This window comes from Blennius ocellaris (genome assembly GCF_963422515.1).
Source record: "Blennius ocellaris genome assembly, chromosome: 6".
NCBI classification, from domain to species: domain Eukaryota; kingdom Metazoa; phylum Chordata; class Actinopteri; order Blenniiformes; family Blenniidae; genus Blennius; species Blennius ocellaris.
This window is the reverse complement of record NC_137655.1, coordinates 17,255,685-17,327,773: the sequence shown is the minus strand read 5'-3', so window position 1 is coordinate 17,327,773 and position 72,089 is coordinate 17,255,685. Positions and strand designations below refer to the sequence as shown.

The following is a 72,089-nucleotide window of genomic DNA, read 5'->3' as shown; positions in this document are numbered from 1 at the left end:
TGCAAAATTACAGGAATACTCCATTCATGTGAGGTACTGTACTCTGTCTTCAGCAGATTGCTCCTTGAAACAATCTCTCAGCGTAGAGTGCATTTTACCTCTCAGTGTCACGGCTAAATATGGAGGGATTTTCACACACTGTTCAACTGCAACAACTTAACAGATATGGTAATATCCTGCTTTCTCCGGTACTCCCATATCTTCCAATTGTACTGAAGTCTGGGTTAATATATGTACAAAACCAACCTCCAGAAGTAAAGAATGACAAAACAAACAGGTTATTGAGATTGTACTAAACCTTGTTCAATCTTTAAGATATTTTAAATGGAAAACAGCCCATGTTCTGCATAAAGCAATAAAATGTACTCCACACCGTACAAAAATGCCCCAAAAACTAGAGGTGACATATTTGAATAAAGAGGGGATTCTAACCACTGCTTAACTATAGACAATGGTTACATTAAAATATACATAGAAGTTAACCAATGGTTCATACTGTTCTCTCTTTTTGAAATCATTTCTGGCCCAAACTACACACACTGTATGTACCAATTTCCACATGTTCAAAGGAAGCATTCCTAAAGCAAATTAACTTTCACATTGATCAAAAATGCCCCTTTCTGAGCTGTTCTTCCTCTAAGTTGGCTTGAATTACTTGATAGCGACATCCGTCTCACATTATCTTGTATCTTGCATCATATTCTCCATCGCTACAATTCAGGAAGTAACTGGGAAGATGTTCTGCCTTTTAAATTCTGCCTCGCCAGCAGTGAGCAGTGTATTGTGTTCTGAACACAGTTCTCACGAGAGCTGGGATACTCTGATTTTAAAGTTGCTAAAGAGTTGATTGGTGCTTGGAAGGATGCTATAATATCATTCCCCCAGCAGAATGCAACTCACTTTGAATCACGGTCAAAGTTATTTGAATGAGCTCAGGGAGAACTCTTCTGTGAAATCACACAAAACTCTTCAACTTTGGCTGAAAATAATGTGATGCAGTATTTCCATCAACTCATACAGTGATGTCCTGCGAGGAAGGTCTGTCCATTCTACTCGTCCCACTTTTTCCTGAGTGAACTACCATGTGATGTTCCTGATTTTTTTTTGAGGACTATGGGTAGGGGCATTTCATCCTCTTCTATTCCTCTACCACAGTTTCCAGCTGCTGCTTACTGTACTGAGAGCTTGAAGTGCCACTGGGGAAATAAGAGACGCAGTGAATTCAGCAGGGAGTGCACTCGGAATGAATATAAATATGAATAAAGGATGTGAATGCAAGACTTAAATAAAACAATTGAATACACTTAAACTGGTATTAAATGTTTTTCACACACTTGTGGTCTTCCGAATATTTTGAGCTCCTTCCCCACCGCACTGCGACAACTTGTGACTCATAAATCACTTTGCATAACTTGCATGAAAAATTACAAGAATATCACAAACCCAAGGTTCAAAATGTGTTTGCATGCATGCTGCAAGACACTCACTTGATATTTGCACAACATTCTGTCGATAGCTGTGAGTGTTTGGAGGACCGATGAATGGCATGCAACAGTTAAGGGACATTTCTTCTGTATAATGGAGACAGTATATGCTTGATAATGTAAAATTCTGACCACATACATATAGGGTAGTAAACGGGGCTTAAATATGTCTAAAGTGAGCTATTTAGAAAATGTAGATGTTTATAAGAGCTATTGATGAGAACCATTATAGTTGTATAAATAGAAGAACCCCCAATTAGAATCCTCTCACAAATTCTATAAATTATTTTATCACAGTGACTGCTTTGTGTGTGTTGGGATATTGCAAAATGATAATAAACCCTTTTTCTGTTACAACTCACGAAATGTACAATTGCATATAAATTAAAAACAAAGCAAGCATATAAGGTTTTATGTTGTGGTTTTTTTTTTTCCCCTCCCACCAAATAGGAGCAGTTGTTTTGATGCAACTGTGGCATTTGTGTCTATTATCATCCACAGTGTTCCCCATTCCTCTTGACTGTGACTGCTTGATGAAGTAGCGCGCGTCTGGAAAATGACAGCAAAAAGACGTTTAAAAAATGTTTTTCCTGATGCTCCCGGACCTCAGAAGAGTAATTGAGAGAGATCAAGGTTGTTACCTTGTGAAGATAAATCAGCGGCGGCAACCGACAGTAAACAGGTGGAGGTTTTACTCAAAGCAAAAACAGCTACTTCAATCTCACACTCACTCACAAGCACACACACACACACACACACACACACACACACACACACACACACACACACACACACACACACACACACACACACACACACACACACACACACACACACACACACACACACACACACACACACGCACAGTGTCTCCCATGCCGCATCACTCCAACATCCGTCAATCCCGTTGTTGTACAGGGACTCTGTCTGTCTTCATTTATTTACTGCTCACTGTGTTACCCTTTGCTCTAAACAACTTTTTGCCCAGCTTGCAGAGATATATTGTTCTGCTTCTCCCGGTTGTGAAGCCCACCCTCAGGCACCTGCCACAATACCCAACTCCCACACATGAGGATGTCCTGATGAGCAAATTTGCTTCATCCCCTTCCAAGCAACATGTGATCAGGCTGAAAGTACCACGTCCCTTTTCGCAGCCTCCAGTCAGGGGGACTCTGTGGGCTGAAATCATGTCGTCGAAGCAAAATTACTGACAATTAAAAGCCAGTTGTCTGTAACACTGACACTGGCTGAGGATGAAACAGGGCTGTGTCTCCCGTTACTCACTGTTGCATGTGGTTCAGTGAAAATGTTCATAGGTCGCTGGCTTTTTTTTTCTTCTTTTTTTTTTTTTTAAATCTATGCTAAATAGCGTGCTTTGAGGGCTGAGGCGGTAGCTGTCAGTGTGGTGGTCGTGTTGGTCACTCGCACATCCGCTCCTGCATGAAATTTTATGCATACATTTGTAGATTCTCTGGCAAGAATACCAATTTTGTTATTCAAGAGACCTGTCCAAGCTTTTGAATTCATGTTTATTAGAATTTGTGCACACACACATATAGGTCTGTATAACTGGATTTGTTAAAAGTTTGTTCTTCAACATAACCTGAATGTCTTTTTTTGGGTTTATTTTTACTCTTCTTTTATTTTGAGACAAATAGAGGCAAAAATTTATTATTTTATTAGTTTTGCAGAAACAACCAAATGATTGTATATTTGTAATCATGCACATGTAATTTTGATGCATTTTAATGGATTTGGTTTTGTTCATTTGTGTGGCATTGTAGAATAGTCTCCTATATAAAAAGAATACATATACCTCCATTTCAAATAAAAATATGCCAAACAAATATGTTAAATACAACTGTTTTGCTTTAATGTTTCTTTACTATTATTTGATGCTATAACCAATTACTTTACAGTAACACATATGTTCAAAGCAAGGTTATTATAAGTGCAATGGAAACAAATTGAATATGAATTTAAATCAAAACTGTTCTCAGGCTACAGTCTATATAAAGATGTACTATATAGTATCTTTCAGATTGAAACATCTCAGAAGCACAAGAAGAGTTTGGTTTTATGATGAATATGGATCACAATCAACATTACCAATAATATCATATGATGTGGAAAGCACGAGGGAGTCCAGAATTAAAGTGAAAATTGATGGTACAAAGCATATCTGAGAATTTGAAAATCCTGGTTTAATAGGTTGTCATTTTGGTGCATTGCTGCCACCTGTTGTTCAGTGTGATACTTCAGTTGTAGTGATATGACAGACGCTCTCAATATGCCTGGGTGAGTGTGAACATGTGAAATAAGTAGAGAGAATCAGCTCAATAATGGCACAAATGTTCAAACACTCTTCATTAAACATTTTAGCATTTTAAAGGCAGCGTTGGATTCAGCTGGTTTTTTTCTTTTCTTTCTTTCCTCTCTTTGTTGGAAACATTTCAGAAAATATGTCCACTTCTGGATAATCGCTGAAGCAAATGAGGAGAGTCGTATCATACCCACAATATCATGTCACATAAAGACTTCAAAGATCAGGGGAAAAATACATTCAGGGAATCCATAATGCTTTTCTTTTTCCTTTTTTTATGTGAATATCATAGATCCTGCTTAAAAACCAATATGCTGTATGGATCTGTGACACTGAGAATTTCCTGGTGTTCTTATGTTCACAGAATTGTTTTATTGAATTCTTAAGAATGAGAGAGAAAAAAAAGTACTTGGAGTATGAAATGAAAATCAGTTCCCTTTCACAGCTGTAGCTCTAAGACATTTTTCAAACATATTCAGACATACAGTAGCTTCCATGCATGCCTTCATTAAACCCCTTCCATATCCATTAAACGCATCTATTTGAATCACACTGAGCTTTAGTATTCCTGTCAGCAGCAGCTTCTCCCTCAGCTCCACTCTTCATCCCTTGCTTGAGTTTCCATTTTTATCCATACTTTTAAATTCTTCTTCCATCTCTGTTTAATGGCCCCTGTTTAGTTTGTGCTCCAGTGAAGTCATGCTGCTGCTTGTGCTGCTTTGGAGATGAGTAGTCGGGGGGTAGGAATAAGCTGTTAAGCTGCAATATGCATCCATTATTGATCCATGATTAACCAGAGTTCAGCACAGTTTTTGACGTCAACGCACAAAAGCGAAGCTGCGAAATCTTCGCAGAGAGATGTGGTTTTGTCACAACAAGACAAGTTAACTTTGACTATAACACTGGCGGGGAAGCAGCCTGGAGTCTCAACTTTCCATGTGGCTTTTGATAAAGAGCAGGAAATGACTGCAGGGGTGGTATTGATGATAACACAGTCCAGAAGTAAGAGTATCCTGTCATCATACCCTCCTCCCTATTCCACAGCCATCTGTATCACTCAGGGAAAGCCTCCTCCAGACAGCTCTGCATACTCACTGATCTTGATGTATTTTGACACTGATGGTGCACACAGCTGACCTTCGGGCTGTCGAGTGCACTCAAACAACGCTTGCTGTATCTGTTTATGTCCCCAGTTTAATGAGGATGTGGCTGCAGCCAGCCAACTCCAGAAGCAATAGCCAGGGTGTAGCCGTATCTACCAAAGCTGTAATCGCAGCTTCTAGTCTGGCTCAACATTCTCACTGGTGGCACTCCTGTTGGGACAAATCTTTATCACATACATTCGAGGCATATGTCTGGCAAGCCAGTGGTTTCTTCAGACCAACAACACCAAACAGCTTCTTTTACAGCATGTCACTCGCTCTATGGGATATCGTATAGAAGGTCTAAGGCGGGCACTCATTCTGCATGTCTTCCTGCTCCAAAGCAACTAAAATGAATGATTGTTTCTTAATGACACTCAGCAGAGAGCCTGTTAATCAGCCACCTATTATACAATCGTGTTTGTTGAAGCAGGAACATGTTGAAAACCTTCTGTAATGTGGCTCTGGAATGAGGTATCGACCCACTCACATTATGCAATTGATTGTTAAATCCTTAGTCCGGAGAGTAACTGTCATGTATGTTTAAGTTGTGTTCCTACTATAAGACCCCTAAATTAAGAAAAGAAAAAAAAAATCTTGATCAAGCTCTGCAGAAAGCCTGATAACAAACCATTCATTCTAGTCAGTCTTTTAAATGCAGGGCAGCATCTAGAATATGGAGGACAGAGACGCATTTCTAGGGCCAAGATTCATGACCACAATCTGTCACTCTCCGTAAACTGAAACATTTGCCTATGTGAAATGAATAATCATCATTCAATATGAAAAAAACAAAAACAAACGAGGGACCTTAAATTGACAGAAACCTTAAAGAGTTTGTGTTTTTCTACGTATACTCGATAAGGTTCTATGGCTGTTTGCTGCGTAGGAAGGGGCGAGGCAGCACTGAGAGCAGCTTTTTACCGTCAGGGCAAAAATCACACGGCACTCTCCACTTTACCTGCCGGCCCAGACGGCTCTCTAGGGGGTCGATTGCATCATTAAATATTCACACGACACCACTCACAGGACATCTTCTTAGGAAGGGTTTACCTCGGCCAACACTTGTCCGATCTTTGTTTTTCATCAAAATGTGCTGTGACATGTCTGAAGTTCCACAGAGTGCGTCTCCTTGGAGGTCGATGTCAGAATGAAGGGCAACTTTAACTTTGTTCTTGTCTCTTGTCAGTCTGAGGCAGAATTGTCAACTTTTTCATGATTCACACATTTGTTGTACTTATCAATGACACACAGGAAGAACACATACTCTGATTTATTATATATTTCTGGCGTTTAGCATTTGAAGATTATTGCCGGGTCCAACAGTGAAACATGGATGAAATCTTGTCCAGTCTATGTGTGTTTTTAAGTAGACTTGGTGTGACCGGGTAACAAACGTGTAGAATATCCACTAATAGGTGCAACAGGTTTGAGGCATGAAAGCTGAAACCTCATTATTTTATAACAATGACATGTTGGGGGTTTAGTTGGGTCACTTTTGCTCCCTTTCCGTGTCCATAGATTGCCACGATGTCTTGATTCCCAATTATTGCAGCCTGTCTTGGCAGGTAGGAGAAAGCTGTGGAAGGGAAGCAGTTCAAGCTCAGTTTGGTAAATTCATTGCTCTGGTGCAAGGGTTCAGTTTCCAAGGGCAATATATAGAAACCAAGTGAAATACCTTCATTAGTGAGACTTTCCATTTGCCAATTAGTATTCAACCTTGAAGTTCCATCCGCAGACAAAAGTCACCATCTGTCAGCACAATGCAGGCTGGCCTTGTGTGATGGTTATGTGCTCATCGCTGTCTTACTGTGTTTGTTTTGGCTGCAGGAACTTCTACTACATCACCATGCTGCGTGACCCAGTCTCCCGCTACCTGAGTGAGTGGAAACACGTCCAGCGTGGAGCCACATGGAAGACTGCCCTCCATATGTGTGATGGACGCTCTCCCACCCAGGACGAGCTGCCCACCTGCTACAGTGGAGACGACTGGTCCGGAGTCACCCTGACCGAGTTCATGAACTGCCCGTCAAACCTGGCCAATAACCGTCAGGTGCGCATGCTGGCCGACCTGAGCTTGGTGGGCTGCTACAACCTGTCCTCCATGAACGAGAGCCAACGGAACCACATCCTCCTGAGCAGCGCCATGAGCAACCTGAAGAACATGGCCTTTTACGGCCTGACGGAGTTTCAGCGCAAAACGCAGTACCTGTTTGAGCGGACGTTCAGCCTGCGCTTCATCTCCGCTTTCACGCAGATCAACAGCACGCGGGCCGCCAACGTGGACCTGAGCGAGCTGGTGCGCAGACGCATCGAGGAGCTCAACTTCCTGGACGTGCAGTTGTACGAGTATGCAAAAGACCTTTTCCTCCAGCGTTTCCAGTTCACTCGGCAGAGGGAGCACCAGGAGGTGCGCTTGAAGAGACGCGAGGAGAGGCGTTGGCTGCGGGAGCAGAGGGAGCAGGGAAGACCCTGGCTGCCCAGACACAGAGGGGGCGGAAACAGAGGTGACAAAGAGGGAAGAGGGTTCGAGAAGGAAACTGAGAGTGACTTCCCAACCACCACTGAGGATTACACAAGCCAAGTGGCCCGTTGGTGAGAGGGGGGAGAGAGAGAGGAAAGAGAGCGAGAGACAGAGCAGTTGATGGGTATCCCTCACAGACTATTTGAACATTTTGTTTGATTCTCTTTTGTCCCTCTCTGTGTCTCTCTATTGATCTGTCTCATGCATCTATCTGTTTTGTCAGCTTCAGTGTGATCTGAGTGCGTTGCTACTTCTTTATGAAAATGCCAAGTCTGTGAGTCTCACAGCAGCAGCTCTGTCTTGGAGTGCCCTTTGGTGTCTTAAATCTTTAAATGCTGTTCATATATTTCATGTCATTTTAATTGTTGCCTTGGTTATTTATAATTTATTGAATACGACTGTAAATCCTAGTGAAATTTAAAAGCAAAAACAATAGAGGCTGCTATAGATTGCATTGAATTTTATGACGTTCACGCAAAGGATGTCATTAAAGTCGTCGCCTGTGTTGCAACTGGTAGAAAACATATGTCATCTGAGAGGTTTAGCAGAAGAAAATAAATGGCTGCATGTCACACATCCACAATATCCTTTAAATTGGGGAAAGTGAATTTCAAATAAGATACATTGCAGAGTCAAAATGAATAAACACAATGTAAGTGTATTTCATCGTAATTCAAAGCCAATGAAGCCATTCGTTAATGTCACATTGTATGCATGCGGTATCTATCTTCAAACCAAAATAATTAAACTTGTTTCTGATGCAGTTCTTTTGTTTACAGTGCAATAAATATTGTTTTCTCAAGTGCGATACCTTGCTGACTTGGAAAAACACTATTCCAAAGACAACACAGGGACCATCAGACGTTCTCCTGCGGAACAGAATTAAACACAGACCTTCCCTGTATTTTTTGGTAGAATATATTACTTGTTGGTGAAGAAGACCTATTTTGTGGATAATTACTTTTTGAAGTAGTGGGTAGTAGGAGATTTAGAAAAAAATAAATAAAATAAAGTTGGTCCAGGTGACGAATTGTGTCAGTGTGGCTGGTTATGTGGCCTGACTGTGAATGAGATGATCAGCATTCAGTCCTCACGCCCAGCTCCGTCACACTGGCTGCTTTTACATATTTGTAGAGCTGACGGCTACTGCACTATGGGCAGCGAGAGCGCTCTAACACCAGCAGCAGAGTGCCCGGATACAAAGACGAGCCTCAAAGCAGATAGTTGAGAAATAAAACGTTTCTGTCACTCCCTCTCCCTGATAGTTCTCCAGTCCCTCACATCCAGCTTGTTTTTTATCTGCTTAAATAGGCCTCAGCTGCTGTGAGGCTTTTTGTGCCTCTTATCTCATATTCACTCACAACCCTTGCTTATCAAATTAAATGTTCACTTGATGTCAAACACTGAAGTCGTAGCTGCTGCTATCTAACGGCGTTTTCTCATGTTTCTTCTCTGACTGAAGTCACTTCTAAAATACCTCATGTCACACAGTTTTGTTCTTTGTTTTGTGAGTGACTCGTGCAGTCGGTGCAGTCATTGTGCATAACGCATGCTGGCTTGGTGTTTGGAGATGTATGTAAAAACATCGGTGGGCGTGAGCAGAAGAAAGATGAGCTATTTAGCAGATTAATGTCATTCAGTCAAGGGTTTCAACTGCAGCTATATAACAGCTCTGAATATTGAATTGTTCTTTACATAATTTAGAAATCATCCCCTTGAGAGCGGCAGTGGAATAATGTGTGATAATTTGTCTAAGTCATATGAATGAAGAGGGGGGGTGCTTAAAATGCTTCATCATTTTTACTCAAAAACCATTACAATTGAGTGTAAAAAAAAAAGAAAAAAAAGAAAAAGAATTACCATCTGAAATGTATAATAAAATGTGCATTCATATGCTTTTGCTCATTGGAAAACAATAACTGCCCTTAACTGGATGGTTTATTTACTCGTGAACTGTGTCAGGAATCTTCTTTCCCTCCTTTCTTGGAATGCGAACATCACCCGTTTCACAAGTTTTGTCAGAAAAGTCCTCATGAGGACATCTTCAAGCAGAAGAAACAGGGAAAAAAATTTTTGATTTGGTCTTTGCTTCAGTTAAAAGAAAATTGTAGTTTTTCAAGCAATGCGCTATCAAATGCCCCTTTTAATACCTAGTCAGAGAAAGTGACAGCTTGTCAAATTTCAGGAAAAAATAAAGTTTTCACATAGGACAATTTATTTGCCATTAAATGTTTCTCAATTTGCCGCAAAAGATATTTCTTACAACGCAGTAGAAATGAGAGCTTTTGTGTCACAGTGAGAATACCCCCACTTGCAGTTAGGGGCCCTCTCTGTATGGAGTTTGCACGCGCGTCCCTGGGTTTTCTCTTGATTCTCTAGGTTTCCTCCCACATAAATTTGAGAGTAATTGGTGACTCTTGCCCCTGGATGCGAATATGAGTGATGTGGTCTTCTGTCTCCCTGTGTTTGGCCTGTGATGGAGTGGACACCTGTCCAGGATGTGTCCCTCCCCCCCAAAATCAGGTGAAATCAGCTCCAGCTCCCCCGCGACTCTCAGCTGGATGAAGAGAACAGAAGAACATTGCATGTCTTACACATAAAAGCAGGAGAAGCACATGTATAAATAATAAAAGTAGCAGTAATCTCTTTAGCTCACAGGGTTTTATGGTTCTTCTATGGCCCCCTTTGCATATATTAATGTTATTAGTTATACTGATGCTTTTATGAAAAGTTAAAATGTCTGCTGTGAAAAAAGTCCACTGTAGAACTATTACCTTTAACAATTCAAGCAGAGATTACATTACCTGCTAATTCTATTACAACTGGAGCAAAGTAAGATTTCCTTTTATTGTTCTCCGAAGGGCATTTATTTTAGTTGTGCTTTACAGTACAGCCTGTAATTTACAGAGCAATTTGATTGTGTATCGTGAGCACAGATACAGCGGAATAATAAAGAGGAGATAAGCCCATGAGGTAAAAGGGGAATGGATTATTCCAATTTATTGTGATACAACTAAATCCTGTATCACAATGTGACTGCAAAAATACAATGATGACTGGCTTTAGCAGTGAGCCTTGGTAACATTAGCCGGGGAAGTATGACACGGCTCTTAATGAAACACTCTTGAAACACTTGAAAACACGACTTATACATAGTCACTAAATGTATGTGTGTCATTGTATTACTGTACTTTTGCCCGAAAGAAAAAGGTCCCAAATTGTGCCCATCAACCATGTATCATTGCCTCTGCATGATCAGAAAATGATAGAAGGTAAAGGATGAGGTCTCACCACCTCGTGAACAATAAGCTACTTTATTTTTGCTGCATTTTGCACTCACTGCACCATGGTTTATTATGTCAGACTCCTTTATATTCTAATTTCGCTGGGCACAGACTATATATATATATGTGTTTACCAAATAATCTCCAAAGCGAAATTTTCCACTTGAAGTGGCGCAACTCTTAAGTCTAATGGTGTAAATAAAAAGCTGAATAAACGCAAACGGTTTAAACTTTTACTCTAAATTATACTGCCATTCTCAGAAAAGCGTGACATGCCACTTTGTGTCCGGAGGATTTTCTCAAAACTTGTACTGCCACTCCATGAACACGCATTTCAAAAAAGAAAAAAAAAAAAGAAAAGGCTGATTTATTTGTTTATTTGAATGATTTCACCCATTGCTAAAGAATGGCTTTGCCTGATGGTTATTCAGTTATAATAGAAGAGTGTAAGAATTTCTATGTACATATCAACAGTCTTGTGATGAAGTGAACAATCTTTAAAAGGAAAAAAAAAAAAAGCCTTTTGGCGTGATATATTTAATCTGCCATTTTTCTTGTCAGACTTGGAAAAAAAAAAAAAAAAAAGAGTGCTCATCAGAAATAAATCCGTTGAATGTCCATGACTTTATTTTGTGTGCTGTTTGTAAATTCTCAGTCGTGCATTCGTTAAGTTTTCCTCGTGGTGATTATTACAGTCAGTCCATCATGGGCTACGTCCACCCACCATATCTACATATCAAGGTGCAGGAGGCTGAACTCCGTCCCATGAAAGAGTGTAATGTAAGCAAGAGAGCATCACACGACCGTACATACAAACCTGACTAACATTTACACCTTGTAGTCTCAATTCAGCATTTGTCAGTAATTCCTTTTCTATTATCAACTATGCAAATACGTTGATTAATAAAGCCGTTTGATCTTTATTTGCCACAATATGTATTATTTTTATATTCTTTATGACTGACTATATGCAAATTTGTTCACAACAGTGTGATTTCTATATGATTTAGTGTATTTCAGAGCAATGTGCTTTGAGCGTAAATGTTGCACATACACAGGTAAGTTGAATGAAAGGTAACTAATACTTTTTAAAAGCACTTTATTTTCACTTTTCCATAATTACAATCGAAGCAATTTTACAGGACTTTTCACATCTGTTTGCATCTGTCAAACGTCTCACCCACCCAGGTTCTTATCTCCTGACTAGATGTTTTCATTATTGGATCTAAATTTATTCTTAATGAGCCAGAAACTCAACTTGCTGTCAGTGAATGCAAGCGTCATACACTGGGCTTACTGTTTATCAGCAAAAGAAAACAAAAGAACTACTTTGAAAATCTAAGCTAACAGAAAAACTGGGCCTGAATGTTACTGTGACTTTCACAAGACACCCTTTTTTTTAAATATATTACCGAAAAGGTATATTCAGATTCAGATTCAGATTCAGTTTATTAGCCATTTGTAGTCTGGAAACCACATTGTGAAAAAAAAAAAAAAGTGCAAGGCGCTCAAAGTGCAATGTCAACGTTTAAAATACATTTCAAGATTAAAAACAAAAACAAACAATCAATCAATGTCACATAAAATTCTATAGGGTAAAAAGGGTAAAATACTGTGCAATAAAAAGTCTATACAAGATTAAAGTGCCTTATTTAAAGACATCACAGCTTGTGGAAAGAAAGTGTTTGAATGGCGAGCAGTGGAACAATTGATTGAGCGATATCTTTTCCCTGAGGGAAGCATTTCAAAAATGGCCCCGACAGGGTGTCCTGAGGCGTCATTCACGATATGTAAAGCCCGTTTCAAGAGTCAAGCTTTATGTGTGACCTCCAGGAGCAGCAGAGTACAGCCAACCGTCCTGCTGGCTGAGCGAACCACTTTGTTCAAAGTATTTTTTTCTTTCAGAGTGAGATTTTCAAACCACATAGTCATAAATTTGGTTAAGACACTCTCAATTACACAATAGTAAAAGTTTAAAAGAATCCTGATATTTTGAGTAAAATCACAGAGCTTGTGTAAAACGAAGAGGTGCTGTCTTGCTTTCTTAGCAATGTTACTGATATTAGAGCTCCAATTCAAGGCATGAGAAAGAGTCACGCCCAAGTATTTACATATCTCAACAATCTGCACCTCAGAATCATTGCTGGTAACAGGCTTCTGATTCCTATTGTGAGAAAAGTCAATAACAAGCTCACATGTTTTTGATGTATTCAAGAGCAGGTTGTTTACCTTACTCCACTTCACTCCATTTTCTACCTCCTCACGATAATGGGATTCATTTTTTGAGCTGATAAGCCCGATGGTGGTCGTATCATCTGCATATTTAATTATCACATTACTTCCATGAGACGCTACAAGGTCGTGAGTATACAGCATATATATATTACTCCTCACTGGGAAACCACAGAGCCTTGGTGTTGATATTGAGCTAACTTCATGTTGTCTAATAAACACTATTTTACAGCTCAACTAACAAGCACAATCTTCTGCTTCCTGGGCTGGATGATGAGCTCAGTGTTTCCGTGACTGCAGTAAGTAACTTGTACCTCAGCCTTCATTGTCTAACAGTAGGAAATGTGGAATATTTTAAAGAAAGTATTAGATAATAATAATTAATGTGGTTCTTAGGGACTACTGAGTTGTTATTATAACAGCAAAATCTGATTGATATAACCAAACCCTGGTGAGTAGAAGGAGGAGAAGCTGGCTTTCATTACAATCTGTGTAACACATTTCAATTCATACGGCTTTTTCAAACTTAGGTTTATCAGGTGAAACACACACACAAACACACGCACGCACGCACACACACACACACACACACACACACACACACACACACACACACACACACACACACACACACACACACACACACACACACCAGCTTTCATCGTCAATTTCGAAGTGGATACAAATCTGATTATACCTCATATAAAACACTATGGCATTTATATCTGAGAATGAAACAGAAGGTCTTGTACTCAGTTTTTATTGATTGAACCTGATCACTTTTAAATTCATCAACTTTTTTGCACCGAATAACGACTGTGACTTTTTAGCTGCTTTGACCCTTCCAGCCTTCTCAGTCCAACTCGTTCGACTCTGACTTCCTCCTCTGTACATTCCTCAAAGCTGTTACTTATTTTAATCTCCGTGAGGTCGACTCAAAGTGTTTTTCTTGAGATGTATGGAGTATGAGTGCAATGATAAATGCCATTGACCTGGTCGTAATTGAAAATGAGAACCAATTCTCGAATAATTTACCTGGTTTAAAAAAATATTTACATAAAAGTTTAAATAAATAAATAAATAAATAATGAAATACATAAATATGTCAGAATGATACATGGACTACTCAAGTCAAGTGCAGATAACTGGAAAATATTAATAACATCAGCAAATTATACTTACCTTTTGTTATTAACTTGTAATATTTCATGGCTTTTGACCTTGGAAGTGTAAAATTGCAAAACTCTCTCCATCTTTCCTGAGATGTGAGAGATGGACGACAGGAGTGCTGACAGATTCAGGATTATGCAATCCACACATTTTATTCCAATGAATAATAATGTGTTTTTCTCCTCATTTAAAAGATTGATTTTCTTTTATGCTATGGCTTCTTTTAAGTTAGGATGAAATATATTAAACTCAATATAGAACCGCAATCATTTTACTGCTAATTCCACCGTGAGCCTAACTGACTCTGTACAGACATTGGTTCACTTTAATGTGGGCAGCGAAATTAATTTGAATAAGGAGAGATAGCTGTGGATTTGAATTAAATTAAGTTTGCATATAAATCAAATTAAGTTTACCTATTTGTTTTTTTTACATCCATATTACCCCATTGCATCAGACTGAGGTTAAACATTTTCAAAATTTGTTGAAGAAAATATTAAATTGGTTGAGGTACAAATATTAGAATATTTGCCAAGTCTAATTTTATTATGTCTATCACGTCTTCGCCAACACTATAAACCCTGAATGACTCCTTGGTGTGATTTTCTCTCACATTGAGCCTGAGATTTCCAAAAATATACTTTGTGAAAGACTGACATCTAGTGTTTGGATTTTGTATCTGCAATTCACCCGGATAATATTGGACTGCGTTTGCGGAAATATATTGGAAAATGAAGACATTACACTGTCCGTTGATGACGTTTTACTGGAGCATTAAAACACCTAAAAGATACTTTAAAACGTGTCTCTCTCCTATAAATGAAATGGGATTAGGGTTAGGGTTGCCCTCACCCCAATTCTGAAATACAACTGAGATTAGACCCATGTTGTTTTTGTTTTTGTTGTTGTTTGTAAACGTTTACCAAAATCTAGTGGATTAAAATTGTTCTATTCCATATTTTAGAAATTAAAAAGAAAAATACACATAAGAACAAAGGGGAGTCAAATAGATTAGTGTTATTTGAATGACAGAGAAGCAGCGATTAAGAATGATGAGATTTACTTTCATTTTCAGGCAAAGGTCACTTTTCCGATTACTGTCATCGAAACAAAAACAAATTAGAGTTATTTGCATGAATGTAAACATTAAACAGCTTTCCCAATCAAAGCACTGGATGCTCCTAAAACATTCCTGGCAACAATTTTCAATGTTTCCCAATCATAAACAACGATAAAACAAGTTATTGTGAAACCATTTAAGGTTTAGTGTGGATGCTTGATCATCCACTGTTGACACATAAATAATAACTTAGAATATAATGCTGGCAGCCTCATATATGAGAAGTAACACTGAGTATAAATGACCCAAAAATGTGGAAAAACAAACAGTGTTAAGGTCAACTAAGTAAACACGGGGGCGGCAGCATCCCCTTTGTTTTTATATCTGATTCACTTTGACAGTGACATTTCCCTCAAAGAGACCAATAAGGTGACCTTTCCTTGTGTGCACTCAATGCCACATATCCAGTTTGAGGTCTGCCAGTGTGACACATCAGATAAAGCACATCTGTTGCCTCAAGAAGACTGGTGAAGCAGAAAGGGGGCACTCAATCAATCAGTCCTTTGTGTGTTTCACTTCATGACAACAGATGAAAATGATGTCTTCTAGAGTGTAAGAAGTGCCCAGTTTTGATCATATTCACCATGAAGATTATAAACCACTCTGAGAAAGTATTATGGAGGCAAATATGAAAACTCTTACTGTTTGTTGTATCCGCGTCACAATGCAAATGATTTCTTATACATTGAAGTTCAATCATCACCCCCAAAGTGTGAACGCAAAGCCAAATCAAATATTATACATATTGAGGGAACAATGTGCTTTCATTGAACACAATAATATCAATGTGTAAAACAAACCAGATGACGGATACCACCAAGCACAAATTGTGCACCAAGCACAAATTCTACACGTAGGCGATGTGGAGAATATTTCTATTTTCACAGCAGATGTAGTTTGTTAAACCTCATCACAAATGATTGGCCTCATCTCTGTCTTCCTCCATTTCCTCCCTGTCAGGCCTTATCTGGGTTAGCATCCATCTTATTTGACCTTGAGCAGACCTATAAGGCTATATGTGGCTGCGACGGCATTCTCATCCTCTTTTGAATTATAGATGCCTTAATTTCAATTTCAGAATTGTCATGGTTAACCCTGAATGGAGCTACAGGTATTATTTCTTACATAAAGAGATTGCCACACATCCCTGTAGGTCACTCACTTACTTACATTGCCAATTATTTTAGATTTTTCTCTTGACAGCTGTCGTTGTTAGGTTATTTAGTCCGCAAGAATTGTATATTTGTGCTTCGACGCGTGTTTTTATAAAAGTAATCCACAAAACTCACATGGTTTTATTGCTGTTCCCTTGGTAACAAGCAAACCCTTGCCCTTTTAGCCTACTGGCATTCGTGTGGATTGTACCACTTTGCGGTCATAGGGGGGGATTGCTTGAAAAGAGAACTTTTAGAATGACCATGCGATTCTGAAATAATGCAATTCAAAGCGTCGCAATGCAGTAAATGTTGTTTTATAAACCCAACTTATCTTGTGGTATCTTTAAAAAATGTGATTTCATTACATACATTCTCATAGGTTTCCCTCAGCGCAGCCTGCGACACCCCTCCACCACGTTAAACTGGTGATCGTACAGTAAGCTGTCAAAAGCTTGTTGCTTAAATCTGTGCAGAGCTCCAAAGTACGGAAGAAACGGGGTCGGACTCGCCGCGGAAATAACCAGCTTGAATTCTACGAACGAGACGCGACTCGAATTGTTCCTCTGAAGCGACGTTTCGGGAACACTTGACATCTTTTTTTCCCTCCCCTTCCCGTCAGTTCGGTTGCCGTGTCGTGTGTCCTGGCTGGTGCGCGTGAGTCGTCTCCTGTGAGAAGCGGTTCATCGTGATGATGAGGTAAGCTGCGGCTCTCGCTAGCATAGCGGCTATAGCCCGCCGAGCTAATAAACCTCAGTTTTAATGTTTGCTGCACTGTTAGCCGGTGACAGTGCTGTGCGTCGCTCCCTGGCTGAGTATAAGGGATTAGCATGCTGGAAAAAAACCCCGATAAGGTGGAAAAAGGGACACTAATACCATGCTATCCCCGGGAAGTATCAAACTGTGCCGATAAGATCGGCCGACGTAACAGTGTCACGTCGCAGAATCATTAAATAACGCGACGTGTCAACTTTAAAGCACATTTGTAAGCACGCGAGTCGTTTTCGGGTTTGTTTATTACGTCTGTACAACATGTACAATGCGTGTCTGGTCATCTATCGTGAATACTAAAGTATGTCATCCATTATACTGACGCCGGAGCAACATTTGTTTATAACCACAACACTGACCTCCACCAAAGATAATGGCAGGACTTCTTGTCAATGTTATTCAATTTAAAGCAACCTTCTACAAACATGATCAAACAATCACCTCGATAAAAATAAGGAAATATCCTGATTTTTAGTCATACTCTTAAGTAGACATTATGCATTTCACAGGGTGGATTTGTATTAATACATGTTTTAAACGTTGAATTTAAATGTTTATTTTCCTGCAGAGATTGGGGAACAGACACAATTACATTAGGCTTTATGTGACTGATTCAAAATTGTTGATGTAAATATGTAGAGCTTGCATTGATGGCTCACAATGATGCCTGGCATTTCTAAGGGGAAAAAAAAACTGTAAAGCATGTTTGGGGCATGTGTTTTACTATCATGGGTCAGATTGTCTTAGAGACAAACACTTTGTGCAGTCTGGGTGTAAAAATTCCTCAGTCTCATAATTCCAGGCCAGGATCCAGTGTTGACTTCCACCCTCTCAAACTAATCAAATTGTATTATGAGATAAAGAGTCAGCAGGAAGCTTTCACAGTGTTCATCAACTTCTGGACTCCCATTGGCCCATTCCTGACTGGGAGGATCTTCCCAGAGTTGAGCACCCAGACAGGAAGGGGGTGGCTGAAAGGTTTTAGTCAGAGCTGGGCAGATAGGAAGGCTGTTTTTACACTTACACAGAGGAAAATGCAAGATTGGAGGATCCATGGGACAGAGAGAGAGGTAAGAGCCGTGTTTGTTACTGCCATAACCTGAACAGGTTCAGAACTTGTGTTCCTGGCCTCGATTTCAGGCCACATTACAGAAGTTCTTTAGTGTCGCATGAAGGGAGAGAGGTAGGTTTTTCTTGCTCCGTTTCCTGACTTGCGCCTGAAGGAATGTGCTACACTGTGCTGTGAGATACCACAGGCTGAAAGAGAATAACACGGAGGAGGGGGGAAAAAAAGCAGCAGTCTGTTTTAAATGTGTGCCATTTGAGTCTTGTACTCGTGGAACATGCTACTCACTCTCTATGAAGAAACTTTCCAGCTCTTGTACAGATTTATTCAGCACACAAGCACCGCCTTTTCTGTCGGCTCAGCAACTTCCTGTGTAGCTGCAGATCTATTATACAGGTCTCACTGTCCCCAACGCATTGTGTTCTTTATGCTCACTGGTTGGTCTGCATATCTGTCTGCAGCCCGATGATATCAACTGTTCGACAAACTAATCCAGAGTAGGAAGGTGTTTTACAATAGATTACCGTGGGTATGGAAATGTTGATCATGACTATCACAGTAACTGCTGTGAGAAAGTCAGAAAAACAAACTTTGTTATCTTAATCTTCACCTTTGGCTCCATGGGTCAACTCCAACTGGAGCAAGGAAATGTCTATGTTTGTACAGCACGTCAGTGACGCTCTATGTGCCATGTTCATTCGTACATATACCCCAAACTAATTGTTTTTATTGTGTTCATGCAGCTGCGAACTTGAATTGTTGCCATTTGAGTAGGTTCCAATTCCCAGTTTACAACATTCACATGACAGCGCTGCTTTATTGCTGCCGTCAGAGTCACATTTCCTCTACTGCCATTACTTTGTTTTCTGCTGAATATTCTTATAACTGCTCCCGTAAAGCTTCATAATGCAAAACACTGAAGTGGAATGAAGAATGAGTTATCTATCCCTGTGAGTGTGAGCGTGAGCAAAATGAGATGAATACAACTACATATATTGTGCGCAGAGCGAGCACTGTGGGTAATGCGAATTTTGAACGCGTTCAAATAAATTTTTCCCAGTGGGGACTGAATGCACCGTTCTTTTACAGCCATCATCAGAATCTGTCAATGTAATATTTAGCTTTTAAATTCTTTGTGGAGCTCCACTTACAACATTGCAAGGTCATTCAATTAAGATATCAACAAAGTAGCACAAATTGGTAAAAATAGAGTAGAAGCGTGATATGCACGGTACATGACGTCTTTCCCCCTGATTATTCTGATTCATTTAATCTGTGAGCGAGTTTTCTCACTGTATGATCCATACTTGTTGGATCCATCAAATGATATTTGGTGCTGTGTAGGCATCAGTGATATCTGCTACTTCATTCTTAATCAGATTTTAAAAATTCAAAATGAATCACTGCCCAAATTCAAAAGTATTTTAAAGATGTGGATGTGTGCGGTGTTGTATTCCTGTTCCTGTGCTGGTTTTTCTACAGGTGCTCTAAGCTTTGTCCCACACGTCTGAGACATGCACGCTACATTAATTGGCGATAGTTGTTTTCTGACTTGCGTGAACAATTGTCTGTTTCTCGCTGTTTATCTGACGACTCGATAACAATGCTTCTCATTTTCCTGCTCTAAAGATCCGAGCAGGCTTGTATGCATGTCTGCACCACCCTGTACTCCTTCACCGTCAATTGATCCTCCTTGCAGTTTTAAACTGAATACAATTTAATTGAAAATGCTGTAAAAGTGGGAAAAGGCAGCAAATCCTTCATTTTGAGAGTTGGAGAGTAAAAGCTGATAATGAAATATTTCTCTCTTTACATTGAGCTGCAAGGTTTGATATTCCGTGAAATGATGCTCTCACCATTGTAACGACTATTGTTCTTTATGTACGCAATAATATACAATACCAGAGAGGAGTGGATTGCTGTAGCTTCATTATGGCAGCTCTCTCCTGGGAATCTCTCTCGATGGAAGATGACTAACAATAAAAGATCACAGGCCACGTTTGTTTTGCCTAATCTCTAATGCGAACAGTTAAACATTAGATAATTGATGGGCTCATTTGTATTTTTTTTCCCCCATATCTAATTAAGAGGGAAACAACAACACCAGCAGATGTTGTGAAAATTATAGCCATTATACACATTCTATGCATGTGGAGAAAACGGTGTGGTTCCATGTTGGTTTATGAAAAGATTAAAGTTGGAATAAATACGAGAACTGTCAAAGAAATAAAAGGAATGTAACATTTTACAGGATACCGTTTTATTTACATTCTTTGGGATTTTTTTCTTTTCTTTCTCCTTTCAGATTACCCGCAGAAAGTGCCTTTGAGAAGATCTCCCCGACCTGAAGCTGGACCGTGGTTGGCCGATGCGTGTTTAGGGTCACACTCAAACAGCTCCGAGTACACCTCCGCTGCCGCCAGATCAATCTCGTAACCTCAGCGCCAAAGGGAATGCTAGATTTGAGCCATATGAAAAAGATGGAGAATACTCGCCAAATCATTCATGACTAACGTGACAAATTTATGTTAAGATTCTTTCATCCGGTTGATCTTTACAATCACTGTCCTTTTTGAAACACATTAAAAGCAGCATCAGAAAAAAAGCAAAAAACAAACACTCCTGCAAAAGTGTTTAGTTGACCAGACTATTCGGCGCCAACTGAATGAGGAGTCGTCCATCCGTTGTAAAAGAAGAGAGAACCATATCTACAACGTTAAATTATCCTTCCGGTTTTAGTGTTTAAGTCTCTAGACGATAAGAGTGACTTTTCCTATCTATTGTATGATTAAACCCTTTGGATATGGCACTGAATATGTCCTCAGTAAGAGACACAAAATGGCTGACGCTGGAAGTCTGCCGACAGTTTCAGAGAGGAAACTGTTCACGTAGTGATGAGGAATGCAAATTTGCTCATCCACCCAAGAGCTGCCAAGTGGAGAATGGGAGAGTCATTGCCTGCTTTGACTCGCTGAAGGTAAGAGATATTGGCGCTTTGCACAACTTGAGAAAATGTTGTTTTAAAGAGTTACGAAGCTAAAAAGACTGGCATGAATACCTTGATTTCTTGTGCGCGCCGTGTAGATTTAAATGCAGCTTTAGGCCACTTTCAAAGAGTATTTTAGATAATGTTTTTTATTTTCGAATTCAAAATATTGCACAAATTAAGAGTTAAATTAATTTTAAGTGGCAATCATCACTGCCCAATTAAAAATCTTTTAATCGGCCGAGTGTTCTTATTATAATAGACTAGCTCGGCGTGCTTCAGCTTGAGACCTCACAGGCATTACTACATTCATTCCAAAAATAGAGGTGCACCCCTTCCGAATGTTGCTCTCACCACTTATCTAATGTACACGATGAAAATATCTGGCAGCTCGTTGGCTTACGGCCAGTTTGTTCTCCCTCTTACTCAGTTGCCCTATGTAAGGCCCGGGTTGCTTTAATCTACTCTCATACGTTCACTATCACACCATAATACAGCCCCCCCCCCCAGATTATTCTCATATTGCATTGCCTTCTTATCTGCTCACTGTAGTTTTATACGCAGCCATTGTGAACCCCAGTGATCAGGAGGCCGACTGGATTACCACAAAGTTGTCTTCATCGTCAATCCACAGTTACCGGTCATCTTCATTGCTGTTTAATCCATTTAAATCAAGTTCCATTGTACTGCCATTCAACTTTGACTTACCGTATTTTCCACCCTATAAGGCGCACCTAAATACCTCAAATTTTCTCAAAAGCTGCCAGTGCGCCTTATAGCCCGGTGCGCCTTATATATGGACGATTGTTCTACTCAAGACTGCTATTTGACAGCTGAACAACCAGAAGCTTTTATTTTGACAACTCTAACTTCGCAACCGGATCTTCAGAGCGGACGACACTCCGCACAACACCTTAATCACTCATGGTTGCACACCAACATTCTAACAAACCAAAATAAACTAGATGAAATAATTACTCCCTAAACTGGGGGACAAAAACACATAAACACAATCAACACAACACCAAGCCCAACAACGAGCCACAATAACCTCCAACAACACAAAACATGAATTTGTCGCTGCAAGGCATGATGGGACATCATGCCTTGCAGCGACAAATTCAACCTGAGCTCCTCAGTGCAGCCGATAGAAACTCCCATAATTAATTGCAGCTGTTTGTGGTGTTTTAAATGCAATTATTGGGGGTTATATTTGGTTTGTGGTGTCGGTAATAATTGTGTTGTGTTGTGTTTTTGTTGCTTAGTTCATGTAGTTTAGTTTATTATTATTATTATTATTACCGGTAGTTGTAAGTTGTCAACCAGTAGTGAAGAAGGTTTTGTGTGTAGTGTCCTCCTGGCATAGGCTGCAGGTAGGACTATCAAAATAAAGTGCATGCACCTCTCTGGGTGTTAGAATCAGTGGAAAATGTAACCTAATGGCTTTGAGCTATAAATGTTGCTGACCACTGGTCTATTCCATGCGCCTTATAGGGCGGTGCGCCTTATATATGAATGAAGTTGTAAATTATGTCAATCATTGTAGGTGCGCCTTATAACCCGGTGCGCCTTATAGGGCAGAAAATACGGTACTGGCTTCTTTCAAGTCAACTTAACGTGACGTAAACAAATCTCTTTGAAGTCCTTTGTTGAAGTTTGATCTTCGGCAGGGGTCAAGATCTATTGGTGCTTTTATAACAAAGTAGACTTTTCAGGTACTTCTACTTTTTATCTGATGACGTTTTTACATTTACTCCCTGTTTTTTTAAACAAGGATTTGTACTTTGTGAGTTACAGTGGACGGATCAAAGCAGCCGTCACTGACATTTATTAATACTGAAGCTGCAGAAGTTAACACATTCAAGCGTGATCAAGCTGAATCAATGGTGGTTGAATGTCAAGGTAAAAATAAGCTCAAATTGGAAGTGACAGTGTTTTATGCAAAGTCCAGCTCAGTTATTACCGGTTTTTAGTTTCTGACTCAAAGTCCATGTTGCAAGTTGAATCATGTGTAGCTAATGATTGAATGACAGGCACGGTCACATTTTTTCACATGACCACCAGCAAAAACCGGTTCAAGATGGCTTAAAAAAAAAAAAAGCATTGTACATGATTGAAGTACAAAATTTATTTTTGAATACATTTAACAACCAGTAGTTTAGAAATGTTACTTTAGTGGATGGTTTGAATCTGTATTTTTTATTTTTTTTACCAAAGTCAAAATCTGCACTTCGATGAATACTTTCGGCCCCTCTGCAAGCTGCATACACTTTTCAAGTTTATGCATACACTTTTCAAGTTTATGCATAAACTTCATAACCTAGATAAGACAGACAGACATAACAAAACACTATAATGGTGCGAGTGCACGCCTGCAGACAATTTTATTTGCAGACATGACATCATAAACAGAATTGGATTGGAGGAACAAGCAGGGCGACTATTGCAGACTGACTGGAAGTTCCTGGAACCAAACCTCCTTTAACAAAGACTGAGAAGGAGTGTATTCACCACAGATGTTAAACCGTTGAATCAATGACCGTCTGTCTATGGTTGCTTCAGAATAGCGAACGTGAGAAAACAGTATCATGTTGCTTGTTTGCGCTCCAACTAATAAAATATACTGAATTTATTGAACTTTAACTCACGTTAAACCATAAAGCTGGCCATTTCACAGTTTAAAATCTGTAAATGATTTTAATATTATTTCACGATATTTTTTCGATCTTTCATATTCACTTGTAGCTTAGTGCAATGACGAGAGTTTGCGTAGAACCCGATCAAACTTGACTTTTAATGTTCTTCGAGGGAAATTAGACATTGTAATTGTCTCGACATTTCTTGTTTTTTTTTATTAACTTCGTCCTAAACCGCATGTCTGATCTAAGAATGACTCGTCTGTTGTTTCAGGATGTCACGACTCTTTAATACCAATGTCTATTGCAGGCTTAAAGATCTTGTTCAACTTTAAATCAGTGCCTTTACTCTCAACTTGAGGCTTTTTCTATGGAGACTTCCCCTTCCCCTGTTTTTAACTGCTGATTTGTTCACTAATTGTTTTGCCGTGTGATCGACTGAATTTAAGCATGTGACGAAAACAATACCCCATTCACCGCTTCCTCTTAAAAGAATGAACCTTATTACATTGAATGGTGCGCACACACATCATCTTGCGTTGTAACGAGTGTCTTGTGACCCGGTGCACAGCTCTATCTTTCGTCGTGTGCTGCTGTTTCTGGGTTTTCTGTTAGATCGTAACCAAAGCTCTGGAAAAGTGTCTGTACCTTCACACCGCTTCATTAATGTGTTTGAGCCTGAGGCGCCAGGATTGCTACTGAAATGTATTCCCACAGTTGCACGAGTCTTTGAAGGAACAAACAATGATTTACAAGAACGAGCGATGAATGACGATCACGGAATTCGCAAAGTAAATCTGCGGTTTACCGGTTTCTTGCCTCACACAGGGCAACAATTATATGGGGATTTCCTACCACATATGGGTCACGGATGATGTTTGGCTATCAATAATGATTAATAATGAGCAAATATAGGTATTAATTATTTTATTTAAAAAAGAAATGGGGTCTGTTATGTATCAGATATCTCCAGGGCAATAACTCATCAGTGCCTGGCTGAGAGGCCAGACGCTGGCGAGGGGAGGGGGGAGGATTTGATGCACTGGGGCTGCAGTGTTTCCCTGTGGTCTGGTGATATCCCAACACTGGGGAGGAATACAAATACAGTCAAATTGATTAACTTGATTGGAGGATTTGATTTATTTATTTATTTTTAGGGATGGAAAGCTAATTTGTAATTTGGCAAATGCAGATGTTCAGTTGGCTCGTCAAAAGTGTCTGGGACGTGTATTCAATGAACAAACTCATTCATTATAAAGCGGCCATCAGAAATACTGCGTTTGCCTTTCCAACTCTTTCAGTTAAACTTATTCAGAACACATTTACATCCACTTCTCTCTTCTTTTCATTTTCATGTGAATGATTTGAGTTCGGAAGTCGTTTTAACATTCCAGCTCCAAACTAGGGACGTTGAATAAACCAATTTCAGGGTGTTTTCACAAGTGGTCTGTTTGCCCCGTTAAAATGAACCTTGGTAAAATTATGGAGGGAGTGTTGGTGCACCTCGGTGCAAATCAAACAAGCAGACTAACTTTAATTGAAAATCCTCAACACTTCAATTGAAAAGTCGGTCTCACTGTTTTTACAAACATACTCTGAGTTCAACACTCTGGATGTTGAAACTCCTAACACTGTTCTGATGAAAATTCCACCACAGCGATCCAACATGTGTGGCGTTGCAGGGCACTGCAAAGCGTTGTTGTTAAAGTTATATACCAGAATATATCCCACAACAGATCTCAAATATGGTTGTGTTCACGTGCATGTTCACAATATTTTACAGTCATGAGCCTATAGGAAGTAGTAGTATAGGAAGTTTCTTTGTAATATACTTCATACTATTGGAAAGCTTGATTATTTCCAATTTTTACATTAATGGTTGTTGAGTTGTGCTTGTGAAAAATTATCAATCAATCAACTTTATTTGATCAAATGAATCTCTCCAAATGGCTTTTCTATGGTGTTGACTCTTCTTTGGTGAATTGGCAATATAAAATGTGTTTATTTACCAAACAGGAGCCTCGGTAGCGTTGTGGATGAGCCCCGCACAGCCACAACTGCCTGGCACTATTCCTCTTGGTGGTCACGAGCCGGCTCACACACTGCTGTGGGATTGCCTCCCATTTCTTAACGAGCATTGGCATAAGTCAAACAAAGAGGCGGCGGTAACCCTGGCGTAGATGGCGCATCCAAATTATTGGATGCGCCAACTAATTATTTAACTTGGGCCTGCTGTACGACCTACAACATCATGAAAATCGCACTTCTAATCATACAGGTCGCCATGAAAACCTGAGTACGAGTAAAGTGCAGGAAAAAAAGACCCCCATGTTGGGATTGTGTCAATCTGTAGCTTTTATAGCGAACGTTAATGGAGCCTTTTGTTCACAGATTAAAGAACTTTGCTTAAATCAATTACGTGACAGAAAAAAATTCTGTAATTGGTAGAAATAAAAGGATTGTCCCTTTCTGTTTACATCTCCTTGTGTTTTTTTTTTTGTTTTGTTTTTTTTAACTATTTCCTGAATGCAGGGAAGATGCTCAAGAGAGAACTGCAAATACCTTCATCCGCCGTCCCACTTAAAAACCCAGTTGGAGATAAATGGGCGCAACAATCTGATCCAGCAGAAGACGGCAGCAGCTGTCCTCGCTCAGCAGATGCAGCTCATGATCCCGGGACATGGCCTGCAGCCCATGGTGAGCAACGCATGGTGATGCACGAGGAGCTTCTGCTTGGTCTCATGATGTGTTGTTGTTGTTTTTAAATTTTTCTATTTTTGTGGGGTCTAACCTGTAATATGTGTCTCTCCCCCCCCATAGCAAACGTTTCCTGTTACGCAGGGACTTGGCACACCTGCTGGTCTCGGTTATGGCTCCTACATGTCGCCATTAAGCCACGGAATGAGCCTCATTCCCTCGGACATCCTCTCCAACACCCAGGTTCTTGTTCCCGGCAGTTCACCTGTTACAGTCCAGTGCTCCTCCTCCTCGTCCTCCTCCTCTTCCTCCTCCTCCTCTCCCTCACAGAAGCTGCAGCGTACAGACAAACTAGAGGTATCCGTGCACAGCAGTGTGCAATTTAACATAAAACATGTTTTAATGTCTCTACATTCTGACATGACTTGGCTCCAAGCTCAAAACGGAACTGCTCACGCTCACAGTGTCTTTGTAATGGCTCCTCTCAGGTGTGTCGAGAGTTTCAGAGGGGAAACTGCGCAAGAGGGGAGACAGATTGTCGCTTTGCTCATCCCAGTGACAGCCCCATGATTGACACCTTGGATAACACTGTCACTGTTTGCATGGATTACATGAAGGGCCGCTGTTCCAGAGAGAAGTGCAAGTATTTTCACCCGCCTGCACACTTGCAGGCCAAAATCAAATCCAGTCAACAAGTGAATCAGACGGCCGTGGCGGCTCAGGCCACAGCTGCAGCCATGGTAAGACCCGAGTCCGAGCAGTGCTTTCTGCTACAGTATACTGTCAGTTAATGTGGTGGTGTCTTTTGTGTTTGTAATGACGTCACTGAATGTGGAGCAATACATACTATATTTCTATACAATCCCTTCTAATGATACGGATAGAATATAACACAAAGTATTAATGATTGATTAAAGCACAAAAGCTGAAATTAGACATTAATTTACCGTTATTATTATTTTAAAGGCAAAAGTGATTGCTTCATCCATGAGTAATCATGGCCTCATTTTAGGTTCCATTCAGACCAAATCAAAACAGCTCAGCTTCATTGTATAACCATGTGACATTCAAATTGAGCCTTTTTTTAATGAACTTATTATTTGACTAGGCTTAAATTAGAGACTTATTTTCCTTATGTTGAGTGATAACAGGTTTACAGTTTCACAATTTGTATTTTTTTCTTTGTCCAAATTTACTGTTCTGTCATGCAGAGTAACATAGCATGTCTAATATAAAATTTCATGCATTATTTTTTTATCAGTCAGTGAGTCAGTCCATCTTTTATCTATGTATCACAGCATCTTGTCTAGTACAGAATAGGGTTGTATCTTAAACTGAAAAGCAGTACTATTTTACTGCACAGTATGAGTTGAGAAGTTTGTGGTTCCATCAAAACCTCCCTCAATATATGAAGCTCCACATTCTGTGCTTTATGACATTGGATGCATGGTTATTCCAACTCTTGATTTGTGATATTGCTTTTGGCTAGAGCTCATAAAACCCAGCCATCTTTCATTGAACAATAAAAATTCTTAGTGCTTGCTGTGCATTACTGTAATCTCCCTTCCTAAAGCTATAAAACCAATGTATGTACTCCACATTATACTGTGCAGAGTTGCACTGAGTGCATTAGAGTCATGTCAAGTAGTATTATTGAAGAAATTACTATGCAATTCAAGTGTTTACATAATTGTACTTCAGATGTGTTGTATTGTAAATGTTTACCTACTAATGAAGGAATCCTAGTTAGTTTGTCCTGTAATCAGTTATTTTGGTTATTGGTGCATGTATATTGTGTTTTATGTGGTATACTACATTCAGATTTTTTTGTTTTGTTTTCCCCTTCTCACCTATCCACAATGCTGTCCCCCATGATGCACCTCTGCTTGCTGTTACCTGTATGTTAATACGCTTGAATCCCATTGGCCCACTGCCATCATGTGCTCGCTGCCTGCTATTAAAAGACTCAGTCGACTGCCAAAGCAATGAAGCGACCCCTCGAGGCAACTGTAGACCTGGTATTTTCACCTTTTGCTTTGCATGTAGCTAATAATTGTACTGTAGTAACTTTTAATTTTTGTCATTGTGGTTTACAGCTTCTCCAAGTCTCACATAGTCCTCGTGTACACAGTCAGTCATCATCAGTATCTTTGAAGTGCTTGAGTTGATGGATATTTAAACATTTCAGTTACCTCATAAGTCCAGTCATGTTTTGTTTTGGTTTTTTTTCATTTCTGCAGTGTTTGATTTTTTTTTTTCTCCATAGTGTGACATCAAACACCTTTGCTCTGTAGTCATTTCTGCCATTTTTCAAATAAATACTAACACATAGCCTACTTTATTTTATGAGTATGCAAACTGAAGCTAAATGATGAGACATTCTTGGAGGTTTTATATCTTTTCTTCTTTTTTTCTTCCTTTTTAGGCCTTTCCTCACAGTATCCTGCAACCTGTACCAAAGAGACAAGCTCTTGAGAAGAGCAGCTGGGCCAGCTCTCTCCTCAGCCCCAGTTTATTGCACTACCATCAGGCCCTGGCCAACACACAACTGCAGCAGCAAACTGCAGCATTTTACCCCACAGGTGAGCCCTAAAACATGGCCTGGATTCAGAACTGGAGCAGGACCTTTTCTGCAAAAGCTCTTCTTCTATTCCATTATTTTCTACTCCATTTGAGATTTGGATACTATCCTAAAGTATTGAACTGTACATAATTAACCCTTTGAAAAAAAAAACAACTACATTTGGTACCTACAGCATTTAGTCCAGTAGCTTTAAAACGAACAATGACAAGTTTCTAAAAGTGACTCTGGAAGTTGAGATGGGTACAGCTTGTGCAGTGCTTCAAGAAGTTATGAGAATGGAAAAATTTTTGCTTCACACTTCTTATACAGTCATATTAACACTGCTGTGTTTTGCCAGCCCGTTGTGTAGTATGCACTGTGCACATAAAACTTGCGCAACTTTAAATATTTTTATTGTGAAAAATATTTTGTGAGGTCATATTTTGTCTACTTTTTTTGTAAATAAGATTTTATCTTGCTGGGCACAAGCATTCGGTATTGTATCATGTGTATAGTAGAAGAAAAAAAAGTTAGATTTCATTATTTCATTATTGTCATCGTTTTATCAAACATAAAAGCCATGTATTCTCTTACTGGCTTAAATAAAGAAAATAATGAAATATTCTTCAAAAACCAGGTTATTTTTCCAAATATTTCAGTGAGTGCACAATAAAGAGTTTATGTTGCTTAAGTGAAGGCCCCTGCAGCGGTGTCAGTCGTGGACAGGCCTAATAAATCAAGTTGAGGCGCTTAATCCTGTCCTTAAAGGGATTGACTGATGATATTGACAATGGCCGCATTTCATTATGTTTCTCTCCATGCAAAGTCCTGCCCTGTTGTTAGGACAGAAGTCGCTGTTAGGAACAATCAATTTTGTGAGTGAACCATGACAGAGAGAAGCAGAGTTTATACCACAGTGGGTCTGAATAAGCCATGGCGATGTTGTCACCGATGCTAAGAGCTTTTTCATGAAGAGAGGAGGATTTCGAGTTAAGTTTTACTTCACTAGTTAAAACATGTTTTTTATTCATCAAAGAAATGATCGAAAAAGTGATCGAGGATAGCATCAGTTCAGACTGATGTTTCGTGTATCTGTCTGCTGTAAAAGCATTTTGGCAGGCCGGATTATTTCCGACACTTTGAAATGTACTTTCCAGCTGATTTCTTTCATAACTTGTTATTCTGAAACGTAGAGAAGAGCACAGATGCATCCTGAATATAAACCTTACCTCAAAAGTTGTTTCCTCAGTTTAAATTGCACTTAATTCATCAGAAAGCTGTTCTGTGACTGTACGCCTGTACTGTTGTTGTGTTTGTTTACTCAAGATCTATTTAAATGGTCTACACCCATGTGAAGAACGCTGATATGTAAACATAACTCGTGTCTTTCCTTTTCCTGATCACACAGGTTCGGTCTTCTGCATGACTCCTCATAACAGCCTTGGTAGGTCCCCATGTCATTATTTAAAAAAAAACGTTTAACTTGTCTTATATCCAATAGCAGTCCGTTTCTCTGTTCAATATGATGCTCCGGCATAGGGTGACAGGAGTATGAGTCAGGTACAGGCACATTTAAAAAACAACATACTGAACTGATCACAGTGGGTCACTTTGCTTTTGTCTGTAATAGAGTTTTTGGCTTTATGGCATATCTGTGTGCTTTTCTAATCACTAAGCCTTGCAGACGTATAACTGCTTGTAACAATATTAGAAAGGGTTCAATTCACAGTACTGAAATTCGGAGTGAATTCTGTCAGTAGGTTACCACACGCCATTAGGAAGGATTAGGAAATTTGATCAGCATCCCCAAGAACTACCTCATTGCTTTTAATACTACTAAATGTTTTCCATTATCAAAGACTGTCGGTAAATATAAAAATTTATGAATAAGCACTTTGCTCATGTCCAATATGACATTACATGTCTTCTCTTGTGGGATGTCAAATCAAGACAGATTTCCTAATTTGATCTCTTATCAGCGCTCCTTTTATGTTCTCCCCTGCTGTCTCGCTTTGCTGTGTGATCACATGCCATCTGCTGGTCTAACCCAATGATGGCTTGCTGCTAATGTCATTTTGTATTTGCTTGGCAAAAGAGAAAAAAAAAACAAAACAAAAAAAACACAACATTGCTATGGTTACCATAATGCTCCACCTCCCTTTTCATTGCTTTCATGGTTCCCTTCCTGAAAAAGTCCCCATGATGTACAGTGCTACGCCTGCTACTGTCTCTGCAGCAACTACTCCCGCCACAAGTGTCCCCTACGCAGCAACAGCACCAACCAATCAGGTTTGCTCCTTTTTAAAGCTTTCTGTCATAAATCCTTGAGCTCTGAATAAGTGCCTCATCTTTGAATCAGGGGAAGTGCTTCGTCAGCTTAGCGGTGCCCTGCTTGCATTGCCGTCATTGAGCTTCACGGACCTGTAGAGCTTCTTTTTCAGTAGAGCTACTAGGCTGCATCTCATTCCTTTCCCTTTTAGGACAGGCAACAGAAAAGTTTTCCATAATCTGCAAATATTGATAATGCTTAAATTCTTTATTGCATGTTTTACGCTTCGTTCAATGTCAATATCTTTTTTTTTTTCCTTACCTTAGTGTCTCACCATACAGGTCATATAAACATGTCAATATTATCTGTGTGTCACACTTTATCTCTGAAGCTCCAAAATGTTTTATATGTTTTGATGAGTCATTCTGAAATATTTGAACATCACCCATTCTTTCACATAATTATCTGTTTCCTGTCGTGAATCAAAGCTCCATTCACTACATGTGGACATATCAGAGCGGTTTAAATCTTCATTTTTGTTCCCGTGCATCTTACGACTCTGACGCACTCCTTCGATATGAGCAGCCGAACTGCTGTGAAGACACTTACAGGGAAACTATAATGGCCATGGGGATGAAACATATAGGCTGTGTCCGAGTTCAAGGGGCTGCATCCTTCAAAGGGTGTGTTTAAAAGCTGATCGCGCCGGCTTCCTTCAGTGCGGCCCGCAAATGTGTCCTTGCGTTTCCAAGACAACCAAGGCTCTTACCGCTGTATCATCTGCAGCCCCTCTGATGGCGAGGTTCACAGCACTAAGTAAACAACAATTTGTTTCGCTCGCACAACATTCCTGACTTACATACGCTCTTGCCTCACCTCGCCATTCAGCACCTGAACAAACAAGGTCCAAGGGAGAGAGAAAAAAAACAACTGTGTTACGGGTCAGTATTGACTTTCAACTCGGTGACATTACAAGACAAATTACAAATGAACTTAAATGTGTGAGATATCAGTTCCGGAGCTCCTCGAGCCACAGTTTCAACAAAAAGAGAGCAACAGCTTGCTGCTGTTGTCCGTCAATCGCCCCTCCAACCACCTCGTTTTCTTCACTTCGCCTTCCCAGACTCCCCGGCCTTCACAAGGCCGCGTCCTCCCAAAGAATGCAGCCCCTGAGTTGAGACACGGCTCTACTTCATGTTGTAACACGATTACTGCTTGATATGTCCCTGGAAAATCACGGACATATCAACCTCCACCTCCTTGCCTGGCCTTTCTCACCATTTAAACTACGTCACCTGACATTGGGTTTTTTTTGCGACGTGTTTTTCAAGAATTGTCGCTCTCCTCCCAGCACTGTACCTCTTATGCACGTTTTTTACTGTTCACATCGAGAAGAGGCAGTTTATACATTTATTCTTTTAATGGATCCCATATATCAAAAGCTTTGGTTTTTGTTGTTTGAGTTCATATTTTTTTTTGGGGGGGGGTTGCGATCGGGTTCATTTTACAGTTGATCTCGATTCAAAAAAAAAATCTGTCGTCAAAAATATATCGGCTGTGTGAAAACGTCTCAGTGACTGTGTTTTGCCTTTGAAACAGATCATCCTCAAGTAACCAGCAACGGCGGAAGTCAGTGCCACGTTGCGGCTGTTAAAGGTCTCCATCAGCCACTCTGTAAATATTCTGTTAACGCCGCACGCAACGTACAACAAGCTGCATGCAGATAACATCTCTGAGCTCTCAAAAGAAATGTACACACTCGATTGACTTTTCATGATAAACTATATTCAGTAACAAGACTTGTAGGATTGTACATTGTTAGGTAGGCGTCGCCGATGTATGTACACACCTTTACACTTCTGCCAACACACATCCTCATCGGTGTGGATCGAAGGTGGGCGAGAGATTTTTCTCATTTGCTGAGCAGAACAGTGTCCTGATGTGTCACCAGGACATCCATGGAAGTGAGACTGTAAATCAGAATCGTAGACACATTAGTGGCACCTCGGTGATCGGGAAGTCAATAGAATTGTAACTATTTTCTAAATGTAAATATTTTAGGTGGAAAGGATGAGTCTGATCTGAAGTCGCGTTGTACACCGTACAAGTAAACGTCAGGTATACAGGGGTCCTGTATTGGAGATTGTTACGATTTTATTTTCATTTAATTGAACTATATATTTTTTTTCTTTTTTCTTTTTGAATGTGTTATTTAAACTGAGATTTTTGTTTTTCCACATTAATGATTGTTGATCTAGTGCCAGATGTAATTATTTTAAACTGGTGAAAAAGCACTTATTCTAACTTAAAGCTTGATGTTTCAAAGACGTAATTTGACTGCAGGTTTATGAACTCCCTTTAAATTGCTTCTGAAAAGTAGTGCGTCTCTCTGTGCTGTCGCCAGAGAACTGGATCAGTGCTCCACCTCCTGGTGTGCCTTTGCATTGCATAAACAGGCTGTTTGCTGAGAGAAAATAATATGTAATCCGTTTAATTTATTACCTTGAGTCTAAATTGCCCTGTTTATACCTGAAAAAGACTTTCGACCATTAACCGATGACTATTGACTTGCTTATGAATCTGTAAGTACTTTTCACTTGTTTAACATTGGTAGAGAAAACCAGATATTGCAAATAATGTTTATACCGAGTCTCCACAGCCATGAGAGTGAACTCAATAAGCGTGTTGAATTACTACTACTCATATTCAAACCAAGGTATTTGTGATCCTTGTCAGGGTTGCTCGTGGAGTCTTGTGTGAACAGTTAGTCTTAATGTTACAGTCACCTGTCAGTACTGTATTATTTGAATGTTACAAGTGCCTAAAGAGCTGTGCATGCAACGACATCTACGCATATTTAGAAGGCTTTACGTGAAAACTCACTCGAAACAAAAATCTATACTTAAGTCACACACGCTAGAAGTAAATGTTTTGCAATGCCATGTCAGTGCATTAAGTATTTTAATTACATCTGTTCAGATTTAGCCCTAAGAAGAATTATCTCTGATGCTGAAAATGTGTACGTGTATATCCCCGGTTCCCTTTGTTTTCACTTTGAAGACGGTTGACTTAAAATACAACAAGGTCAAATATTTTTGGTAGTAGAAGGAAGTAAACATGTTGGTGAACTGTATCGTTGTGTATGGATGATGCCATATTATGCAATTACCTGTTTTTGAAACATACAGCAGACAGAGTGGACCTTGTGTGTTTGTCAAGAGATTATCTCTTATGTATGTGATTTCTTTGTTAATTGTTCTTTGTTTTTACATCTTTCATTTAAGTTTTATTTCCTGATTTTAAAAGTAGTGTGTACAAATATGAACTTTTCCTTCTGTGTTTTTAAGGACTTCAAGAGCTACTGCTTTTGTTCACTTTTTGTCACAATCTATATTCCTTGTGAGATATTTTACACATTATTAATAGGATATGTGAGTATAATGACATATTTTACTAGTTTGACATTACTAAGAACACTTTTAAGTATATTCTTTAAGATTTTGCAATGAATGTAATTTATTAAACTCACTTTCGCTCTGCTAGTGGTTCCTCAAAGGATATTGGATCTGTTAGTTTATGAAAAGCCGTCTTGTGTCCCGAGATAGAATGTCAGAGAAAAGAGAAGCTTAAAGCATTTCATCATTTCCGCTGCCTTGTCACCTTTATGGGACAAAGAGGCCATAAAGCTGCATTTAACCTTCAAAAGTGCATTGTACAGGTCACATAATCCCCCCCAAAAAGACATGTTCATAATGTCATAAGCATCATTACGTCATTTGAAATGTTGCTGAAGCAATCTGAAGTTGCTGATTAAGAACTGTATTTTTGTAGATGATGGATCCATTTGATGTCACTCTTTGGAGTAAGTGAACAGGCGGTCAAGGTGGAGGGGGGGGGGGGGGGGGGTTATTGCCTTTTAATCGTTGGGAAGAAATGAGGAGAAACAGGTTGAGGCTAAAACTCTTTGACAATTATATTAAAGCAAATTTACTCTAAAATGTATTGTAACCATAATGCAGACAAATTAAAATGAGAAAAAAAAGTTACAACTGCAAGAGGGATGCATTTTATTCCCTGTGGACTTCAACAGCCATCACCAATAATATCCAGTCATGTGCGAAGCCACACATTACGATTTAGTGAGAGGTGTACGATTCAGGCCACGAAGAGGGTTCCACTCATCCTCCCACATGTTAAAATAGCCTGATCTAAGTGATACTGTAGTTAAAATACTTTATACGCTTCCCACTCGCGTGTCAGTATCTCGCCGCAGAGTATCCAGTCTGCCGAGCCCAAAGCTCAGACGGTCGGGACGCTCAGCATTTTTCATCAAAACTTCAGAGAACGATTGCTTTAAAAGGTTAGGTTGTCATTAGTTATATGATATTTATTGAAAATTAAAGGCATATTTCTGGGTGGTTGTGTTAGTTTGGAAAAAAAAAAAGAGTTGAATGTCTTGAATACACCTGCACAGAGAGGTTGTTGGAGATTTTGATGCACCAATTAAAAAAGAGAAAAAAAAAAAAAAAAAAAAGGAAAACATGGATTGTAAAGCATGTTTAGTCTGACTGACTGATGGAAATATTTCTCTGAAGCACTTTCTCAACAGTCGGATGACTGGGAAGACATGCTTTTGGTAATCTTTGCCTTATTTTTGGCCTGTTCCTAAGTTTGTATTATTTCATTGAAGATTAATGCCATCTAATAAATAATGTAAAATGTCACTGTTATGTTTTATAAGTTTCCGGGTTTAAGGTCAAAAATCACATATTGTGGAATTCTCCAAGCATTATTACACTTGTAAGGCTTGATATTGACCAGGATTACCATTGTAAATGGGTAGACTGCGGCCTCTGACAAAGTAATCAAGTTAGTTTCATTTTGGCCTGCGTATAAAGTTTTTTTCCCCCAAGTTAATTTTTCAAGAATATTTGTGAGAATATTTTGTGGCATAAATAAACATTTCAAGTGGGTAGTTTTGTTCATGTAAACTGAAAATTGTGTAATATCTGATATTGCAAATAAATAAATAAATAAATGTCATGAAATTGCCTTTCTGTGAGCTGTGTGTTTTTGTCTTTTACTAACTGGCCGCGTGGATATTATAAGATTAGAACATTTGGTAATGAAATCTCTGGCTCCATACTTAACATGAGTTAACGGTTCAACAATGACATACTACCTCAATGAATGAGTTATTGAACTGACGAGGAATTTAGTGAGAGTGACATCTACATTGCTTTCTTTCCTATAGAGACAAAAAACGGATTGCTTTCTGTTTCCAACTACTCCATCAGTTTGTAGTTGGTGTACTTTGTCTACTATACTGAGAATGTCCATTACATCTGCACACGACTTGTAATAAATGCACACATTTTCAAAATACCAGAGTAGTCTTTTATTGTTGCAACACGCCTCGTTTGGGAGATCGAGGGATTCACTATTATTAGTATGTCACGGTGATGGACAGATTGACCGCAGTACAAACCGTCAAAATATCAACCAAATCAAATGTGTGATATATAATGCAGTTTCTGCTCATCTGTTCAGCAAATAAGACATTATGACATCATTCATAAACGGCCTCTAACAAAACTGGAGGGAAAATCCCTGTACTCGCCAGAGTAACGGAACATCTTTGAAGACTTGATGAATTTATTGTAATAAAAAGTCTGCTACGCGCTGTGGTGAGCGCTCTCGCCTCACAGCGGGAAGGCCGGGGCCTTTCTGTGTGCATTTGCATGTTCTCCACATGCGTGTGTGCATTGTGAGGTTGATTGTGACCGTAAAGGTGTGTGTGTGTGTGTGTGTGTGTGTGTGTGTGTGTGTGTGTGTGTGTGTGTGTGTGTGTGTGTGTGTGTGTGTGTGTGTGTGTGTGTGTGTGTGTGTGTGTGTGTGTGTGTGTGTGTGTGTCCTACGATGGACTGGAGATCTGGGATCGGCTCCAGCGCCCCACGACCCTGTACAGGATTAAGCAGTGGAGAAGGTGGATGGATGGAAAAAGTCCGTTCTGTGTGTGTGTGTGTGTGTGTGTGTGTGTGTGTGTGTGTGTGTGTGTGTGTGTGTGTGTGTGTGTGTGTGTGTGTGTGTGTGTGTGTGTGTGTGTGTGTGTGTGTGTGTGTGTGTGTGTGTGTGTCCATCCACACACACAAAAAAAACCCACAGTTTTTGGAAGGCGGCAACCAAATGCAGCGTTGCCATAGCAACAGCATCCGGCGCCTTCTTCCTCCTCCTGGATACACATCCTCGAGCCGCCGCTGTGATTGGCCGAGCTCCGTGTCGATGTCACGGGGACAATCGAATGACGGGAACTTCGCCTCATGAACGGAAAAGTCCCCGCTGAAGCTCACTGGCTGCCTCCGCTCGGCTCCCATTCAGACACAAGTGCGCGGAGGCGGCCATTGGGCTGTCCGCGGATCCATCTGACGAGGGAGGATCCTTCTCTCTCTCTCTCTCTCCCCCTCTCTCTTTTTTTCTAACTTTGCCTCGGTACGGGAGCCGAGCGGGGACCGGCTGGTTACGCAGCGGCCGTGGGTCTCCACCCGAGAGTATGGCGGCTGGAATCGCTCCGGAGAGCGGGGGAGAAGCGGAGACATGCCAGAGATGGTGAAGAAGAAACAAAGAGACGCAACTTCTCGGATCGAGTCTCCACACAGTTTGCGCTCGCGCTGGCGTCCCGAGGTCGACTCCAGCGGGGAAAATCGCGCGTGCAGTTCATTTCAGAGCTAAGCCACTGTTTTGTGTGTGTGTGTGTGTGTTTTTTTCTCCCTCCAGTGTCCTCGATGGAGCAAGTTTGTTTTGTTTTTTTTGTTTTTTGTTTTTTGTTTTTCCTCCCCCCTGATGCATAGAGAGCGGTGAGCCAAGCAGATGAACACACCGCACGCTGCACATCACCCGCGGATCCGTTCCTCCTCCCGGTGCTCGGTTGCGGACGGTCGGATGCTCCTCGAGCTGTCAGCGTCTGGCCTGCATGGGGGGATCTCCACAATGAAATCCATCTTGGGGCACCGAGGCTTTGTGCTCTGCCATAGCTGAGCAAGGCGGCGGCGGCGGCGGCGGGGACCGTGTTTATTGACCAGCCAAGATCAAAATGGGACGCGGCCGGTGAATGCGATTCCTGCGGTTTTCGAGTTCGAGTCAATGACGCGCGGAGATTGAGCCCCTTTTCGTCTTCGATTTAATCCGCGATGCGCGAGTATAAAGTGGTGGTCCTGGGCAGCGGCGGGGTCGGGAAATCCGCCCTCACCGTGCAGTTCGTCACCGGGACGTTCATCGAGAAGTACGACCCCACCATAGAGGATTTCTACCGCAAGGAGATCGAGGTGGACTCCTCGCCCTCGGTGCTGGAGATCCTGGACACGGCAGGTACCGAGCAGTTCGCCTCCATGCGGGACCTGTACATCAAAAACGGACAAGGATTCATATTGGTCTACAGCCTTGTCAACCAGCAAAGCTTCCAGGACATAAAGCCGATGAGGGATCAGATCATAAGAGTGAAAAGGTTGGTGAAATGAAGCACAGGAGAAGCGTCAGATCCCCTCTTGTTTGTCATGTTGTTGGTTATTTACCACACATTTCAAGGTGGCCTGATGGGGCCCTGCTAGTTGCAGGATGGGCCTGTAGGCCTGAGCTGTGAATGGAGATGCTGGTGCATCTTCAGGGCAGCCCCATGGAACACCTGCTGGCTCTGTTTTGGTGCCTTCACCCTGTGGATCCGAGTAAATAGCATGTGAAATCCGTCCACACTCAGCAACTGTTATACTTTAGACAAGACAACAGTGCAGATCCATGTTGTCCCATCAGCCTGTCTTCTTGCCATACTGAACTACATACTGGATGAGGTCCACTGTGCAGGAAATACCCAGGATTCAGAGTAACTCAGGTTCTGCAGAGAGCACAGTGGCAGTGGTGGTGGTTGGGGGGGGGGGGGGGGTGGGGGGGGGGGCAGCCTCATTCTGCAGAGGAGAGAGGATTTTATTTTTTAATTAAAAAGCTGCACAAGCTCTTTAGGAAGAGCAGCACAATTGAAAGTGTGAGATTGTCGGGTGTCTGGTCGCCGCTCCACTGATGATCCAGATATGAGGTCATGAGCTGCTTATCGATACAAGAGAGGGGTGAGCCGAGGCTGCTGCTCTCATGTTATTTGGGTTCCTCAGCTCGAGGCCACAAGTACTGTAGCTTACTGTACGTTCAAACGCCAGTACAGCATTGACGTGTTTTTAAATTAAAAATTAAAAAACCCTCCAAGAACTTCCATCCTTCAATCCCATAGATGCTGCTGCCACTGCTTAGATAAGCACTGGTGACCGTCCCACGTTTGTTCGCTCAGTTGTGGTTGAGTGTGCAGCCAGCCTGCACTGGGCTGTGGGTCCATCAGTCACCGAAGGTGTCTGCGGTAATGTACAGTCAGTTTAGGGCCTGCGATCGGCTCCAGACAGAGAAAATGGAATGATACACACGCCTAGTAAAATCAGCTTATAGCTCATGGTGTTTATTCACACAGCTCATTTCTTGAGATAACGTACAACAACGTAAGGACACTGCAGCTGTGTCATCTTTAGGCGCCGCAATCTTTTTTTTTAGTGACCGTGCCAATTCCTGCCTCTCTCCGCTCTCTAAAAATGAAATGGCATCGGTGTGAACGTGTGTGTTTGTGTTTGTGTTTGGCTGCCTTTAGTTTTTTTGGTCACTTTCTCCAGGATTTAGACTTTTGCAAACGCGCCCGCCAAACAATCCTATTAGCACACGACTCCAGATGAAAGAATGAGGCCAACATGTTTTCCCCACACGAGTTAAGAATGGGGAAGAAGTATGTTTTTCGGTGCGCGCCGTGTGTGTACATGTGTGCTCACACGGCAGATGCAGCCAGGCTGTTATGCGATTTCACAACTAACGCTGTTGTCTGATAACACTGCCGAATTTATTTTCTGGAGCAGAAAACGTCACACTTCACACGCTATTCCTACGCAGGAGGTACATTCAAAGTCCGTGTGCGTCACGTGGACTTTTATCAAACTTTAGTCTGAGCGAGAAACAGAGGATTCCCTTGAAACGTGCAGGTCGTGGATAGTCTCTTAATACAGTTATCGAGCTGCTTGCAGTCCTTCTTTATCATAATTTGTTTTGGATGGTAAAGCAAAGCACATATCTTCTTTCTTCACTTATCCCCCCCCCAAAAAAACAAATATTGAATTAACATTTCAAGCACATACCATCTTCTACTAACAACAGCACATTCTGTTGCAACAAAAAATACATCAAATGGAATATTTGCTCAACATCTGAGCAGGATTTGCTTTCGCCTGCAGTGTGTTTACTGACTTTTAGAATATGTAGACAGAATTATGTTGAAAGCTTCTGTTCACTTGCACTTATAAAAAAAAAAAGAAAAAAGGGTGACTTGTTCCTGAAACAGTGTGATTCTACTCTTCTGGTGACGAGATGCTTACAGACAGCAGTCCAAAATAACACGACTATACTTTCTGTAGCCTCCCGTAGTTCAAAAGGACACACTTTCTTCATCCAAGACAGGAATGTTCATTTGTAGTTCGCTTTCTCTAACCATCAAAGATCCCCATCATTTGACAGTGATGGGGCTCATTTGTTGAACAGTAGAAAAACTTGAAGACAGTCATTCAGCCCAGGTTTTCTAATTGCATCTGTCTTTAGAATTATCTTTATGTAGAAATTAACACAAAAAAATGTATTCCTTTGGAAGCGTCATGCGTAAAGAACAAAAATGAAAAAACGATTAAAAAAACCAATACATTAATCAAAATTAATTAACACAGTTACATGTAAAAATGATGCACTTAAACTGACCAAAAGTGACTATAAACTATTTGCGATGTTCCGTTGTCACTGTCTGTTATGCTGGTCATAAGACAGCTGGCTCTGGGTCCTCGCGATCAGTGATTTCCAGCATTTAATTCGCGTATGTCACAGAACGCAACACATTATAGGATGTGTTTATGAGGTTGTAATTGTACAGAGTGTGGTGGGGGTTCAAATTTCAAAGCAAGTTGTTCATGTTTCTGGACAAACTTTGGGTTGTTTTACTAAATATGTAAAGGTGGTCCCGTTTGGGTCGACCTCAGCAGTATGCATATACACGCTTTTTTTTTTTTTAAATGGTGTCGCTTTGTCCCACTGATGTACAACCTGCTCCGGGGGTGAGGGCTCCTGGTCCCACAGGGCCACCATCCTGCAGAGCGCCAATGTGTTCCTGCAATGAATGGGTTATTATCGGCGCCTCTCGCAGCTTCATCGTGACACGTTCATTAACTTCAGGTATATTGGAGGAGGAAGATATTGAAAACATGCAGGACCAGGAGTGCCTGCGTCTGCTGTAATGCAACAACAGAGGCGGAAGAGGAAGGAAGGGAGGCAAATTATTGTGGATAATCATGTATCTTAAATTAAATAAAGTTTATTGAGAAAATAAATGCATGCAGCATTTTTGTTCAGCCTTTGAGGGCGTGTCTCTGGGAGAAGCCTTGAACGTACACAGAGACTGCTGTATGTCTGTCAGTGCTCGTTCCTGATGTGACGTTGAATCGAGGGATTTGATCTTTTTATGCTTTCAAGAATGACTTTGCACTGTGAGAGTCCCTCCTGTTGCTTATGTATTCAAATAAATGTTCAGACCATCACAGAATGATGTGGAAAGCAGCATACACAGCATGGATTTTCGATTTTCAAATGACTCGGCGCTGTTATACTGTTTGCAATATTCTGTGTCAAAATTCAGTTGATCACAACATGAAAAGTGATTATTGTTTTAGCCCTAAGTAGTCCGAGCTTCTCTGCGTTTCGTCATCCTGTCACTCCTTGCCGCCAAAGTACAGATGACCCATCACTGCCGTATCGGCACCCGTTCAGGTCAGAGGCGCTGCTGTGCGTCGCTCTCACTCTGAACCCTGTCATCATCTATCAGTGGCCGCTGATAGAGCAGAGACAGGCTTCAGCGCTGAGGCCAGAGGTGCACATGATTAAACTCGGCTCTGCTTGCGTCCGCCGGGACCTCGCTTCAGCTCCCGATAACTATATGTCAGGGATAGGCTGTTGTGACTGATGCCTTGACGCAATATTGAAATGGAAGTGCGGTCAGAGATCGAGATAGAGGTGAAATTGGGTATTGTAATAGACTGGGAGTTATCACTGGTGTCCTTGCCACACATTTCCACATTATATCTGTTGGTTATTTAATTTCAAGTGAAAATTTGGGGATTTTGGTTTTCGTTTCGGAAATGTTTTGCATTTACATGGCAACGTTTTGAAAACGATGTCCGTTTACAAGGAAACTGCCAAACAATAAAAATAAACGCTGAAAATGTAGTTATTATGCTTAGCCATGACTTGGCGCTGTTGCTTGTTCCCGGCGGACGATAAAAGGTGGATTTCTAATACAGGTGACTCTCAACTATAAAACTTCCAAGACCCAGGAGAATCTGGACTGGGAGTCACGACACTCTGGAGGCAAACATTGTTGTTATTTTCATCTTTTCGTAGATATGCAGAAGAACTACAGTATTTACTACAATCGTGGTGTAGTAGCGTTTTGAAAAAGTTGCATTATCCTTGTGAGCAGTTTTCAAAAAAGTTTTCAGTTGAAAATATTGTTGTGCAAAAGGGGCGTAAGTATGTTGGTGAGCGTGGGTTTGTCCACCAGTGTTTGACGTCACTGTATTGTTTTAGCAAAGCAGAAATGGAAGAAGATGTGCACAGCCTTTCTTTGATGTGTTTGGGGGGTTTAAAGGTCAAGAGCCGCTGCCTCGCCTGATTTCAACATCGTGCTCGGTTATTATTTCAAGTCTTGCTCGTTTACCAATTTGACAAAAGGCTCAAGGTTAGCAGATGAAAAGCAGCAGACCAGATTTTATTTTCGTCCGTTGGGAAACCTGCACTGCAAAAAGGTCAATAATCATTACTTGATAGTTGACTTGGCTCTCGAAGTTTTGCCATAAAAGCCTGCAGGGCTGCACCGTCCAGCCTCTGAGAGGTTCTAAAAAGTTGTGTGTGTTCTGAGTGTCAGATCGTCAGAGTCGAACTCGTCAAACCAAATGCAGAACATAATTATTGAAAGAAATACACATCAGCTTTCCCCAGCAAGCAAACAGCAGGCGTTTTCATCTATTCCAGGATGGCTCAAGGGACAGAAATGTCAGTCAGCTGATTGATCGAAATACCACTTTGGTCCGGACTGAAATATCTCAACGGAGATTGGATGGATTGTGCCAAGAATTGATGCAGACTCCTTCAAGAAAATACATTACACTGATGAAGAAACAGAGTTTTCTTCTGTCGCACCAACAGGAGGTTAAGGGAACATTGCCAGCTGATTTAGCATGCCAACTCTCGGGATAACTTTTAATTGCATTTTGCGATTCATTTACTTGTCACCAAACATATTGCTGCGGTCAAATCTGTCAATTTTGATTAGTTATTAAATCACTGTGTAGTACTTGCTTCAGTGTCATTATCATTTTGTGTTAATCAGTGTGAGCTTGCTTTAACTGCTGAATTAAGATGATCACAAATATCAAATGTGCTTACTTCATAATCGCGCTCTCAAATTAGTATTAATAAAAATGTTCTCGTAAAATTTAATTGGTCAGTCATTTTGGAAAGGCCTCTTTGAAAAGCACGGAGGATTACAGTGATGCACAATACAAATTATTAGTCGTTTCCAAGCTCAGCAAACTGAGCAGCCGGGGAAAAGCACCTGGGAAGTCCAGTCATCATTTCGCAGCACAACATTGAACCGTCCCTGGCAAACATAAAAGGCCGATTTGATAAAGAATGTATACATCTTGGTGCTCTCAGCTGCCACAGAGGCTTGCGCACAGCAGGAGCTGAACTTCCAGGCCATAAGGCTGCAAGGCAGCTTCACACTGCGCTGCCTGTATATATTCCATGATATAGTGGGAACATTAAAGACGCCCACATGGTCCCACCACCCTGAGAAGGAATCGAAAGCCAACCGTAGAGCCTTGATATTTCCTGAGCGATAAACACTTTGTACATTATACACACTCTCATGCGTCTTGGCACTAAAAAGGTTTTTTTTTAATGGAAGTAAGAGTGAGGAAACGTTTGCAATGTCGACTGTACAGCAGCTCTAATATCACGACCACCCGACTAATAGGGAGGTAAGTAACTTTTGCGAGCATTTCGAGGCGTGACTCCACAAGATCTCTGAAGGTGCGCCGTGGTTTTCACTTCAAGGTGTTATCAACAGAACATTTTCAATGTGAAACCTCCATTACTTCATGTGTGTCACTGACGGTCAGAGTGTCTTGGTGGCTTAGGTAAATATCTAAATATCTAAGCTTTTTTGTGCCGTGTGTTCCCAAATCTATCAACCTGTCTCGTATGAAAAGTGTCACGTGAACAAAAATTAACTCACTGATTTTTGTTGGTGTGGAACATTTCAGACAGGATATAGGCTTTACTTTCGATTGAAAAAACAACAACAACAAAAACAGATACTGATCAGCTGTAGCATCAGCACCGCAGTTCGGTGAAATGAGTGACAGTGATTCTTCTCTTTATCGTGTGTGGGTAGGTATATCAAGCAGCAACTGAACATGTTGTCCTCAAAGCCGACGTGTTAGATTCTGACGCTTGCTCACTTTTCGTTCCTGCTTCTGAGTGATTTGAGTTTGACAAAGTTGAAAGCATCTCTAAAGCTGAAGCCTTTTTTTGAGGTGTTCTCAGCTCCCGTAGACAATAATGGTGGTTCTGACAAAAAAATGTGTCTGAATTCACAGAGGATCACTGTTTCTTATGTGAAAACGAAATGGGAACCTCGACAGTATTAAGCCGGTTTTGTAATTGTTCGGCTGCTCAGGGTATTTCCATGTAAACTTCTGTAGAATTGTTTGCATGTATGTCCTAGGATTCTCGCCAATGTGCATCAAGCATGATGTCACACAGCACTGGAGTTAAAATTGGGTATTTAGTTCGTAACTGACCTGTCGGAGTACTATTGCTGTACAAGAATATTATAAACTCAGGTGGACTTTTAGATTTTCTTTTTTTTTTTTTGACATAGATAATGACAAGGAGGAGCACTTATGGAAACAACCAGGGGACATTCTGTCCAGGCATAAGTGCTTCATGGCTTTTTTTATTCAGCAGGTCAAACAGTGAGTGTTTTTATGTGATTCCCTGAAGAGTAGAAGGAGGCTGCTAATGAGTTGTTTTATGGATCCTAATCTAACTGCGAAGAGTTTGTGAAGTCAATGCGTTATCAGAGTGAGACATTTTGAGTGGCCTATTGAAATTTCTAAAAAAAAAGAAAAAAGGCTTTGCAGAACAAGATATGATTTACAGACATTTAATGGTAAGGTGAATGGTTCTGTAGTGAACTGTTTAAAGTATGTTTTCTCTCCAGTGACTCAGTCTGATGAAGTTTACGGTGAAGTGGCACTTTGCATTTCATATTTTCCGGGTGTTTTTCGAAAGCAAGAAAATGTGTCGGGCTGCACCATTCCCTCCAGGCCGACACTAATGTGGCGTAGTACCGCTGTAATACATCAGACTCAAGGATGAGTGTACAGTCTGTCAAACCCACTGTGCATTTATCTTTGTTTTGATGTCTCTTGGCCAGTGTCTCTATCACCATATTTTAAAAGGATGCAGGAAACAGGTTTTTTTTTTCTCCCTTTAGCAAAATGTAAGTAGCATCTGTGGCCTTGTCTTTTTATTTTCAATCGCAGGTTGTTTGAGAAGGGAGAGATCTTTAATCCGTGTTACGAGTCACGGAGTCGGCTTGACGAAATCTTAGTTTGCCTTAACGTGGCATACATTAAGCTTTCCTCTCCCGTCTGACTCAGCTGAATTCTCTCTTCTGGCTGAACTGAAGACCTTCCATGAAGAGTCTATTCGCAGGAGACCCAGCACACAGCTCGTTCCCTCCTTGATCTTGTCAAGTCAAATCCAAAAGGCTCATGGGCCGCCGGGTTCCACCATCCGTCAACAAGGCCTGTGTGAGTTGATCGGCATCATGCATAATAGATAAGATGTGTCTGGGCGGGTTTGAGTGGATGTTTGCTGTCGGGGTGTTCCAGTGCCTGTGGCGTGAGGCTCACAAGCCAATGGCTAAAACGTGAGGTGTCGTTTGTGCCGCGGCGCAAAACACAGTCAGGCCCAGTTATTCGTTTGTCTTTGAGGCTCGTGTGTTCGGTGGCAACGGGCGAACCGCCGCTTCTTCACATCCAACCGTCCAGACGCCGAGCGGCCGACACCCTTCACGCCGGGGCCCTGGGAGCCTCGGTAGCCGTGGCAGCCGCTGTCTCACACCTCCTGGGACTACTAGTTTTCTCCTCTGTTATTATGACTATATTTAGACCCTCTCCAGATGTCTTTGTGCTGCGTTCCTGTTATGGCGAGGCCCAATTGAGCTCTATAACTGGCATGCGACTGATGGGGAAGAAAAACACAGGGTGTACTCCGGGTTTTAATATGACGTAAAAAAGGACCAAGTTAGCTTGGGATTCCTTCAGCAGTTTGGCATTTAGAGGCCGTGTACTCAGTTGATGTCTGACACTGACACATAGGCAGCTCCAACAAGTGACGCAGGTGATTTCTACGGTCCGGACATCTAGATTAATTTAATTATGTGTGTGATTGTGCCACAAGAATAAACAGTCTAACCTCTCTCACTCTTAGTTAAACTGGACTATATTTGATTTAGTGCTGCAAGTTCAGACAATGCACTTCATGTCGTCATGTCTAGTGTCACTTTACCTCGCCTTCTGTGTGGGGTGTTGGTTTTTGGGACTACAGAAAGATTCAGCTGCGTGTCTTTTCTCAGCATGATTTTTATCCTTTTTAATTCTGGCGAAAACAAATGGTAAATTAAACATTGAAGGTCAAAACTATTCATTTCTGAAAACGATGTAAGCTTTTGTTACAGCAGTTGTGGTCTATATATAAAGGTGGATTCCACCAGCTTATAACAGGGATATTTTCTATCAGTTTATAATAAGGCTGGCATTCATCCAAAAACCTTGACTATGTGTGACGTGGACGCTGGGTGTCGGGGGGGCGCAGTACTGTTAACGCTCTGTTGGCGAGGCTCATCCTCCCACAGTTGGAAAACTCCTGACAGGATAGTTTGGTGGCCATGTACAACCTTGAGAGATTTAAAGTTGGAGAGTGAAGCTCAAACTACAGTTGAGTTGGAAAAAAAAGAAACATTTGGATGAACCTTAAGAGAAATAGCTTCATTAGTTCAAACTGTGGCGTGAAAATCCTTTAAGAGAACTCTCTTTGCGCTTTGTACTGTTTTTATTGACATCAGCTTTTGCAGTTAATGAGCTCCAGACACTGTGCGCTGAATGATGAAGCTGAGAGCTGTGAGCTCTAGTTTTTCATTCAGGTTGCGTCTCAGCTCACAGACTTTTTTTTTTTTTTTTCGGTCACACACCACCTAAACCTCTCGTATTTGAATCCTGGTACTTCCTCTCAGCTGGTGGGCTGATCCGGAGAACTGAACAGAGTGGTTGAGATTGAAGTTTCGTTGGATAATGTATTCATACGTGAGATCAAAGTCGTCCAAGTTTAAGCTTATTTAACACTTGAGGCCTGCAGCAGAGCTCACCTCCTTCGCAGACTGACCTGAAAAAGTATCTCAGTCCCCACCTCTGTGGTCTCTGCTACCAACTTTCCTTGTGTCGAGCTTCTGTCAATACATCAAACATGGTTGACGATGATGTGACTTTTTTCTGTGAATAATTAACAAGAATGTAAATTTCAATGTCTTTGTGCACGATTCTGGGGGGGGAAAAAAGGAATGAAAACTTTAATGTTGATGGTTTGAATAAGGCTTTGTTTTTCGCTGCTATGCACTCAAACATCCAAACTCAGTTGAAATGATGACTCCAACAGATGGGAAGTGCTTGTTTTGCTAATCTTGCTCACAGATAGCAGATGAAAGAAACAACCTGTTGTTCAAAGGATGTGGCTGTGCACGATCCGCTACCGTCTGATGTTTCTGAGCTTTGTTATCTCCTCTGAGGTGCACAAAACTGCCTCAGAAGGCTGCGATGTCATGCAACATCAAAAGTGATGTCGGGATCACATCAGTGAAACTGCGTCGCTGCTGCTTCGTCTGATAATCACAGAGTCTGCGTAGTCAGACTGGCCGTCTCCTCTGGCTGTCCTCAAAGTGTTCCAGCTCCACAGTGGCATGTGCTTCGGCCACATGGCAGGGAGTTCACAGCTCAAAGGATTATACCCACTTCCTTCCCTCAAGGGTCACAGCTCTGCTCCCCATTTCCTGCTCTCTGCTGGGTCAGGCTTTGGACTCGGTGCTTACAGAGCTGGGTGGGCGGTGGGGAGGTTCAGTGTGAGCACCTCGCAGCAACAGGAGGCCGTCGTGCCTCTTGATGTGAAAAGCTTCCACCCACAGCGAATGACCATGTGTACACTAAAGTAGAAACATTTATTTGGACAAAAAAAAAAACAACATCTTTTTCTTTCCTTTTTTGGCCTTCCACCCACCACAAGCCCACATTTTGCACCCAGCTGAGCTTTTTAAAGCTACTACTCACCAAATGCAGGATTTGGAAAAGAGACGAATGAATGGTGGTCACATAAATGGAGAAAGTGGCTTCTTAATAAGTAGATAGGACGTCAATTAGTGCAGGCTAAATTCTCACTTTGAATCTCACTGAAAGTAGCTCATGAATTTATTTTCAAGAAATTAAATTAAACCTGCTTCATGTTACAATCAGTCAACAAGCGAATAACTCGCCCAGGAGTCGCAATTATAACATTAAACAGAGGACCTGGCTATGGCTTTTCAACACACAAATGGACAATTTTCATAAGAAAGGTGATTGTCTGAGTTTTTAAGGTCCCTGGAAGATAGATCATAATTGTTTCAGTGATCTTCTGACTTCCCTTTGCACCACATATAGGCTGACATTTGTGATTTTTAGTGAATGTCAGCTAAACTATTGAAAAGATTGCAATGGCATTCGATATATGCATTTATGCCCCCCCTCAGGAGGAATGATTACGGCTTTGATGATCTCCTGACATTTAAAACGCTGCCATCATCAGCTCCAAAATTAACGTTGTCCTTCACTTTACAGCATGTCCAGACACAACTAATGACGATCCACTCGGCTACATCGGTAGCTGACATCCCTACTAATTATAAGAAAGTAATTTTGAGCCTGCTCTTCGACTTGTTCAGAGGCTTTGAGATCATCTTTATGTACGTTCACTTGCAAAAAGGATCAATAGCTATGCAGTTTATCTGCTTCCTGAAATCCATTTTACACGGACAACATGCTGCATTCATGGATGTAAATATGAACGCTCCACGTCTCGCTGTGTATATTGATTTTTAAGTTGTTGTGCAATCAGAGTCGTCAAAATTAGGAGCAAACAATAAAGGGAAGAAGACGATTAAGAAAAAGAGCATGACTTTTAAAAACAGCATTTTGTGCAGCAGCAGCTGCTGTCTCTCTGTGTTGATGTAGAGTATCCTGTCAAGTCACACCTGTGATAAAAAAAAAAGTAATAATATTAAACCAGACACTGGCCACAACAAGCAAATCTGTCAGATGTAATTGCGTTCGAACACTTCATGAGTGTCAGTCTTTTTGTTTTTTCTCCCTGTGTGTCCTCAGGTACGAGAAGGTTCCTGTGATCCTGGTGGGGAACAAGGTGGACTTGGAAAGCGAGAGGGAGGTGTCGTCCAGCGAAGGTCAGGCCCTGGCCGAGGAGTGGGGCTGTCCGTTCATGGAGACCTCGGCCAAGAGCAAAACCATGGTAGATGAACTGTTCGCCGAGATCGTTCGGCAGATGGACTACGCCGCCCAGCCAGACAAGGATGACCCCTGCTGCTCCTCGTGCAATATACAATAGCCCCTGGGGCCTCCGAGAACAGGCCGTGAAGAAAAAAAGAGTCTACGTAGAGGAAGCTCCTTTGACTTGCAGATACACAGCTAGATACAAACATGCACATTGCCAATTAAATGGAAAATTCATGGTTGAACGCAACGGATTTTAACTCTGTGGAGCATCAAATTTGCAGTGACATGGTTATTAATAACGACATGTGAGTAATGCATACATTTTGAATGAGGAATGCCAGGAATTTGCCGCAAGAGAAATTGACAAATGACAAAAAGGAACATGCCCTCGCCTTATGTTACTCTATTTTGTGGTTTTGAGTCTTTTTCAGTTATCCGGGAGCAATCATCAGACACAAATCTTTATGTTTTAGGTGTTCAAACAATCTGCTGTGAAGACGTTTTTTTTTTTGTTATTTGTATTCCCGTTTACGCACAGAAAACCAAGATGCATTGTTGTGTTAGCATTTCCCAGGAGTCACTGTACACAAACACCAATAACAGAGCAGCTGTATGGGATCCAGTGAGGAGTAATTGATTTACAGTATGAACAGGATTTCTCCCAGTGAAGTTGTGCTTGTTTTTTCTACTCATCACAGGGCTGAACCAAAGAGGTGCTGAAGGCACCTCCATTTTCTTTTATATATCTATTTTTTTCAGCCGTTACAGAAGGAATAGAGACAAAAAAATACAAGTCAGTGTCTTTCTCAAAACATTGGTGCAGTCATCTCTTTCCTATTTTCTCACTTTGAGATGCAACAGTAATCATCGCAGAGTCTTTCACATATCGTGTGATGTTTTGTTCTCCTCTCTGGGAGACTCCGGAAGCGGATTGCAGAGTAATAATGCAACCGAGTGCTTCATCCTGTGGGGACAAAGAGTGTTTACACTGTTTCTCTGCAGTCTTACGGTTCTCTGAAAAAAACCCTTTTAAGAAATGGGTGATATTTAAAGTGAAGATGCCAACATTTGTCATACTTTACACTTATTTTACCTCCTCCGGTACCGACGGTTTCGACATCCTGATGCCGTTCTTTATGTGTAATCAAATTCATAGTTGCGACTAGTCACAGGGAAGGCAATGATTCCAAGAATAATAAATGGTAGTGTAAATATTTTGTATTGAAAGTGCCAGCTCCTGTGAAGACACTGACTCGACACACGTGGAATTGTCAACTGTATGCATGGCTAGTAAACAACAAAGGACTCTTATTGTTTGAGATTAAAATAGGCTGTGGAAATGTGCAAATCAAACACACACACGTCTGGATCTGGACACTGTTTCAGCTGTACATCTATGTTGCCACGGGAACCAGACTCTCCCCGTGTGACCATTTTCATTGTTGATTTTATATTTTTTTATGTGACCATTTAACTCTATCCCTCTCTGAATGGTGACACTTACATTTGACACCTGAACAATAAAAGTGCGATCAACACTCGACTGCAACTGCCAAGCTTCAGTGAAATGAAGTGAATGGATGGACACACGCAAAGTAATGCTGCTTTCTCATGTCTTGTGCCCTTATCGCGCCGTTTCTCTGTGTGGTGTTCATTCGTAAACACTGACAGAATAACAGATTTCCACTTCTTCATTAAGACTTCAATTTAATCTCTAACAAAGTCTTTCACAAATGAAACAGATGAATGCTTTAATTGTGTCAAAACTAAACAGTAATGCTTTGAGCACTGAAATAACACTTTTAAGCAAATGTTTTGGCTGTTTGGGATATGAAAACTCACTTCTTAGCCTAAGTTCTTAGCCTGGACTTGAATGAATGTGCAATGAACGGAAAAAAAATCACAATATTGCTAGAATACCTCTGGAAGTAGCATATTTTTTCACAATACAGATTTTCAGGCATATAGCTTTTGTTTTGTTTTTTTAAATTTGTGGTCCACTTAATCAAAATGTTGTTTCATTTTAAGCACTTTGTGCTCAATGTTGAAAAAAATCTATATAACAGATTGAATGAAATTTAAAATGGAGACAGAATATTGTCATAGTTTATTCTTGATGTGTTTTTCTATTTGCATTTGGGTTTCTTTAAGTGACATAGATGCTGCAACATGACACAGATCTTGGTTTGAGTAATAAGAGTTGAGGATGGTTACTATATAAAGCTGGTAGAACGTTTGAATCCCAGCCCCACAATCACTCATTTAACAGCATTAAAGCAATAATCACTTTGAATCACACTGGCCTGCAGGGTCATTGAACGTACAACTGGGCCACGAGGCTTTTAAGAGAAACGATCACAAATGTCAAATCACCGCAAAGGCGCACACTGTTTATAACAACCATTTCAAACAAATTCAACCATGAAAACACTCAAAATGACTCCAAAGTGAGAAAAAGAGTGAGTGGCCGACAAGTACAGTGGCCATAAAGAGACCCGAAGAAACGACATTGGGGCGTAAAATAATGACAAAGAGAGGGTAAATCAACAGAAATAGAGAATGCAGTGTATGTTTGGGATTGGGGAGTCTTTCTGGATCACTCACAGAATGTACTTTAATCACAGCTGAGAGGGGCTACATATTGAGCAACAAGCGCTGCTTGATACTAACAGGTTTTGTTTTTGTTTTTTTGAGGTACAAGGCCCCCAGATTAAAACAAGTTACCCAAACATTGCTGCATGTGCATTTTTGCAGCTTGGTACATAGACAGTATACATTTTATGCCTCTATTGGGTCCAACAGAGTTTCTTAGAGGCCAATTGTGATCTGAATATGTCTGTTACCGCAGACGCCTGTGTGTAATGTCAGCGACCTCTCTGACCTCTCTTTAAAATGTGACACATATCGGTGTGGTATACACTCGTAATTTGCTCATCAATCTGCAAGAATCGGTTTCCCAGCATCTCAGGCAGTGGGTAATGGTCTGTAAGTAAAGCCTATACACAAGATAAATTAGTTTCTATGTGAGCATCAGGCAACTTCGGCTCTATTTTGACTCAGGGGAGATTTAACAGTGGCTTTCTTTATGGTTAAAAGACAATCTCCTTGGATTTTGCTCCTCATAGAAACGCAGATAGACAGTTTCGAACTGTTCAGCAATGAAGGCAAAAGAAGGAAGAGGAAACTGCAGCTATGACAGTCCCGTGATTGCACTGCTCCTTCACTCATTGTGTTTCTATATTGACACAAATATTATAAGTGGAATAAGTGTACACTCAATGAGCATTCATTTGAACAAAAGTTGATTTTTGGCTGCAGGAAGTGGCCGTTTTTAATTCAATCTGCCAAATGGTTACAAGCTGGTGAAACTTTATCCTCCTCGTAACAACATGAGTAAGTCTGGTCCTCGTCAACAAAGGACAAGGTGCGAAAAATGTTCAAGCAGCTTAAAGAAAACAAGTTTTAGTTGGAAGTTATTAGTAAGCCCTTTTTGATGAGTTTATTTCTAACATGTATTTATGAATAAATCCTTCAGTTTTGGTGACATAGATTTGGAGTTAATCCCTCATGTTACAGGGCATTGAACCAAAAACTGAAAATGAAGGTAAAATGATTTTAGGGGATTAGTATAAAAAAAAATGCTTCTGACATGACCTTTTTTCTCTTTTATTTGTCCTACAACTAATTTGAAAGATTATTTTGACTGATGCGGTGTGAGAGCAGCCTCGTGGGGAAACACTTGTTAATAGTTGTGCGAGCGCCTGAATCCCCTCTGTCTGCATCCACCTCCAGCCACCCGACCTGCGGGAGCGAGTACAGAGCTGATGTTTGTGGTCTGTTTGTGCAGTCCTCCCCACCCTGGTGCTTTATCCACCCTGATGAGACAGGGTCTGAGGGCTGGAGGACCTGATGGTGTGTTGTCTCAGTGGGGTTCATTAGGAGTGAGGATCACACCCCCCCCCGGCATCACTCACTCTTTAGCAGCGTCGTTTGTATTCGCGATAACAAAGTCGGCGCACAATATCCTTGTTTTCCAGAGAAAGAGGTTTAACGAGAATGGATTACTAAATGCTTTGCAGAAAAATCAGCCTAATAGCTGCCGTTCCACTTCATCTCTCAGACGTGCATTTCTAAACGACCACTGCGGACTCCAGTTCACCTTCTCCTCCAGTCGTTGCAGAGGCAATGTGTGACTTTCAAGGAATGTGAGACAGCATCACAACAAGCTCTGTCCTCAACAGGAAACCGGTTGGAAAACAAAAATAAAATAAGCCTGAAAAAAAACAAGCCCCTGCGTCTCACAGTGTAGGTGTATCAATCAAGGAGACGCTGACTCATACCTGTTCCCAGCTGTCTTGGGGGGGGGGGGGCTCAGAGGCACAGACGGTGCAGCTGTGACACAGCACACCGCGACTGTCCCCGCTGAGATCTTCTACATCAGTATGTCAAATGTCAGGAGGAAAGGGGGAAGCTGCATGAGTCACGCTCTCGCCGACGCCAACCACATCAGCCACAGGCTGCAGCCCAGTCTCCGGGATATCTGGGTGGCGTGCAGCAGCAGGCCATGACTAAAAGTCCGCGTTCGCTCTGTCCTCTTAGACTCCAGGCCGCATAAGTTCAAGAGACCCTTGTGATGAGTCGTGGGACGCCCTGCTCGCCCAGCAGTTTGGAGCATTAAGGGGATTCCAATGCAGACATAACAAAAGAGTCTTTAAATTGCTTTAATCCTCTCATTGATCAGTGGAGCATTAAAGTCTCAATGGGATCCAGACAGGGGTTGAAATGTGTTGAAATTCCACTTTTGTGCCTGTGCACCACACAGAGGGATTGTGGAAATGAAATCAACTGATGTATAAAAGAAGAAACTGTGTTTTCAAAAGAAACATATTTGCTTTTTCACTGCGTGATGATGCACAGCAGCATACTGTAAGGCGAGGCAAGGAAAATATATTCATAGAGCACATCCAGACACATGCCAATTCACAGGGCTTTACAAAGAAATACATTAAAGCAAAGTGATTAATTAGAGGTTAGAAATAGCATAGAAAATAGAATAAATTAAGTAAAAGCTTTATTAAGATAATGGTCATAACATAATTAACGACATAGATCAGTTGGATCTGAAAATATATACATAAACAAGTTTCTCTGAATCTTGTTCGGTCAGAAATCTTTCAATTCTTGCAATATTTTCATATGGTAGTAAGCTGACTTTGTAATTGTCATAAAGTGGTTGTGGTTGTGGTTGTCCCAGATTTGTGTCCTGATTTCATGTCCTGAATGACATGGAGTCAAGATGAGCTCTGATCTTTAACCTTACTTCTTTGGGACTGAACACAATTCCTTGCTTTTTTTTATTTCTGGGTTAAGTTGTAAAAGGTTATGACACATCCACTCACTAATTTCATTTATGCACTGACTCAGCAAGTATTGAGGTGCTGCGGTCATTCACCGACACTGATATATAGAGCTGTGTGTCGTCTGCCTAATTATGATAGAGGATGTTGTCATGGTTCATGATCCGAGTGAGAGGAAGCATGTAGATGTGAAATAAAAGAAGCCCAAGGATGGAGCCTTGAGGAAGTGATTTTCATATGTTCAGATTCATAATTACTTATTGACACAGAGTAGTCCTCATCTTGCAAGTCAGATTTTAAACAACTTCATACAGTGCCAGAAATCCCCAACCATTCTTCAAGGCTGTCCAGCAGTATGTTGTGATCAACTGTGTTGAAAGCAGCACGAAGATCCAGTAATACTAAACTGAGTCACTGCTCACGTAGATGTCATTCAGCACATTAATATTTACAGCTTCAGTGCTGTGGTTCGACGTATATCCAGACTGGAAAACATTGAAGTAATTGTTTTGTGCCACAAAAGCATTGTTCGAGAGGTGGATGCCTGAAAAAAAAAAAAGAAAACCCGATGATGATAATACGTATCGCTCGCACTGTAGCTCTGCTGAGAGTCAGCACCGCTGCACAGAGCTGAACCGTCCCCAGCCCACGTTCTCAGCCCTCCTCTGATGTTTCAAGCCCTTTTGTACTGGAAACGATGTTGACACGCAGGAGGGGAAAGATGGAGCAAACAAGCTGCAGTAGGACTGTCACAAGGCCTAATAACTAGGTGTCATGGCAACCAGATGGTACCACATGAGTTGTCAATTTCACAGTCTAATTTGCTGCTGTAACTGAGTGTGTGTGTGTGCGTGGGGGGGGGGGGGGGGGGGGGGGGATGATCTGCACAACCCCCACCCCCACCCCACAAAACATCCTCTGCAGAACGCAATTGTGTTATGAGATGCTGCCATTACCAGCAACATACTTTAATCTGGATAAATTGAGAATGTGACCATAAATGGTTACTTCACTATTTCTTCCACATTAGTTAAAATTCAACAATTCTAAGTTAAGGTCATCACCAAATAATTGATTCTATGGAGGAACCGAACAGGTAAGTGGGATTCACATACAGCAGATGCACAATGTGGATTATTCAGTGTCTGGGAGGCTTTGTTTTTAAATGAAATCAGGTAATTGGTCATTCAAGTAGCAAAAACCTACAAAAAAAAACCCAAAATAAATCAAGCAATCCAACCCACTGTTGGACAATTATAAATATTCACATTTAAAGTTGCAAGTTAAGAGTATTAGACCGCTTGAGAACCCAAATCTTAAATTTAAAAGGCCACGATGATGTCCTTCATGTTCTTACATCTCTGAGTATTGTTAGTTATTGGCTATGAGTTTGAAGTCTTGTACAAATGCTACAAAATTACATTGAGGCTTGACATTGTGCCTCTTTCATTGCAGAACAGATAAAGGCACTTTTCTATATAAATACACATTCAGCTCATTCCTGTTAGAGTGTACACATGATCTGTTAATAAAAATGAACATAGTAATTCAGAATCTCTTCAAATATCAATCCATTGTACACTGTCGCTAAAGGTGTACCACATTAATATATAAAATATATTTATCTATAAGGTTTGGGTTGTAATTTTCAACCTGTAAATAATCTTGCTTACTATTTATTTGTTTCATATTTTATTTTTTCAGTAGCCCTTAAAGTGATTTCTGGAGAACCATGTTTTTGTCAAGCTGATGGTTTCCTTTACTGATTTCTCCAGGAAACATCAGCACACTTCACTTCACCACTAGTCAGGCCTGCTACACTGACCCAATTGTGTAGTCGCAATCTGTCAAACACATTTACTGTGGTGGTGTAGTGGTTTGCACGACTGCATCACAAGGAATCTACCATCAGTTCAATTATCAGCTTTGGGTGTCCAGTGTGTATACTAACACCCAAAATATACACCCCCTGTTTATTAAATAAAGATGCACCATGAAAAATAAATAATCAGTGTTGTTAACCAGCTGATCTTTGTATGTGTTGATGATCATACTGACTGTTGAGTCCTGAGGTTGATTTAAAAAAATGCGTTTTAATGATCAAACAAAGGACAATACAAAGTTATAGATAGTGTTATTATGTAAACTAAAAGCAAAAAAATCCCTAAAGTCATTGATTCTAAAAATGAAACCAAGGGAACATGATGAATAGTCTGAGTCTTTGGCTGTGGTTGTTCGTAATCCCCTTCAAATACGAGGTTTTTTTTTTTTGTCAAATTTTGATGAAGTCAACATTATTTCTCAAGGGCACTTGTCAACATAGTCATCTTATCCTCATTTGGATCATCTTGATTTTAACGAGCAACTCTTTGGAGATGCAGTAAAGCACATGAGGAGCGACTTTCATGTAAAATGTCTCTGATGGACACTCCTGTTTTGTTGCTGTTGTCTCTTGACAGTCGGGGTGAATCTCTTCTCTCAGACTCCAGAGCTGGAGTATATACCATCTGTCTCTGTTGTGTAGTCAGCTGAAGCCAGAGTATTTAAACACTAATTATACAGACTTATACAACAGCTGAAGGATTTCTAGCTTTGGTACTAGATTACTTGTTCAACAAAAGATGAGGCTCCATGTTAACGCCCATGCAGACGAAAAGCATGGCTCACCATTGATGTCTGATTTATAGATAAGGTACAGGTTAAACGTAGCATTATGTAAAGCATCGAAAGTATAGAATATGTGTTTAGAAAGCCTTGTGAGCATTTGGTCTGAGCCAGACAATAAATCTCCACTGAGTATTCCCATTGGGAGAATATTTGTGGCCTAATTTAGTCAGACTGAAATGTAGCGGCAATCTAAGCAATGTAACCCCGCCGCCTTTACACATTTGGTGGCAGTGGGAAGAGCAGTTTGTCTTCGCCTGTTCCCTGTTTTTCCTTAAATAGAGCATGTGATGAGGCTCCCCCCTGCCGCTTTCTGTCTCTTGTGGAGGTGGAGACCTCAGCAGGAGCCCTACAAAGCTGGTATGTCGGGGAGGGAGCCTCATCTCTTTAGCTTTGGATAGTCACTCTCGGCACAAAACAGATTCCCTCTTTCAGCTTGAAGACCTGCAACAACTTTCTCCACACGACTTTCCACCTAAGATCACTTATGTGACCAAAGTGTCACGCAGTCTTTCCTGGAAAAACACCAGAATGGAATTATTGTGACGTCTGTCAAAAACCATCAATATTGAAATGGTTTTACTTCCTAATCAGAGGAAATATTTAAGCCTGGAATCAATAAGCTGTAAATTGATGTTTGTTTGGTAGTAATTCACACAGCATGACAAGATATAGAAGCACAATAATAGTCCTATGTATATATTTTGGAGCACATTTTCTTCATAAGACAAAACAAATCAGTAGATTTATTTACATGCGTGGGATCTGAATGCAGAGTGTTTGAATGAGTGAGACCAATTTAAGTTTCAACAAACAATTTTAGTTTCTACTTCTGAAAACATTGAGTAGAAATGAGTCTCATAGAAGCTGCAGTGTACACTTTTAGAGCAAAGACTAATCAGTGATGTGATTCATCCAACATAAGAATAAACACAAATGTGGCTGATTTATGAACAAATCTGCTGTCACAAAATGTGAGTCAAGTTTTTGAGACCAAGTCAGTTGTGACCTTCTCACATTATTAAACTTGTGTCTGTCCTCTGCAGTGTTCTCGTTGACCTTGAGTGAACCTCCTCCCACGTAAAATGATGTTCACAGGTGTTGCTGACCTGGACAGAGGGAAAGGAAGAAAGATCAGCCCTTCTCCAGAGAGCCAAGTCAAGTGACGTAACACTACTCAGTGGAAAAAAAAATCATTAAAAACAGATCTTGACTGCTTACATAACTAATTTCAGGCAGCATTGTCTCTGGTTTGTTTTCGCCTCTTTCTCATTTTCACGCTCTCACTGAAATGTTGAGCACAGTGCCTCCAGAGAAACCTCTAACGCTGCCAAGACACCACAAGTGTGATTTCTCTGTCTGTGGTCCCAATAACACCAAAGCGTAGGAGACTTCCCTTACTGCCAGCGAGAAGGTAGGTGGGAAGCAGGCGTGAAATAGAGACAAGACAGAAGTGCCGGTTCAATTCTTTCACCATACTGCTTGCCTTTAATGTCCGTCCCTGCATGCAAGCACATGGATAATGGAGTGGGTGATGCGAAGGCAGCGTTCCAAGGCTGCGCTCTGAGAAACACATCGTAAGAAAATATATTAAATAAAGGTGGATGATTGTGTGACGTAAGCTGATTGTTTATAAATTGGGTCAATCATTTTGCGCAATCTTGTATAAGAGTGACAACTGGCATGCCCGTTATACAATTGGGCATTTAAAGATCCTACTGACCTGTTTATCATTCATTACTACTCTGTCAAGGCTAAAGGGTGTTGAACCAGTGTCTACAAAGCAGCTGCTAACTCCCACAAAGAAACACAAAGTGACCACCAAAGACCAGAAAACATGCAAACAATGGCAAAGGGACGAACAAGAGCAAGACCCTTCTTGACGATACACATACCACAGGCAACAATGTGATATAGTGGTTCGCACTCTTGCATAATAGGATCTGCGTGGAGTTCACATGTTCTTTTTCTGGGTCGGGCTTTCTTTGGGTGATCTGGGTTCTCCTATGTGCTTTACATTAGTTTTTAACTCTAAATCAAATATCATCTGTAGGTGGGAACATGAGTGAGTGTCTCTGGGTTTTCCATGCGGTGAGTTGACGACCTGCCCAGTGTCTGCCCCTTCCTATTCTATCAACTGTCTAATTAGACAAACCCAGAGAGAAGATGGATGTCACTTCAAACCCGCTGCAAACAGATGAAATGAGGCAAACAAACAAAAAAGCATATAGATGACATAAACGAAATCAACATAAGCAAAGATGGATGATAACAATCAGTTAAAGAAATAAATACAACTGACAGCAAACGAATGGGCATGATTTCAGTCGTATATGTGCCCACCCAGGAGTTCAGATTTTCATCTGTTTTTTTTTTTTTCTTTTACTTTTACTTTGGTGCTCCAATAAAATGTTTCTGGACTCAGCTGGGAATTATCTGATCTTTTTCGATTATTTGTACAGTCTCGAGTGTGCCGAGTGTTTTCAAACAGCATCAGTCGTCACGCGAAGACATTCATCAGTTTTATCATTTTGTCAAACAATCCAAGAGTTGATTAGCAATGCAGATTTCCTGCTGGATGTTGTATAGATGGAATAAATTATGTGCTTGGACATTTAGTCTGTGTGTTTTGGGCAGCAAAAACTGCACAGTCATGCCAAGTTATTGTCATTGGCTTCCTCTGACTGTTTTCAAGACTCCAGCTTGAGCTGATTTTTGAGTTGTTTTTTTGGTAGAGTCTTGCCCAGTTTTGCATGAGGTCAAGGGGGTGTTCAGATTGCAGAATTTGACACACAATCATAGGTTTTAATCATTCAAAACACTACAGAGTTCAAGAGACATTTGCTTGTCACTCATGTTTCATTGCAAGCCAAAGCACCCTCCAGTGGGCCCTGAGCGAAATGCTGTTAGAACAGCTTAGAAATGAATGGGATGTCTTCCAGAAGGGCGCTTTTGCAAAACAAAGAATCTGATGTGATGATAAAACAACGCTGCCTGGCTATTCCTGACCTCTGTCCCTAAACCAGTGCCATTATTTTCTGAAATAACAAGTATTTTTGTAATGTTCCATCAGAACAGACCACACATGGTACACACAACCAGGAGGAAAAGGAATTCACGATATTGCCTACTCTTAAAGATAAAAAAAAAAAGAAAAAAGAATACAGTATCTGCTTCAGTCCATGCAGAAAATATTATAATACAATGGTATTTTGTATGCAATGATTGTAGGCTGCTTGACTCTCTCCGACACAAACAGACTCACAATGGAGAATCTCATGCACCCCATTCACCCTGGGCCAAGATATTCAATACACAGAGACAAGACAATCACACAGTCACACGGGGGCAATTTAGACTCAACAATTAACCATGCATGTCATTGGGTTGTCGCGGACAACCGGAGCAGGCAGAAGAAAAGCCACAGTCAGGACGGACATGTACAGCTGGAATCAAACCTCAAGTGTGTTAAGTGAGAGTTCTAACCTCTGCATGACTTTGCAAACTGCAAAATAACATATTTGACCCATAATAACAGCAAAAGACACGTTTTGCATTGCATTTTTTTCTTAAATTTTACAATGCATGCTATCAGAGGTGAAGAGTGACTGACAGTTTGTTGTACAGTAAAACTACTGTTACATTGTATGTATTGTAAACAAGTACAAATAGAAGTACGTAAAAGTACTGTGAAAGAACTTCAAGGGAGTTACCAACTCTCATGATGAACATAAAACTCATACCAGCATGTTCTTTTTTAATCAAATCTTAATCTTAATTATTTTCAACAGCATGCATTCAATTCAAGTTACTTGTGTGGGATATATTATATTAAAAGTACATTTTCCAGCAAAAAAAAGACTGGATCAGAGCCAAGCTATGGAGTTCACACTTCGGACAGGTCACCAGCCTAGGAAAAGTTAACACAGAAATAAACACAACTTCCTATAGGCAATATAAAATCACCAGTTAGCCTCAAACACATGTATTTGGACTGTGGGAGGAAACTAACGTACTGAAGGAAACCCACCCAAACACAGGGAGAATATACAAACTGAGCCCAGAATGACAGATCAAGTTTATTAAAAAAAAACATGCATGCAAAAAGCTGCAACATGCAACCGTTATTGGTGGTTGTTTTAGTTTGTTTGTTTTTTGGGGACATTTTTCTGGATTTTGCATCAATTGGCTTTATGTTGAGGTTGCTGTAGTGTTTGGTACTAACTGTGCATATTTGAGAAAATATATATATATATAAAAAAAAAACGTATAGTCTGTGTCACAAATAACTAAAAACTTTAGAGTGTAAATTTAAAGGCTATTCTGTCACTGTTTTTATTGTTCCGGCTCACTAATAAGATGAAATTGGCCTATATGGGCCCATGAACTTAAGTGATTTTGACACTCCTATCCGGTTATCAGTGTCATTGTTGTTGCTGTTATTACTTCTGTTCTCATATTTTTTTGTTCTGTTGTCTTTGTTTATTATTATATATAGATTTCTTTTTACTTATGATGGTATGGTTAATTAAATTAAATTAAATTAAATTAAATTAAATTAAATTAAATTAAATTTTGTTGTTTTCTTCTGTAGATTTGTTTATGTTTGATTGAAAAAAGAAAAACTACATGGGACAAATAATTCAGTGAGTGTACAGAATCCATTACTTCCACCCTTATAGTTTTTTTTAATAACATTTATAAATTTAGTTTATATTCTGTTTTTATTTTATACATTTCTAATACAAATTTAATAATTGCCATGATATATTTTGCATTAACGCTTCTTTTTTTTTTTTCCCTGATCGCATGTTGTGGACGGTGCAGTTCCAGCTGCGGCCTGCAGATGGTGGTGTTGCTCCTCGGTGTGTCAGGGTGGAAGGTGGAGGTGCTGCACCTCCTTCATTGTCTGACTGAAGGCACCGGCAGTGGCTCCGCCGCCCGCTCCGATGTAATCCCTCTCTCTCTCCCGATCACTCGCTCAGTCGTCCGCCATGGCGACCGCAGGAAGACGCTGCCTCCCCGGTGCGAGCCGCCTGTAAAAACTCCAACGGGACTCATTTCTCTCGCCCACGCCGGCTGGACGTGGACGTAAACCCCCCCACCCACCACCACTGCTTCCACTGGGAAACACTTCGGCGTGGACGAGCCTGCGTTTTGGTGAGTCTCGGTCAGATTCTCTCAGCCAGTGTTGCTGCTCTTAAGGGAAGTGATTCAACTTGTTTGAGGAGATTAGGGTTAAGTCTCGGGACTGCCTCTCCCCGTGTTTGCATTGTGATCCCGTGGATTCCTCTCCAGGGGAAGAACTCTCGTCGTGCGTGACAGTGCGGGTTTGCAGGCAGTCAGAGGTCTTTTTTTCTTCTTCTTCTCCCACCTCGTCCTGCAGTGTGTGGCTTTGCTTTGCACAGAAAAAAAAAATACCTCAACTGTGTGGATGTGTGTGCAGGATCTGCAGTCAATGCAGATCCATGCCCTTCTGTCACATTAAAATTATGAAAATGTCTTTCTTTCTTTCCTTTTTTTTTTTCTTTTCTTGGTAATGCCACTTGAGTTTGCAGAGAGCGTGTCCAGGTGAGTCCAGGCGGTGCATTAATGTCACATCTACTGTACCGGCTGATAATGTCCTGAGGATTACTCCAGTCTGCTCTATTAACCTACATTGCATTTATGGTGTGAACACACTACCAGGCCGAGTGAGGAGGGGAAGACCTCAAAGAGAGCTGGATCTCACCATTTTCTGCCTTTTTCATTCATCCTACCCATGCAACGGATCTGGTTACAGCATGCATTGATCCTATTGTGTGTGATTGTGTGTGTGTCAGTCTTTTCACTTGATGAATACATGTCAGGTTGCCAGTAATAAAGTGGGAACTTAAAGAAATGTATGCACTGCCAGCCACACCCAGGTATCAGTGACTGTTGCAGAACAGAGGAAATTGAGCTCCCTCTCTCTCTTTTTTTCTTTTTCTTTTATTGTTGAGGAGCTTCTCACAGGTAGACAGCTGGTCTTATCTGCCACAGCCTCTGGCCATTCAGCTGTCGCTAAAGGATTCCAGCTGTGCCCTGGTGGACTTCACTGAGGGGCCCCTTGTGTGCCCGAGCACACAGTGGAGCCACTGTTGGAACCCGGCGCGGCGCGAAAGCCAGCAGTCACAGCTCCACATTACACACTTGTGGGGAATTTCAAGCAAACAAGTTCAAAGTCAGGGCGGTTTACCTTGAGAAACACTTGGGCGATCTGTAAACGTCCTTATGGGTTTTTGGGTGCTGGGGGACTGGGCTTGTTGTCACACTTGGGCCCCCCCCCCCCCCCGGTAACAATCTGCCATCTGTACAGCCGGCTGGCTATGAGTTACCTATTGAGAGCAGCACACGGATCTGGACCCACAACTGGTTGATTCATGGCGCCGAAGGGGTGGGACGCCTATGTGTTGGCTGAAAATAATCACTGTCTACTCTTTCACTGGCCTCTGTTTTCTCCGGCACTTTGTTTGAACAGTGTCTGGTTACGTGGCACGCATGTGCAAGTCATGCGAGCCACAAATTTTACAGACTCGACATGAGACACTTGCCAACAATTAAGGCGAGGGCCAATGAGTGATGACGGCGTTGGGATCAAGTGTCCCAAACGACCGGGGCTCCCATTGAGAAGTGTGCCCGTTTCCATTCACGCCCCCACCGGTGATGGTGTAAGGTCTGGTTTTCATCAGCCCGTGGGAGTGTTGCACTTGAGCTGGAAACATCTCACACCCCCGGCCCTGTGTTGACAGTGCACAGACCTGCAAATAATGCAAACGTGCTACGTAAACTAACTTGTCCCAAGTTCGGTGGCATTTTATCCACGGTGAGCATCTGCCCTTAATATAATAATATAAATACATTCAGGCAGCAGCGGAAAACTGAAGCTGGCAGTATGTATTCCTTGATTTTCTTCGTTTAGCCTTCGAAGCATTTTCTGTCATCCATACTGAGATTGTCCATCAGTCACTTGAATGAATCTGACAAGAAAACAAGCTGCACATACAGGCGTCGTTAACACACTTGGCACATGGTGAGAATGTCTCCAGTTTGCATGGGTGGGTTTCCTCTGATGTCCTCACAGTGTGAAAACATACATTTGAAGGGCAAATGGATGATCTGTGTGACTGTCTTTGCCACGTTATGGACTGAAGATTATTATTGTAGATTTGTAGATCGTCTTTTCACACATTACCTACAGCCTGTAAGCATCTGACTGCAAAACTTTGTGTTCCTGTCGCCAGCATCAGGTGGACTGTCGTCAGACCCTCTGTCCTTGGCCTATATTCTTCCCTCACTCTCGCTGGATTGCATTATCCTCTCCGTTGAAATGCCTTATTCAGCTTTCAGCTGAAACTTGGCAGCGGTCGCTCACCTCTGCGGCGGCTGAACAACTGCCCACTGGCCTCAGCGCTCCGCCGAGCCACTCGGCCAGGTCTCAGGATGACTTCAGCCCGCAGGAATGTGCAATGAAGAGAGAATTAAGCAGGACGGCAGGGCCGTGGGGGATCCGGCTGTGGATACACTTGGCGTGGTGTTGTGCAGAAGGGTTGGGGGGGTGAGGGGCGTCGCCCTGGAACAAATGAGTGTGCCTTTTTTTTTTTTTTTTGTCCAGACACAGATTCACAAAACTCCATCTGGGGGAGAAACACCAGCTGAGTGACACTGCAGATTATTCCAGGTCCTGCACCTCGGCTTAGGGTGTCAGATGGGATATCCTCCGTGACCTGGAGTGCGAGGACAGTTGGTCACCTGATAAACATTACAGTCGTCTCATTGAACTCAATGACATGGTCATATTTTGCATTTTGACTATTGATGGCGAGTCGTCTTAGTCTCCATTAATTGAATTACTTTACTTTTTAAACCTGAGTTTATTTGCATGAAATCCTTCGAGTGTACTATCTATTCATTAATATTCAATCATCCACATATCACCTTGTTTTATTTTGTGATCCATTTTCTTAATCAGCGTTAGTTGTGTCGTAGGTCTGAACCTCGCCGAAGTCACAGAATTTTCAGTTTTCTTTTGTCCCGGAGGAGTACACGTTGCCTCGACGTTGCCTGTACACGACATTGTGCAGGAATCCAAGGAGTCCAGAGATGATGGCCATCAGCAATGTGCTCCGAGAGAATGCGCTGCCAACATTTAATTTTTAAAGTCCAGAATAGCTTTCTACCTTGTTCCTGAAACTATTTCAATCATTCATGGATTCTGCTTCTGCATTCCTAGAATGTTACTGCCCTCTTAGGATTCAATTTAAATAATTCAGATGCTGAGCAGTTTGCACATTCCTGCACAAGCTATTTTATACATCACATCTATAGCTTATCCATCAAGTGTTTGCTTCCCTATTTCCATCGTTTCCATTACTTTTATGATATATTGGAATAAGTTGAATTTGTTAGTTGAAATCATACACCAGAAGGCGTATAACTGGTTGGTTTGTCTTGTGTTAGGAATCACTGTTATACAAGTTAATTTATCCTAAAAAGCAGAATAATGATTTTTCTTTTTTTTCACTGTGACAACTTGATTAAATTGTCATTTTTGTACGACCCTTTATCCTGCTTTCTCTACAATCATCACTCATTCAGCTCACGTTTCCTGCAGCGAGTGTTTAACTTGCTGCCCGGGCAATCACAGAAATCCCACGAACACCTACCTTTCTGGGCCTATAGCTCTCTAATGCCTCGTTTTAACGATTTTGCGACTTCCTGAATCAATTGCCATTGTATCGACTGTTTGATTTTACACCCTGGCTTCATGATTCATTTTGTCAAATCAAATTAGGTCTGCTTGATTTGTGCGCGGAAATCAAGAAACCTGCCTGGGTCTCTGCCTTTCTTTTAAACTGTAAATAGGACTCCCACAGGCAACAATTATCTGCCATTAGGAGCGAGTGCAAATACTGCGTTTGCAATTAGTCTGTTAGTGTGACACGGAGGGTTGTGCAGCCTGTCCTCCGGGTCCTGCTGCGGCCATTGATTGCACCGCGGTGCACATGCGCGGTTGTTGTGCGAAGAAAAGACTTGGATGCATTTTTTTGCAACTTTTACGAGGTGTTTTTTGTACCGGTGACTGAGGGCGGAAAAATGCTTTTGTGTCTACTGACTTTTGTGTCTTGGCTGCGGTGCAGGCCGAGCAGTGAGCAGTGCAGAGCAACCATGGCGGAGCCGGACCCAGAGCCGACGTCCTCTGGAGCGGGCCGGCGCCTCGGGGCCCCAGAGACGCTTGGCATCAGCACACTGGACCCCGGTCACAGACCCCCGGCCATGCCCCCCGGACGGCACGTCACCATCAGGGTCCGCATGCTGGACGACACGGAGGAGCTGTTTGACATCTCGGTGAGTCGCCGTTTCGTTCCTACCCGGTCGTGCTCCTTGACGGGAATACTAATGTGGGAAACGGGACTCTCATTATTGCACCGGAGCCAAGAAGCATTTCCCATTTTTATTGTAGCAGCAGTGGTCTGGTAACAGGTTGGCATGGCAACTGCATGTTGAATGCATGGATGAAACGGGAGGGATCATTTTTGTGATGTCAGGACTCGTCCAATTTATTCTGGTATTTAATTTGTCTTCAATGTTTCCCAAGCCCCTGTACCATCTCCAATCTCCATTACAACACATTTATTCTTCCTCTGTGACCTTTTCATAGTCTTTAAGGTATTGTTTGGAAACCACAGACACACTGAGTCTATTTTCTACAATAGTGTGTGAATACTACCAGTGTTTTCTTCGACAGTGAAGAGGAAGCCAACAAAAATACACACAACTGACGTTATGCTTGTTTTTTTTTTTTCTCCATTATTTTAGAGCTATCATTTGGATTCCATTCATGATTTCAGGATTTAGAGGATTAACATTCTCATCACACCAATCTAAAGTTAGACACTTAAGTCTAAGCTCTTTGTGCAGATTATGTGAATGTTGAGCTAAAATTAGATGCTCATTGTGAATTATTTGCTCAAAATAGAGCTTAGGAGTTTGCAAAAGAAAAAAAAAAAAGAAAACAACCTGGAATACTGAACATGGGGACTTGAAAGCAATAAGCTTTTCAGATGTCAATCCCACTTCAGTGAAGTCAATCAGCCTTCTAATTCATGCTGAAAATATTCCTCAATAGTGCTATTAGTTACTGTTTAACCCTTCACTTCCTGTCCTGTCCGCACTGACAGGGTTTGGCATGGATGCATCCCTTAACAATAGTAACTCTGAGACATTTATGATATCTAAAACATTCCAAAACTAAATGAAAGGTTGGAAATAGAACTTTGCACTTTGGCCACTCAGACATGAGCAGTACAACCATTTAAGCATAACCATGTTTATTCACTCCCTGGGATTGAAAGTTGAAGTAATCTTGGAAAAAGGGGCACGGCCACTCACTTTTTGCTAGTTTTTTGACAATTCTACAGCCCTCGTCATGCGAGGGTTCATGTTATAATTGATCCAGGAAATAACTTTGCTTTGAAGAGGAAGACCCCTTGCTGGTTCTAGTGTTTGTTTGTTTTTTTCTGTGTAGGAGGAGGCATGTTTTTTCCCCCCCTAGTTTCCCCTGAGAATCTCTTATTAGAAGTTTATTTAATGGCAGCAACATGGAGTTGGGTCAGTGAAAACCCCGTCGTTTGTCTTCGGACAAAATAGAAGAACGAGCTGCAAACCACAAGTGTCCCCAGCCCAAAACGAGATGAGTAGATGGAGAAAAGTGTAGAGCGGCGATGACGGGAAGCAGATACGGCTGCCGTCAGAGGACCTAGTTAATGCATGTGAATGGTGCTTTGCTCTAAAGCTGCTGAGCTTTACTGACGGCGACAGAGTGCGCAGTGCGAGCTGGACGTGTCCTTCTGGCTCCTTTCCCAAGGCAGTATGGGTAAACGCTGTCCCTCAGGCTCTCCCTGTGCATGACTGCTAATCTCTCTAGTGGTATCATGTGTTGTGCTTAATACTTGAGGCTCGCAAGATTCTCACGGTTAAATCCTTTTTAATTGTTCTCATCTGAACCACATTTTTTTGGTTGTGTACCTAAGGTTAGGTGAGGCATTAAAGCCTTGCGATTGTTTGAATAGAGGAGCTCTTCAGACTCTGCTCTCTTAAAGTGGCCTTCTGCGCTGTGTCTCAGCTTGACTTGGGTCTTTTCTAATGCTGGGACATTGAATTTACCAACGCTGCCCCTTTTTTCAAAATTGATTATCACCCAGGCAGAGATGCCAGAGCAGGTGAGGACAAGGTTTTATTCAGCCTGTTTTTGAGCCTCATAATCTTTAAAAACCTGTAGTGAAGCTCTGCTCTCCAAGGTAATATCGCCCTCCGAATTTAGTCGGCTCACATTAAGTTTTTATGGAGTCATAGCATCCCAAAGCAGTGCTTAACCAATGTCTCTTCCAAAGAATACAGTACACACCGACACTTTAGTTTTTGTGACATGAAACATGGCACATGAGACGGCAGCTTTGGTTTAGTATCTTCTTCACAGTCTGAATCATCCTCTTGCTTCTACTTCCTGTCAGTTTGATGCACCCATGCAGAGATTACAAAACACTCTCCCTCTTTCTCTCCACTACAGTTAGATTTTGGACGTTGTGTGAACAGCTGTTGTACAGCAATAACATACACCTATACTCTGCTTTTTTCCCCCACTGGTCCTCAGAAGAGGATCTGGAAAAGCTGAAATGGTGTGGATGGTTTAGCAACACCTTTTCTCACAGTGGCAGGCACGTCAGGCTTACAAATAAAAATAAAAAAAGTAGCTGAAGATGGACAAAAGGCACCAGACAGCTTGTATTCATGCTCAATTTAACACACAATATATCTTCTATCAAGTCAGCAATTGAGATAAGCATCTCAGTGGGTTGGATATTGTTTTTCGCCTGCAGGTATCATAGGAGTAAAGGAGGGTGGGAAGATGTTCAGTATCGGAAACGTTTTCTTCTATTTTATTGCACACTGGAAGACGCTAAAGGCAAAATGAGGCTTGTTTCATTAAAAAAAAAAAAAAAAAAGACCTCAGATGGTGATGACAAATCCCATATTGAATGTGGGGACTGTATACATGTCACAGGATTGTGCTTTGGCAAGAGCGTCTCTTGGATTGAGTGGGTTTATCTCGGCAGTAACTCCATGTTGTTCCAGTCGGTTACATCCCAAGAATCCCAGCTTTTTTTGATGCGGACGCATAAGACGTACGTCAGCTTGGTTCACATCCTTCCATCGCCGATGTTAATGTCTTCCCTACAGCATGGAGTGGAGCTAACCACATGGTGTACAAAACACGTTTGTCAAGCAATTATCTCGTCTGTTATTTCGCAACACGAACACATGGCACATTTCAAAGAGTGGCAGTTCATTTCGGGCGATTTCGTCGTGACTCAAGGCGGGGATTCTCCGTACTTGTCTCTTTAAAGAAACATCAAACGTCCAACCGCTCCCCGTTACTGACACCCAAAGGCTTCGGTTCCTGTGTCCTGTGCTTGAGAGGGTTACGTTTTCCACCTCAGCAGGCAGAGTATCAGATGGTTGAGAAACAAAAAAGGGGCCATCGAGCCATCTCGTGGGTCACGTACCATGCTGTGGCCTACTTAGCACTCTGGCTGTGAACACACTTGTGTTGATGCTGATGATGCCTGACCTCAAAAACCTGGACAAATGGGTGGCTGGCACCGTTTATGTAAATCATGCTTGAGTCAAGTATTGGTTCAGTCCAACACTTAACAAAACAAACAAAAAAATTTTTTTTTTATATATATATATGTGTGTGTGTATAGATATCTGACAGTGATTTTTCTCAGGGTGTCTCTTGGTGTCGTCGGTCTTTTCGCTTCTGCGAAGTTCAATCGAGCAGGAAATCCGGTCTGCAGCCTTCAGTCTGCCCCGTCTTCCTCAGGCTACCACACTGTCTGCGCTGAAGTTTTGATGCTTATGTTTCCTGAAGGCGGGTGGAGGCGACGCAGAAGTTGCCAGTGCAGATGCTGATTGTAGCCTGGATTTCGGGGTTGGGAGGTGGGGGATGGGACGCTGAAGGCAGAGCAGTGGGGGAAGAGTCATACTCATTCCTATGAATGGAGGAGCCAGTCAGGCTCCGTTTGCCAAATCTCACAGGCAGAATAATTAAGGACAATCTTACATGCAATACTTAAATTTAATGCTGGCTTTAGCAGCTCAGGCATTACAAACCGAGACGTGTTGCCTACTGTCTCTTGCATTGCATGACTACTTTGGCTTTTCTTGAACTATCATGAGCTAACAAGGACTGCAGCCAGTCCTCCTCAGCTCTTGCCTTGTCCTTTACACTCATGGTAAAGTCCCTCTATAATGCAATCATGCAGAAATTCCCGATCAAGTCGAAGTTCCTTGGCATTTATCATTCCATGATCTTTCCATATTCCTATGTGGCATTTATACAAGTTGTGGCAACGATTGATGGCTTCAATATGATGCTTAAAGTCCTCTGTGGACCTTTGTGCAATCATCGATGGTTGCCAGAGGATGAGCAATGCTTATGTTGGTGGTCCCCTGATTTTTGTATTCAACTGGATGACGGGTAATTTACATGTTCAGAAAAGCTTGAGCTTCAATATAGTACCATTATTAGGTCAGAATTCCATAATCAACGGTGGAGTGAATTATCAAAACTCCCCCAGCACTTCACGTTTTCATGCGTCATCTATCATCTGACCTACATTTTTCTTCAGCGAGTTGAAAATGAACGACAATGCCGGCAGCATCTTAAGCTCTTTGGTTTACTGCTTGAAGTTAATTGTTAACATGACAAACCCCGATGAGGAGCCTGGTAAACATTACAACTGCTTAACATCATCTTGGTAACGGCGTCACTGTGCGTTCCGTGGCAT

General features: G+C 41.3%; 4 protein-coding genes across 10 annotated transcripts in view; all 4 read left to right on the top strand.

The window, feature by feature from the left end:
• The window catches only part of hs6st3b (heparan sulfate 6-O-sulfotransferase 3b), a gene marked incomplete at both ends in the record, with an annotated part of 70,114 nt that extends 62,566 nt beyond the window's left edge, over window positions 1-7,548 (top strand). The window contains one exon of the mRNA XM_080498594.1: window positions 6,780-7,548. Coding sequence (XP_080354720.1) covers window positions 6,780-7,548 — 769 coding nt within the window. The remainder of the gene's footprint in view (window positions 1-6,779) is intronic.
• A 9,388-nt stretch (window positions 7,549-16,936) lies between these two features.
• LOC308131525 (muscleblind-like protein 2a) lies at window positions 16,937-36,474 on the top strand. Of its 6 annotated transcripts, none has more exons than XM_080498276.1 (10): window positions 16,937-17,132; window positions 20,576-21,247; window positions 26,425-26,589; window positions 26,713-26,946; window positions 27,078-27,329; window positions 28,554-28,607; window positions 29,015-29,171; window positions 30,561-30,596; window positions 31,389-31,441; window positions 33,021-36,474. In XM_080498276.1, exons 2-10 carry the CDS (start codon window positions 21,074-21,076, stop codon window positions 33,033-33,035), a joined length of 1,140 nt encoding a protein of 379 aa, XP_080354402.1. In that variant the 5' UTR covers window positions 16,937-17,132; window positions 20,576-21,073; the 3' UTR covers window positions 33,036-36,474. The 6 variants fall into 6 exon arrangements, with proteins under 6 accessions (XP_080354402.1, XP_080354400.1, XP_080354403.1 ...); XM_080498274.1 differs by having other exon boundaries at window positions 31,347-31,441; XM_080498277.1 differs by lacking the exon at window positions 28,554-28,607 and having other exon boundaries at window positions 31,347-31,441.
• Window positions 36,475-37,963: 1,489 nt separating this feature from the next.
• Window positions 37,964-51,730, top strand: rap2aa (RAP2A, member of RAS oncogene family a). The gene is made up of 2 exons (XM_080497546.1): window positions 37,964-38,922; window positions 50,072-51,730. The coding sequence occupies exons 1-2, from the start codon at window positions 38,609-38,611 to the stop codon at window positions 50,307-50,309; spliced, it is 552 nt and encodes a 183-aa protein (XP_080353672.1). The 5' UTR covers window positions 37,964-38,608; the 3' UTR covers window positions 50,310-51,730.
• An 11,533-nt stretch (window positions 51,731-63,263) lies between these two features.
• LOC308131709 (FERM, ARHGEF and pleckstrin domain-containing protein 1-like) overlaps window positions 63,264-72,089 on the top strand; it is a 54,196-nt gene continuing 45,370 nt past the window's right edge. For both annotated transcript variants that reach the window (XM_080498537.1, XM_080498538.1), the window contains exons 1-2: window positions 63,264-63,378; window positions 67,377-67,584. In XM_080498537.1, the coding sequence (XP_080354663.1) occupies window positions 67,405-67,584 (180 nt within the window). In that variant the 5' untranslated portion in view covers window positions 63,264-63,378; window positions 67,377-67,404. The remainder of the gene's footprint in view (window positions 63,379-67,376; window positions 67,585-72,089) is intronic.

Excerpts from the sequence above, each read along its gene's own strand:
- rap2aa (XM_080497546.1), top strand. The coding sequence starts at position 38,609 with ATGCGCGAGTATAAAGTGGTGGTCCTGGGCAGCGGCGGGGTCGGGAAA. Across the intron at positions 38,923-50,071 it reads CAGATCATAAGAGTGAAAAG|GTACGAGAAGGTTCCTGTGA; the intron begins GTTGGTGAAATG and ends GTGTGTCCTCAG.
- LOC308131525 (XM_080498272.1), top strand. The coding sequence starts at position 21,074 with ATGGCACTGAATATGTCCTCAGTAAGAGACACAAAATGGCTGACGCTG. Across the intron at positions 28,608-29,014 it reads TCGAGGCAACTGTAGACCTG|GCCTTTCCTCACAGTATCCT; the intron begins GTATTTTCACCT and ends CTTCCTTTTTAG. Across the intron at positions 30,597-33,020 it reads GACTCCTCATAACAGCCTTG|ATCATCCTCAAGTAACCAGC; the intron begins GTAGGTCCCCAT and ends CCTTTGAAACAG.